Source organism: Rattus norvegicus, chromosome 17 (assembly GCF_036323735.1).
Source record: "Rattus norvegicus strain BN/NHsdMcwi chromosome 17, GRCr8, whole genome shotgun sequence".
Classification (NCBI taxonomy): Eukaryota; Metazoa; Chordata; class Mammalia; order Rodentia; family Muridae; genus Rattus; species Rattus norvegicus.
In genome coordinates this window covers 71,453,657-71,525,579 of record NC_086035.1, presented here as the reverse complement: position 1 = coordinate 71,525,579, position 71,923 = coordinate 71,453,657, and the positions used below count along the sequence as shown (strand labels likewise).

At 43.4% G+C, this 71,923-nt stretch overlaps 2 protein-coding genes, 1 long non-coding RNA gene and 1 pseudogene across 9 annotated transcripts in view; 2 read left to right on the top strand and 2 right to left on the bottom strand.

The window, feature by feature from the left end:
• The window catches only part of Tasor2 (transcription activation suppressor family member 2), a 55,223-nt gene extending 34,299 nt beyond the window's left edge, over positions 1-20,924 (bottom strand). For 3 of the 7 annotated variants that reach the window (XM_006254223.5, XM_039096362.2, XM_039096361.2), the window contains exons 1-5: positions 20,491-20,924; positions 3,167-3,309; positions 2,913-3,036; positions 2,804-2,823; positions 2,619-2,718 (exon numbers count right to left, since the gene is read on the bottom strand). In XM_006254223.5, coding sequence (XP_006254285.1) covers positions 2,619-2,718; positions 2,804-2,823; positions 2,913-2,938 — 146 coding nt within the window. In that variant the 5' untranslated portion in view covers positions 2,939-3,036; positions 3,167-3,309; positions 20,491-20,924. 7 annotated transcript variants of the gene reach the window in all.
• On the top strand, positions 20,101-27,196 carry LOC134482597 (uncharacterized). The gene is made up of 2 exons (XR_010058963.1): positions 20,101-20,229; positions 26,731-27,196. It is a non-coding gene; the product is annotated as an uncharacterized LOC134482597 (long non-coding RNA).
• A 5,145-nt stretch (positions 27,197-32,341) lies between these two features.
• On the top strand, positions 32,342-51,049 carry Asb13 (ankyrin repeat and SOCS box-containing 13). The gene is made up of 6 exons (NM_001108420.1): positions 32,342-32,494; positions 40,166-40,353; positions 41,538-41,688; positions 42,708-42,842; positions 49,119-49,310; positions 49,962-51,049. The coding sequence occupies exons 1-6, from the start codon at positions 32,452-32,454 to the stop codon at positions 50,087-50,089; spliced, it is 837 nt and encodes a 278-aa protein (NP_001101890.1). The 5' UTR covers positions 32,342-32,451; the 3' UTR covers positions 50,090-51,049.
• Positions 51,050-62,653: 11,604 nt separating this feature from the next.
• On the bottom strand, positions 62,654-63,234 carry Rpl29-ps3 (ribosomal protein L29, pseudogene 3; annotated as a pseudogene).
• Between the last annotated feature and the right edge of the window lie 8,689 nt (positions 63,235-71,923).

The following is a 71,923-nucleotide window of genomic DNA, read 5'->3' as shown; positions in this document are numbered from 1 at the left end:
CCCTCCTTTGGTCTCTATTGGCACCTGCACACACACTTACATACCCACACACAAAGCATACATATACGCAGTTATTTCAAGTCATTAATTTCTGGGATAGATTATAATTATAATAATTTATTGCATATTTATATTATATAGTGTTTATAAACAATATAGATTCTCACACATATGATCCACAGATGATGTATAAAACATGTTTACATTTTCTGAATACATGTATTTTTAGAATGGCCAAAATACCTAGCTGTATTAAAGAATTATGTATTCTGAAACTGAAAAATTTCAAAAAACTTATACTAAGATTTTCTGCAATATTGGGCCACATCATAAATTGAGTCACATGCAAATCTTCATTCTATCTTCTCTCAAGAATAATTTTTCTTTATAATTTATTTTCAAATAGTCTCAGACTATGTAAAAGTTGTAAAAACAGCAGAAACATCCCTACACTTTATTATGCTGCTCTCTGCGTGCTTTGATTTCTTTCTTTCTTTTTCTGAGAGGCATATCTGATGCCTTTTATGTCCAAATACTTGGGGTTTCCCCCCAAAAGAACATTTCTTTACACAACTTACCAAAAATTAAGAAATTAACAATTGTAGACTACTATTAACTTATCCAATTTTTGCTAAGATCCTCAAAAACCAAAACATGAAACCACTGACAAAAACAGATTGAGCAAGTTGCATATATGTTGTAGGATATTAGGTCACATTGTAAACTCTGAGGTTGTGACTTTTATTTACTGGAAAAACCAGTTTTTAGTTGTGGTGTGCTTCAGCCTTAGACCATACTTTTAATCCAAGAGCTTTCTGCTTGAATATTATAAACAAGATTAAATAAAGTCAAGAGAAGCAACCAACCAGTTGACAGGAAGTCAACATAAGATTACTAAGAGAGTAAGTGGGAATTGAGAGGATGGATAGAGACGCACAGGAGGAGAAGAAAGAGACAATGAGGTTTTTTTTGTTTTTTGTTTTTTGTTTTTTTTTGGTTCTTTTTTTCGGACCTGGGGACCGAACCCAGGGCCTTGCGCTTCCTAGGTAAGCGCTCTACCACTGAGCTAAATCCCCAGCCCCGAGACAATGAGTTTTAAGGAGGTTTTTGGAGATGACTGAGAGAGGGCATTCCTTCTGGGATATTGGCTGAGGACTTTGATCAGCCTTTCTGAGCTAGCAGGCTTCCACCCCAGCATGTGGCTCCAAGTTTTCATTAGTAAAAATATAATGATTGAGATTTTGCTTAAAAACAACACATATATACTCATGCACACACACATGCACATGTGTGTATACACCAGTAACAATAATAATCAAGAAAAAGGAGCTAAATAATCAAGAAAAAGATGCTAATCCTTTTAAGGAGGATATGGAAGAAGTTTGAGGGAAGAGAGCTGGGAGGGGCTAGAGGTAAGGAAGGGTATATGATATAATTCTATTTTAATTAAAAGCACATTTAAAAACTTAAAGAAAGCTGGGTAATGGTGATTTAGCCTTTAATTCCAGCACACCAGGAGGCAGAGGCCACCCTGGTCTGCAGAGCAAGTTCCAAGACAGCCAGGACTACACAGAGAAACCCTGTCTCAAAAAAACTGAAAGACCAAAACCAAGCAAACAAAAAACTTAAGAAAATAGATTTTCAGTTGTCTCTTCTGCAAAGTCTGCCTTTTTAAAATTTATGATTAATATGCAAGTTGTAGGAAAATGCTGAAAAATGGGCAAATAACCAAAATTTTACCCGTTTTATCATCAATTTGAATACTATATGCGATCATTTTTCCTAATTTAGTTTAGTAACTACACTGTATGGCAAAAAAGAGCTCTTCTTCTTTTAAAATTTTCTCACAAAACTCTTACTTTCCTAACTATGAGCTACACTACCTGTCTCTGCTCTGTTGTTATAAGCAGCCACAGGGAAAGGAACTCACAGAGTCCAATTACCACATGTCAACTAAAGTGCATCCAGGCTTTAGGAGTAGGGAGTACCTACTACTAAAAATATGAAGAGACCAAACAAAAAGATTTCTTAAAGATGGCCCTCACAGTTCCTCAGGAGAAAAAAAAAAAACCAAAACTTCACTATCATAATTCATCATATTACAAACAGATTTAACAGCCACTTTTAGTATTTCTTTCAAATAAGGGAATCATGTGACTATTAGAACATAAGATATTATAAATCTTATCTTAATGAGTCAATAATAGAATTGAGTGGCTATAATTTGCTGTATTATTTGCTCTCTGAACAAATCTGATTTGTTTTAGAGAAAAAGCAACCTTTTAATATAAAATAATCTAGGCAGGCATGGTAAGAGATCCAAGTGGCTCCAGTTAATCAGGAGGCTGAAGTGAGCCCTTAAGTTCCAAGCCAACCTGGGCAATGTAAACCCCACCTCAACTACAGCAATGTAAGTATTTTCTCTTTAAGAATTAGAATTTAGGTGATCTGTGTACTTGTACTCTGCATACTAGATCAGAGACATGCTAGCATAAAGCCAAGTAAAATCACTATTTCACACCAATCCCACGATTGAAGTGATTGAAGACGATGAAGTGAGCACCCAGCAATGGGAAAACAAAACCTGTATCAAGGATGACAGCCAACGTAATACTCACAGCTGTCCGGGAGCCTCTGTGCGGTAAGTAGACCGAAGAGTCACATCACACAGCACACAACCCTGAATAATTAACTGCCCTTTCCAAGGAGAGACCAGCGCTTTAAGAAATGAGGACAAAAGGCTGATTACATTGTGAAACATTTACTACAACAACAACAAGAACCTCAAGAACTAATTTCTTACCATTTTTATTGAGCTCAAGTCTAGAAAGAAACAAAAAGAGTATTTTATTAGAGAAAGAAAAACAAACCCAATAAACAAAGCATGCATTTATTATTTTATTATTACTCACGTGCTTTTATAAGTGGGTGCTGCCATCTTTTAGGTTCCTTGTACTGAAAAGCTACAATTATATAAGGACAGGTCTGTCTGGGTCATTTAATAACAGTGTTGCCTGAAAGCTCATAGAGGTAATTCTGAAAGAAGGAAAATAAATATTATTAGCACTATGGAACTGCTTATGAGGTGAAGTTTATCCCTACCTCAGACAAACCTGAAACTTAGGACATTAGATTAAGAAATATATTTTAGGTACAATTTACTCACAGTGATTTAGTTTGAAGGCACAAAAATGACTTCTTTTGCAAGAAACTTTGTAGGTATCTGCATCCACGTGGCAGTCATAGCCATAAGGTGGCCTAGGGTAGGTAATTACCTATGTAATTCTCAGACACAAACTTGAGTTTTCCCTAGAATGAAAACATAGGAATCATCAGAAGTCTTCAAAGAGCAACAGTGTTTAAAGGAAGGGTTACTTCAAAAGTAGCCTAATAGGGGTGTTTTTTCTCCAGTAACCAAAATTAAATTTACACTTCTTAGAAAAATCTTAGAGCCATTAATGGTTTTAATCACCCATTTGTACTTTAAAACTTAAAAAAAAAAAAAATAGCTGTGCTTGTGAATCTTTCTGAGGTTTTCATCACACAAAGGATACACACACACACACACACACACACACACACACACACACACGCGCGCGCGGTCAGACCAATTATCTTTAATGAAACTTCACTGAATGGTTAACTAGTGAATAATAGAAAATATGACAAATGAAATCTAAATTATCAAGATGAGTTTCTAAACCAAAGTATTAATGAACTGTAAATTACAGCAGCACCCTGAACGTCTTCAAGGAGAGAACATGTAATAAAGTGACTCATACGCAGGTACCCTTAACAAGCGAATGATCAGTAGAATTTCCCTAGGTAGATAAAACGAAGAACCAGAAGTCAAGTTTACTGACAATGAACGTGTAATTCAGGAGTAAAATGCTTGCCCAGTGTGGGCAAATATGGTAAAGACTTTAATTTTTATTCCTAGCAATAGAAAAAAAAAATCAAGTTTTAACATATGATGAAATGTCACAGAACAATTAAATGGGAGGACAATTACTTGCTGAGAAGCTACTGACAGATGATAGCTTGTGGAGGAGGGACCTTTCTCTTCAAAAGTGTGGTCCTAATATGTCCACGGCACTCCAGTGGGTGGCCACACTCATAATTGTGTGTGTGTGTGTGTGTGTGTGTGTGTGTGTGTGTTTATGTATCTCCAGCACAAACTGGACTTGGTGGGTTACTTTAAAAAAAAAAAAAAAAAAAGGACAGGAAGTTCCAGAAGGGACAGGAAGTAGAAGATGGATCTGAGGAGTAAGGAGTATATATCAAAATATATTAAATAAAATCTCAAAGAATTAATAAAAATATTAATAAAAAGGACCAAGGGCTGGCTTAATGATTAAGAACACTGGCTACTCTTCCAGAAGATCTGGGTTTAATTCCCAGCACCCGAATAATAGCTAGAAACTGAGTTTAACTCTAGTTCCAGAGGATCTGGCCTCCCCAGACACTAGGCACACACATAGGATACAAATATATGTGTAAGCAATCACTCATGCACAAAATAAAGACAAACCTGTATACTGTACACTATTTACATAAATGTCTAGAATAGACAGATCAAAAAAAGTAGGAAATAGTCAACTAGACTATTTAAATTAGTGGTGATTTTACAAATACTGGAGACACCCCCCCCATCATAGTTTAAATGGGTGAATACCAGCACACAGGAAATCAGCAGAAATCTAGCCACCATATATTATGATCCTTTTTGGTCCTCAAAGTTAGTTTCAATTATCTCTATTGCCTGCAGGCTATGTTTCAGAAACATGAAAGGCTGAACATTACAAAATGTTTAAAACACTGTGCTTGTCCACTTACTGAGAAACTATAAAGCACAAGTTCCTTGGCTAAGGACTTCAAATGTCATTTAATTCTCACAGTAATTCTACAAAGTTATCTATTTTCCAAACGAGAACACTAAAGCATAAAACTTTCATGTTAACCATAGTTTTAAACTATTACCTATTTATATCATTGAATTTATCAGCTTCTCTTTCACCCTTTTCTTCCTGCCTCCTTTCTACTCTTAGGACCACTGGAATCTGCTGAATGCCTTATACTCTTTTACCCTAACATTCCACAGTTGTCAAGTTTGCTCAGCTCTATCTTGTTCTCTATTCTATGTCATTGTGATGGTATAAAAGATCCATACCAAAGTAACAGTCTCTGGGCATTTATAGTCAAAACTCAATTATGTCTAAACTTCTAACTAAAAATTATGACCTGCTCAACACTAATGAATCTGGCCTTTATTATAGTCATCTTAGGGAACTGACTAAACTTTATTTTAATTTTGTAGAGAAGAAACTCACTTTCCTCAGACCTATATCTAGCTGGATTGCTCAGAGGGGTAACAGCACATCAATAAAGCTATTTTGACTATAAGTCTTAAAATGAAATATTTACTCTATTATAAATCTTCAAATAAAAATTATAAATATTAAAATAAAATTTCTATAAACTATAAAGCAACATACAATTTGGTTGTATTTATGGCTTGAAACAAGCTCATATAGAGAAACTGTTTTAATTGATGTGGAAATTTATATAGTTTTATCATTTCTTTTCTTTTCTTTTTTTTTTCTTTCTTTTTTTCGGAGCTGGGAACTGAACCCAGGGCCTTGTGCTTGCTAGGCAAGCGCTCTACCACTGAGCGAAATCCCCAACCCCAGTTTTATCATTTCTATTAACAAAGATGTCATAAGCAAAACCAAACTATAAAAGGTCACGAGTCCTTTCTTGAAAGAAAAATTAGTATAAGTCGATTGGAGATTTTATTCCTATTTAGATGGTTAATTTAAATAGTCATAGGCTTTTCTGTTATTTTACAGTCCTTATATGTTATTTCTAATTATTTTTTAGGTAAATCTGTCTTTGTTCTTCGTAACAGTTCTCTTCCAGAGGGCCCAGACTCAATTCTCAGCACCTGCTTGGTAGCTAACAACTGTCTGTAACTTCAGGGATCTTAACCCCTCTTCTGGCCTCTGTTGACACCAGGCACACATGTGGCACACAGACATAGTATATGCAGGCAAAACACTGGGACATATTAACACCTCCCCCCAAAATCCAATTCAAAAACACAAATGCAAAGCTGGGCATGATACACTTGGCAGAGGAAGTAGGACCTTCAGTTGACTCAAAACACAAACCATCAACACTTGAAGTACAAATATAGTGATCCATCTCCTATGGTGCAATCTGAACACTACTTAGCTCAGACTCAGCCTTAGTAAGCTGTAACTATAGACATTGCAACTTAAAAGTTTTTGCTTTACACATCTAAATTGTAACTGAAGTTTAATCATTCTACTTTAGACTTGGCACGTTATTTTTTAATCCTTGCATTATTCAAATGCTCATTTCTCTGCTCCAATATCTGGTTGCGATCAGGATGTGGCACTGTTATTCCAGTTATCTCCTGTCTCAGTGTTGTAAAAACACAACTCTATTTATTTCCTACTTTGGAGAGAAAGAGAGAGCACAAGAGCAGCTAATGATGGAGCAGAGGTGAGAACAGGGCTGGACTTCCAAGTCCAGCAAGGATTGGGATAGAGAGGAGAGATCTGGCCATGAGGTGAGGGACCAGTATGAGAAAAGGAATGAAGCAGAGAGCCAGATCAATACTAAAATGCAAGGGTCTAAGAGGTGTTGGCTCAGAAGCAGATCTATTAGTTTGGAGGATGAGAATAAGAGGTGTTGGCTCGGAAGCAGATCTATTAGTTTGAGGATTAGAGTAAGAGGTGTTGGCTCAGAAGCAGATCTATTAGTTTGGAGGATTAGAAGAGATTAACACTTGCTCAGTTGTTGTGTTATAAAACTTATTTACACAACACCCAGGTGCTCTAACACACCCAGCATCAGGGGTGAGGAGGCCACAACTGCCCATACACCAGGAGTACCTGGGTCACCCGGGATGCAGGGACACCCACCGAGCCAGTGTCTCAGGTTCCCTTCCAGTCTGAACCACGACTCTGAGCAGACCTTGAGCACTGGCTCCACACCCAGTCCCACAACACCCAGAGGAAGCCCAGCTCCCAGGTGCTCTAACACATCAAGGATCAGAGGTGCTCTGAAACAAGATCACAGGATCACAGAGGAGCTTGATTTCCAGAAAAATCAGACACAACCTGGATCTCAGGATCACAGGATCACAGAGACAGTTGGTCTCTGAGGAGTTCTGACACAACCAGGAACACAGGAGGGACAGGCTGCAATCAGAGACAGCAAGAGCAGGTAACACTAGAGATAACCAGATGGCCAGAGGCATGTGCAACAACATAAGCAACAGAAACAAGGCTACTTGGCATCATCAGAACCCAATTCTCTCACTACAGCAAGTCCTGGATACCCCAACACACCAGAAAGGCAAGATCTGAACTTAAAAATCACATCTCATGATGATGATAGAGGACTTTAGGAAGGACATAAATAACCCCCTTTAAAAAAATACAGGAGAACACAGGTAAACAGGTAGAAGCCCTTAAAGGGTACAGGAAAACACAACCAAATAGGTGAAGGAATTGAACAAAACCATTCAGGATCTAACAATGAAAAGAGAAACAGTAAAGAAGTCACAAAAGGAGACAACCTTGAAGATAGAAAACCAGGAAAGAGATCAGGAGTCATAGATGCAAACATCACCAACAGAATACAAGAGACAGAATGGAGAATCTCAGGGGCAGAAAACATTGACACAATAGTCAAAGAAAATGCAAAATGCAAAGAAACCTCCTAATCCAAAACAGCCAAGAAATCCAGGACACAATGAAAAGACCAAAACTTAAGGATAATAGTTATAGGAGAGAGGGAAGATTCCCAACTTAAAGGCCCAGTAAATATCTTCAACAAATTTATAGAAGAAAACTTCCCTGACCTAAAGAAAGAGATGCACATGAACATACAAGAAGAAGCCTACAGAATTCCAAATAGACTGGGACAGAAAAGAAACTCCTTCTGTCACATAATAATCAAAACAAAGAAAGAATATTAAAGGCAGTAAGGGAAAAGGGTCAAGTAACATATAAAGGCAGACCTATTAGACCTTTCATCAGAGACTATGAAAGCCAGAAGATCCTAGACAGATGTCATACAGACCCTAAGAGAACACAAATGCCAGCCCAGGCTACTATACCCAGCAAAACTCTCAATTAACATAGATGGAAAAAAATCAAGATATTCCATGACAAAAACAAAGTTACACAGTATCTTTCCACAAATCCAGTCCTACAAAGGATAATAGATGGAAAACTCCAAAACAAGGAGGCAAACTACACCCAAGAAAAAGCAAGAAAGTAATCTTTCAACATGCCCAAAAGAAGACAGCCACAGGACAATCACTTTTCCTTACATGAACAGGACCCAGCATTTTGCTGCATACAGGAAATGCACCTCAGTGACAAAGACAGACATTACCTCAGAGTAAAAGGCTGGAAAACAATTTTCCAAGCAAATGATCCCAAGAAACAAGCTGGAGTAGTCATTCTAATATCGAATAAAATCAACTTTCAACCAAGAGTTATCAAAAAAAGACAAGGAAGAATACTTTATTCTCATCAAAGGAAAAATCTACCATGATGAACTTTCAATTCTGAACATCTATGCTCCAAATGCAAGGGCACCCACATTCATAAAAGAAACTTCAATAAAGCCCACAGCACACATTGCACCTCACACAATAATGGAAGACTTAAACACCCCACTCTTATTAAAGGACAGATCATGGAAACAAATTAAACAGAGACACAGTGAAACTAACAGAAGTTATGAACCAAATATCTATAGAATATCTCACACTAAAACAAAATATACCTTCTCAGCACCAGATGGTACCTTCTTCAAAACTGACCATATAATTGGTCGCAAAACAGGCCTCAACACATACAAGAAGATTGAAATAATCCCTTGATTCCTATCAGATCACCACAAACTGAGGCTGGTCTTCAATAACAACAAAAAGGACAGAAAGCACACATTCACATGGAAATTGACCACTCTACTCAATGATAAGTTGGTCAAGGAAAGAATAAAGATAGAATTTAATAAAAAGGCACAAAATACTCAAAACTTATGGGGCACAATGAAAGCAGTGCTAAGAGGAAAACTCGTATCTCTGAGTGCCTCCAAAAAGAAACTGGAGAGAGCAGCTTGACAGCACACCTGAAAGTTCTAAAATAAAAAGAAGCAAATATACCCAAGATGAGTAGATGGCAGGAAATAATCAAACTCAGGACTGTAATCAACCAAGTAGAAACAAAAAGAAATTATACAAAGATCAACAAAACTGGGGAGTTGGTTCTTTGAGAAAATCAACAAGATAGATAAACCCTTAGCCAGACTAACCAGAGGGCACAAAGACAGTATCTAAATTAACAAAAATCAGAAATGAAAAGGGAGACATAACAGAAACTGAGGAAATTCAAAAACTTATTAGATCCTACAAAAGCCTATACACAACAAAACTGGAAAATATGGGGGGAATTTAGCAATTTTCTAGATAGATACCAGGTACCAAAGTTAAATAAAGATCAGATAAACCATTTAGCAGTCCCATAATCCCTAAAAAAGTAGAAGCAGATATTAAAAGTCTCCCAACAACAACAAAAAAAATCCCAGGACTAACAGGGTTTAGTGCAGAATTCTAACAGACTTTCAAAGAAGACCTAATACCAATACTCTTCAAACTATCCCACAAAACAGAAAGAGGGGATACTACCCAATTTTTTCTATAAAGCCAAAATTATGCTTATACCTGAACCACACAAAAACCCAACAAAGAGAACTTCAGACCAATTTCCCTTATGAATATCTATGCAAAAATACTCATTAAAATTCTCGAAGACTGAATCCAAGAACACATCAAAATGATCATCCATCATGATCAAGTAGGATTCATGCCAGAGATGCAGGGATGCTTCAATATACAGAAATCCATCAATGTAATCTACTAGATAAGCAAACTCAAAAAATCCCACATGATCATCTCATTAGATGCTGAGAAAGCATTTGACAAAATTCAACATCCCTTCATGATAAAAGTCTTAGAAGGATCAGGAATTCAAGGCCCATACCTAAACATTGTAAAAGCAATATACAGCAAACCTGCAGCCAACATCAAACTAAATAGAGAGAAACTTTAAGCAATCCCACTAAAATCAGGGAGCAGACAAGGCTGCCCACTCTCTCCCTACCTAGTCAGTATAGTATTTGAAGTCCTAGCCAGAGCAATTAGAGAACAAAAGGTCAAAGGAATACAAATTGCAAAGGAAGGAATCAAAATATCACTATTTGCAGATGAAATGATAGGATACTTAAGTGACCCCAAAAATTCAACCAGAGAACTCCTAAACCTGCTAAACAACTTCAGAAAATGACTGGATATAAAATTAAACAAATCAATAGCTTTCCTGTATTCAAAAGATAAACAAGCTGAGAAATTAGGGAAACGACACCCTTCACAATAGCCACAAATAATATAAAATATCTTGGTGTAACACTAACCAAGCAAGTGAAAAGATTTGTATGACAAAAACATCAAATCTCTGAAGAAAGAAAATGAAGATCTCAGAAGATGGAAAGACCTTCTAGTGCTCATGAACTGGCAGGATTAATATACTAAAATATAGTAATATAGTAAAAATGACTATCTTACCATCTTACCAAAAGCAATCTACATCTAAATTCCAACTAAATTCTTCACTGAGTTAGAAAACAATTTCCACATCATTTGGAGTAACAAAACACTCAGGCTAGCGAAAACAATTCTCAACAATAAAAGAACTGCTGGGGGAAATCATGATCCCCAACCTCAAGCTGTATTACAGAGCAATGGTGATAAAACTGCATGGTATTGGTACAGAGACAGGCAGGTAGACCAATGGAATAGAATTGAAGACCCACAAATGAACCCACACACCTATCTATGGTCACTTCATCTTTGACAAAGGAGCTAAAACCATCCAGAGGAAAAATGACAGCATATTCAACAAATGGTGCTGGTCCCACTGTTGGTCAGCATATAGAATGGAAATTGATCCATTTGTAACTTCTTGCACAAAGTTCAAGTCCAAGTGGATCAAGAACCTCCACATAAAACCAGATACACTGAAACTAATAGAAGAGAAAGTGGGGAAGTGCCTCAAACCCATGGACACTGGGGAAAATTTCAACAATGGCTTATGCTCTAAGATCAAGAATTGACAAATGGAACCTCACAAAACTGTGAAGCTTCTGTTAAGGCAAAGGGCACTGTCATTAGGACAAAATGGCAACCAACAGATTGGGAAAAGATCTTTACCAATCTTATATTCAATAGAGGGCTAATATCCAATATATACAAAGAACTCAAAAATCAAATAACCCTATTAAAAAATGGGGTACAGAGCTAAACGAGGAATTCTCAGTTAAGAATGTTTGTGAAGCACCTAAAGAAATGTTCAACATCTTCAGGGAAATGCAAATCAAAACAACCCTCAGACTCCACCTCACACCAGTCAGAATGACGAAGATCAAAAACTCAGGTGACAGCAGATGCTGGGGAGGATGTGGAGAAAGACAACTCCTCCACTGTTGGTCAGATTGCAAACTGGTACAACCACCCTGGAGGTTCCTCAGAAAATTGGACATACTACTACCTGAGGACCAAGCTATACCTCTCCTGGGTATATACCCAAAAATGTCCCAACATATAACAAGGACACATGCTCCACTATTTTCATAGAAGCTTTATTTATAATAGCCAGAAAAGCTGGAAAGAACCCAGATGTCCTTCAACAGAGGAATGTATATAGAAAACATGGTATATTTACACAATGGAGTACTATTCAGCTATTAAAAACAATGACTTCAGGGCTGGAGAGATGGCTCAGTGGTTAAGAGCACTGACTGTTTTTCCAGAGATTCTGAGTTCAAATCCCAGCAACTACATGATGGCTCACAATGATCTGTAATGAGACACACTCTCTTCTGGTGTGTCTGAAGACAGATACAGTATACTTATATAATAAATAAATAAATCTTTTAAAAAAACAAAACAAAACAAAGACAGTGACTTCATGAAAATTTTAGGCAAATGGATGGAACTAGAAAATATCATCCTGAGTGTGGTAACCCAATCACAAAAGAACACACATGACATGCACTCATTGATAAGTGGATATTAGCACAAAAGCTGGAATTACCCAAGATACAATCCACAGACCATATGAAACTCAAGGAGGACAATCAAAGTGCAGACGCTCCAGTCCTTCTTTAAAAGGGGAACGAGGGGCTGGGGATTTAGCTCAGTGGTAGAGCGCTTACCTAGGAAGCGCAAGGCCCTGGGTTCGGTCCCCAGCTCCGAAAAAAAGAACCAAAAAAAAAAAAAAAAGGGGGGGAACGAAATACTCACAGGAGGAAATAGAAAGTGTGGAGCAGAGACTGAACCAAAGGCCATCCAGAGACTGCCACACATAGGGATCCATCCCATATCCAGTCACCAAACCCAGTCCCCAATGAGAATGCCAAGAGGTGCATGCTGACAGGAACTTTATATAGCTGTCTCCCAAGAGGCTCTGCCAGAGCCTGACAAATAGAGACAGATACTCACAGTCAACCATTGAACTAAGAATACGATCCCCAATGGAGAAATTAAAGAAAGGACTGAGGTAGCTGAGGGGGTTTGTAATCCCATAGGAAGAACAATAATATCAACTAACCAGACCTACCCCCACCCCTTCCACTTCCCAAGTACTAAACCACCAACCAAAGAGTAGTACACATGGAGTGACTCATGGCTCCTTGTTCAGTATCAATGGAAGAACCCCTTGGACCTGTGAAGGCTCGATGCCCCAGTGTAGGGGATGCCAGGGCAGGGAGGAAGGAGTGGGTGGCTGGGGGGGAGCACCCTCATTGAGGCGGGGGTGCGGGGTGGGATGGGGGATTTCCAGAGGAGAAACTGGGGAAAGGGTTAATATTTGAAATGTAAATAAAGAAAATAACCAATGAAAGAAAAAAGAAAAAATTATTTAACAAAAATATAGTCTCTGTCTAGATTATTTGGGAGGTAGTTGGGTTAGAGAAAAGACTACCACTACTAAATTCTTTACAATATGAACTCAATAATAATTTTTAACACTTATTTTAACTGTCTTCTGAGTTGAGCCCCATCTCAGTCATCTCTACAGAAAGCTAGAAAGGCAGTAATTCTTGATACAGTCCTGTTCCTTGTTAATGTTCTAAACAATTCTAAAGTGAACAAATGTTTACCAAGCGTCTAATTTGCATGTGACTAAATCTGTAAAGTTTACATTTCTCCCAAGTCTTGGGTATGTCCTAGCTTTTGCCAATGCCACAGAGACTGACATCTATTTAATTCATGCTGGGTGGCAGTGGGGAATGCCCTTACTCCCAGCACTTGGGAAGTAGAGGCAGGTGGATCTCTGCAAGTTCAAGGCCAACCTGGTCTACAGAGTGAGTTCCAGGATAGGAAGGTCTACACAGAGAAAAACCCTGCCTCAATAAACAAACAAACAAACAAACAAAGTACCCTCCCTCATTGTACTACATTTATGGATTTTATGTTTGTTGCACTCAAGTTAACTCTGGCTACACTGAGTCTATAGGTCAGACACAAACTTGTTCCACAGAAAGATACTAGTTTGTTCTAGAAGCAGTAACAACACTGGGATGCTTTTATTCCAACTCTTTAAGTGCTAATAACACAGAAGTTATGCTTACAAGAATAATCTCTCTGAAAAAAAAACTTTTGAAACAAAAAGCAGAGATCATATAACTGCATCTTTAAATACAGTAAAATCACACACTACCCTAAGTTAGTAATTAATTCACTAAGCAATATAGTCTATTATAGAGAAACAAGTTAAAGGAACTCAGATTAGAAATCAAAGAAATGGGGAAAAAATATCAGTAATATAAATGTGAAGGAGTACATAGACCAAAAAGCATATTATGTTGTATTGACTATACAGAAGATAATTTGAACTCATTAGCAAATTATTTAAATACAGAATTATGTAACTTTGTGCTGTTTCAAAATAGCAAGTAGACTTAGATATTTCAATTTATCCAGTGGCAGTTGCCTTTTTAAGAAAGGAGTGAGGGACTGGAGAGTATATCCACTGAATTAAAAAATTATATCTACGGGGTTGGGGATTTAGCTCAGTGGTAGAGCGCTTGCCTAAGAAGTGCAAGGACCTGGGTTCGGTCCCCAGCTCCGAAAAAAAGAACCAAAAAAAAAAAAATTATATCTACAAATTATGACTTATCATCTGACTGAAAGTTGGTTAGACTGAGTTGAATATTCAACTTTAAGAAAATGTAACATATCTTTTTCATGGGTTTTTATGTGTTGGAGAGCTTGCTGTGGTATATATGTTAGAGGGCAACCTGAAAGAGTTGGTTTTCTCCTTCCATCACAGAGGTTCGAGGAATCAAACTCAGGGCCATCAGATTTGGCAGCAAGTGAGCTATCCACTGAGCTTTCTCGTCCCCTTGTCAGTTGATTTTTTTTTTATTATTATTTACTTCATGAACATGAGTACACTGTACCTGTCTTCAGACCCACCAGAAGAAGGCATCAGATCCCATTACAGATGGTTGTGAGCCACTATGTGGTTGCTAGGATTTGAACTCAGGACCTCTGGAAGAGCAGTCAGTGCTCTTAACGACTGAGCCATCTCTGTAACCCTTGTCCTTGATTTTTGATACAGGGTTCTTCTCTTTCTTTAGCCCCAGCTAACCTTAAACTTGCAGTGATCAATCTTTCTGTCTTAGCTTTCTAAGAGCAATATTTACTTTTGAAGATTGTTTTTATTTGTTTTTTTTTTCTTTTTTTTGGAGCTGGGGACCAAACCCAGGGCCTTGTGCTTGCTAGGCAAGCACTCTACCACTGAACTAAATCCCCAACCCCGAAGATTGTTTTTAATATTCCCTAAATAATCTACAAAGTTTCTGATCAGCCTGATACTTATAATTTTTAAATTTCTTTGTTTTTTTTTTTTTTTTTTTTCCGGAGCTGGGGACCGAACCCAGGGCCTTGCGCTTCCTAGGTAAGCGCTCTACCACTGAGCTAAATCCCCAGCCCCAATTTCTTTGTTTTGACATGATGCCTAAAAGGTAAATTGTTCAAGATCATATAATTTTGATTAAAATTATTTTAAAATGCATGTGGCTGTATGCATTCCCCCATCCTCTAGTATGATACTGCAGATCCAATGTGGTAGATAAATGCTCTATTACTGAGCCACGCTCCCCAGTCCTTTATGGTGACTTTTTAAAGACATCCATATAAACTGTGACCAATGTTCTAACTTAAAAATTTCTTTTAAAAAAGGGGTTGGGGGTTGGAGAGATGGCTCAGCGGTTAAGAACACTGACTGCTCTTCCAGAGGTCCTGAGTTCAATTCCCAGCAACCAGATGGTGGCTCACAACCATCTGTAATAGGATCAGATTCCCTCTTCTGGTGTGTCTGAAGACAGCTACAGTACTCATATACATAAAATAAATAAATCTTGAACGTATCTTACAAAGCAAGGGGCAGAACTAAGATTTTTAAACTGCTTTCATCTCTCTCTCTCTCTCTCTCTCTCTCTCCCCCCCCTCCCTCCCTCCCTCCCCCCCCTCTATTCCACCCCAAATGCCCTGAGCATAGAGGTGAAATATGTCCTGTATCAAAATGAACTAGACATCAAGAGTTGGGGTCAAATAGCTCTTCTCCTAAGAGAAAGTAGCTATACATTAAAGTGTGTATTTCATCAAGCAATAGTGTCTTGACAATTAACAAGAGATTTACTTCTCCAATTAAATGTTATATTTTATTAAACAAAACCAGAAGTATGCCCTAAGCACATTTCTTATGACAAAAGCAGTAATTAAATCAGAAACCAATTTTAAAAAGACAAAATGAAAAGCAAAAGGCAAGAAGAGGATATTGCTGGGAGCTTAGCACAGAATGGGTCAAGATCTGGTCTAGTGAGTGCTTTCTATAGAATGTATGCCTATCTTGACTCTAAGTTACTCTGAGGCCAGAAGCTGCAGGCTTCTAGATCTGCTGACACTTGTTGCTAACAGCTGAGTGACTAGGTAAAGGATTTATTGCTATTTCTCTCTTCACTGGCCTAGCTGGTTAACTCTCTGTGAACCAGAGAGGAAGGAAAGGAAAAGAATTAAAATTCTTTACATAGACAAATATGCAGAGACACACGTATATTCATACACACATTTACATTTTATTAACATTTCATTTACACGTTAACACAGTTACATTTTTATGGACCCAACAACCTGTCTCATACACTCCACAGTATTCATGCATGTTTACATACACACAAATACCTATATACTTACATTATAAACAAACAAATATATACATTTTAAAACTTCTTTTTAATTCCGGCTAGTGGAGAGGTGGTCAGTGGTTAAGGACACATGTTGCTCTTGAAGAGCCTCAAGTTCAGTTCTTGGTACCCACGTTGGGTGTAGCTCCAGATCCATCCTCTTCTGGCCTTCACAAGTATCTGCCCTCAAGTGCACACACGCTCTCATAGATACATGTAACTTAAAATAAGTATGAAATCATGAAAAAAACTTCCAGCCAGGCATGGTGGAGCATACTTGTAATTCCAGAAACTCAATATACATGGCAGTGAAATCATAGGTACAAGGGCGGTATAATGTCTCAAAAAGAAAATATGTTCTAACAGATACTAATCTAAGGTGGTGCACATACTAGACAAATACTCTAATGCTCGGCATTTACAGCCTTTAAAATATAAAAGTACAGGGCTGAGGACATGGCTCAGGGGTAGCTTGATCTTTTTTGAAATTTGGAATCAATTCTTAGTACCACAAAATAAACACACAAAATGCACAAGTGTATATACGCCACCTAGTTATATCAATAGTTTAGTGAGAAGTAAAAAATAAACATACTTTTCATTGATAAGATTAATATAAATGATAAACTAGAGGTAAGATAAATCAAAACCAGGGGGGTTGGGGATTAAGCTCAGTGGTAGAGCGTTTGCCTAGCAAGCACAAGGCCCTGGGTTCGGTCCCCAGCTCCGAAAAAAAAAAAAAAAAAAAAAGATAAATCAAAACCAGTTGGGCAGTAATAAGAAATAGTCAGGGGCTGGGGATTTAGCTCAGTGGTAGAGCGCTTACCTAGGAAGCGCAAGGCCCTGGGTTCGGTCCCCAGCTCCGAAAAAAAAGAACCAAAAAAAAAAAAAAAAAGAAAAAAAAAAGAAATAGTCAATATTAAAATTAAAAGATGTAAAATAGTAAGGCATTTAAATAGTAAGGGCACCTATAATAACTCTGACAAATACTAAGACAAAGTCCTAAAAAACATTCAGCAGAGTCCTAGAAAAATCTAAATTAACAAAAATGACACTCTTAAGATATAAGTAATATATATTACTATGTATAACTATTAGTATTAATGTATTATATATAACAATTAAATATATAACATTAATATATGTGTGTGTACACACACACTCATTATTTGGAAAAATCTATGCAATTTAGGGAACTAGTATTTTCCAAATGACTAATAAATGAATGAAAGCCCTCTGAAGTACAAGCTCAATAAATGGAAATTATTATCAAAACTGATGAATACCCCAAAAAACCACGACTATGAGAAAATATTAAAATGTACCTCCTTTTCCAACCACTTAGCCAATACCAGACAATTTTGTCATATACTTCAACTAAAACAATCTGTACGACAAAGTGCAGAAGTACTTGAACAATTAAAGGTGACATGAAGGCTATTTGCAAAAACATCATACAATGTTACTTTTATCACTAATATTTTTTGGAAGGTAAAAAGCTACTTTTCATCAAAAATATTATTTAAGCCAAGATGTAACTGGTCTAGTTTTGAAACATACTAATAACTATTTTTGAAAGTAATCAATTTAACATCTAATGTAGTATTTATCAATAGATGTAACTGGAGTAATGCAGTATTTTTACAACTGTAGAAGAACTGGCTGGGGATGTAGACTAGTGCTTGTCGCTTGTTTAGAATATACAGCCCTGTCTCAATCACCAGCATGGCACAAATGCAGCATGGCAGTGTGTCTGTAATTCCAGCATTTTAGAGGAGTTATCAGAAGATCAAGAGTTCAATTCCAGCCTTTGCTACCATATCAAGTTCAAGGGTAGCCTGGGTTACAATTAAAAAAAAAATGTGGACAAAGACACATGCTGTTAATATAAATTTTGGAACACAAAACAAAATGTGAATATAAAGTATGACTCTCTAAGTTCAAGACTGATCAAGATATTTTAATGAAATAAGGATCACGGTGAAAGTTCAAGCGAGATTTTCCTTCTAGAAAACACACAATCTATTTCTAAGGTTCCTGTAATGCTCATTAACAATGTGCACAAATAGCCAAATAGCCTGCTTGCTTTTTTTGTAAACACATTTTCACACACAATAAAGATATATTCTTGGAAGGAAAAAATAAAGTCTTTTCGTAAATGAATATAAATGCAATGAATAAGCTATATAACGCAAACACAAATATCCCAATGTGGTTTTCTATAGAGATTGAGATGATTTATCTGGAAGAACAAAGAAGAATCCTGAGCTTTCCCTGGTCTCCCCCACCCAAAAGAAAGTACCAATGTATATCATAAAGCTACCATAACTAAAACAGTATGGTAATTGTAAATAGGTCAAAGCAGAGTGTTCAGACCCAATATCATAAACAAGGGATACTGGGCTGTCCCAAATGTTTTCCTTTCTTATTCACTAGGAAAGATTAAAAATTAAAATGATTTTTCAATTATTAGATGAGTTAAAATGTTTAGAAAACATTGTTACCATCCGGTGCGGCCTTGGAGAGTAATGAAAACCAAATCTGAGGGGAATTAAATTTTAAAAGTAAAATCATCCCAGGGCTTTTAACAAACTGCCTAGCATTATCATAAAAATTTGATTCTACAAACAGTTATCATCAGCAACTAAACCCTGTTTATAACAGCTGCAGGTGAAAAACACAGCTCTGAAGAATTGTTATGGACTGGAGAGATGGCTCAGCGGTTAAGAGCACTGACTGCTCTTCCAGAGGTCCTGAGTTCAAATCACAGCAACCACATGGTGGCTCACAACCATCTGTAATAGAATCTGATGCCCTCTTCTGGTGTGTCTGACGGTAACTACAGTGTACTCAAATAAATAAAGTAAATACATCTTTGAAAAACATTTTATATATATGTATAAGAATTTTTATAAGAAAAATCTTAAAAATGTCCACTGACAAGATACGACGGATAAACATGTCCAACATATTTGTGCTAAACGGATATGCTACAGGTAACAAATAGTACCAGGCAAGTTTCCTGGCGGTTTTCAAATTTCAATGTATTTAAGCAAATGTTTACAGACTAGAAGAGATGCCATTTATGTTTATTTGAAAGATTGTAGGAAACGAACTGACAACACACTTCCAACATCATCGTCCTTAATAGTAATTACTGAGAAATACTCAGTTACCTTTTATTTTTTCTATCTTGGGCTCTCTAGGTATTGATGTACACTGATAACACTGAACTATCCTTTACCAAACCATTTTCCAGTACGAGAGTATTCGCTTACACTATCAGGTGTATGTGCTTTGTCCTAAACCTCTTCGGTAGGCTTTCCAACAATCTCAGATTCTACACTCTGACATATTCACCCCGCCTTCCTTTTGCTCCTCTGAGGGCGGACACTGTTGAGTCCCCAGGTGCTTTTGTATTATACAGGTTTAGGAAAGACTTTGATTGACTTCCCGTTCTAAGTTTCCCTTCAGAAAGAGTACAGTAGAGAGTAGCTTAAAGTAAGGCGCATCAACCGAGACTTAAGAGACCCGAGAACTTTCAAACCAACTCCAGTTTTCAAAGTTAAGCCACGTTTTCCTACCAAGTGCCCGCCGGCTCGCCTCTAACCAACGCCGGGACCAGCCTACTGCAACATTCCTTCAACGTGGCTGCAGCCCGCTGCTCTCTTCCATATGGGGAAGGCCCATTGTACGTAATAAAGAAGGGTAAACCTTGTCATGCGTTGCCTTGGATTCTACGGAATCCAGAAACCCGACCTGAGGGTTTCCCCAAAACCCCTCTGGGGGAGGAGGAGCTAGGCCAACCCCAAACCAAGGCAACGCTTCAGTGCAGAGCCGATCACCTCCCTTGGGCATGGAGCTGCCCTGTGACAGGTGACACAAACAAAACGCGCCCGGCTTTCTGCCTCAGAGTGCAGACACCCATTCCCACGCCCTCCACAGGCTCGGTGGAGACCCTGTCTAACCTTACCCTCCTCTCCAGGTCGGAGCATGGGGGCCCCGCGTCCCGGGCGACCGAGGCGTCTGCCCAGTGGCCCCGCGCGTCGCCCTGCCCGCCCGCCCACCAGCCCTCAATCACCACGCGTGCCCCGCTCTTCCTCACCCCGGACGCCCCGACCCCTGAGGGAGCGTTACCTGTCCCCGGCGAGGCAGCCTTCCCTGAGGAGCTGAGCTCACAGCTCAGTGTCCTTCCCATGCTTTAACAGCCCGTCCCTTTCTCCTCCTGGCCCCTCGTCCTGCCGCGTCTCCGGACCTCGCCTCACGAACCCGGGTGTTCCCCGGCCGCGCGCGCACGCTCCGGTCCCTCACTCAGTCTCACGGGCGAGAAGCGGCTTCAGAAACCAGCCAGGCGCTGGGAACGCGTCCGCCCTCCGGCACCCCCCCGGCACCAGTAACCGGAAGTGAAACCTCGTGGACCGTGAGAGAGGGAGGGGGCTCAGAAGACAGAAAGTGAAAACTAAAGCTCCGTGGGTCGCGTCACGGGAGCCAATCACGGGGAGCGCGCCAAGGCGCAGGCGCGACCGCCGCCGGCGTCCACGTTGCTCTTGCTTTTTCTTTTATGCGCAGGCGCGCGGGAGGGGCAAAGCTCGCTCTGGATTGGACGACCGAGCTTTCCCTGGCTTCTCGCGAGATGTAGGCAGCCGGATATAGAAGGCGTGAGCAGGAAGTGAGGCTCCTCAGCCGGAACCTCCTCCAGTGTATTGTGGGTTGCTCATGGCCGCTTTCCGGCTCTTTCTGTATTAGGTGCTATCAGGGCGAGATTGTACAGAGACGCTTCCATCTTGTTTCATTGCTGAGGCCATTTTAGGTTGAACTAGAAATGATTTCCTTGATGAAAAATTACCCAACTATTTTAGGTCTTTAGGCCAAGATGTCACAGCTAACATAATTTCTGTCAAACTGCTTGCTTTTGAACCTCCCCTTGTAGCTAAAGCGCCTAGGTACAGTCCGGAGTAAAAAAACTGAGTTGGCTGGAGTAAAGACAATCAACTAGCTATAAATTGAAGGTCATCTCCAGTGACTCTGGTAATGCAGGTTGGTCTAGCCCAACTGGAAGATGTCACTACTGTTTGAATTTGCTGAATGTTAAATCCATACAAAACTTAAGTTCATTGTGGGAGTTCCCCAGGCGGATTTGAAGTTTATCATCTACGTGAAGAGCGTTGGGGTCACCGTAATTAACAATTCAAGTCTTATCCTTACTACAGATAAGTACCGAGGAGAGAAATTCAACAGTACCAAGGACCTTGAGCTGTGAGTTGAAATTTTGTTACCCAGAGATAAGATTTCATCATTAAACGGGCTAGTATACATGTGGCAAATTCTGTATTAAAATCTGAGATCGTGGTCATGAGCAAGGAAAAGAAGGACCCTACTCATCACTGAGTTCATTGTACAGGTGCATTAAATTATAAGGTGCCACAGTTATTTCAGGTAATAACGTGTGAAAAATGAATGAAATGCTAGTAAATGGAGTTGGAGGCGGGAGACTGGAACAGAAGGAAAACACCAAAGATTTAACAAAAATGGGATGTTGGATATCAAAATCCAAAGATGAAAGTGACCAAATGAACTTTGGAGGTCAAGTGCAAAGCACCTCACCGGTGAAAATGTGTTCAAGATTTCAGTAAGACTGCTATGAAAGTGAAAAAAGAACAAGGAATATTCACACACTACCCAAGGGCTAAGAAGGGTCAGGAGAATGCCTACCAACTAAGAGTTCTACATCTTCGCCTGAAGGCTGTTAGCAGATACTGGCTTCCAGGCAGCTAGGATGAGGGTCTTGAAGCCCTCACCCACAGTGACACACTTACAACAGGAGTAGTGTCATTCCCTGAGCCAAGCATGTACAAACCATCACATTCGACTTCCTGGCCTCCATAGGCTTGTTCAAATATATGAATTTATGGGGACCATACTTAAACATACCCCAATGCAAAATACATTTATTCCAATTTAAAAAGACCCCCATGTTCTATAGCAGTCTCAACAATGTTAAAAGTACAAAGTGCAAAGTCTCCTTTGAGATTCAGCCAATCATGTAACTGTAATCCCCAAAGCAAGACAGGAAACCAGCTGGGCAAACTCCATGCCTGATGTCAAAGCAGTTTTCAGATCTCCAACTCCCTTTATGTCTTTGTTGACTGCAACAAACTTCTTTCTCTAGGGCTGGTTCCACTCCCTGTTAGCAGTTTTCCTCAACAGATAAGCCACAGCTCTTGCATCTCAAACTTCAATGTTACAGCTTTTTGTTTCAATGTCTGGATCCACACATGATCTTCTGGGCTCCTCCAAAGGGCTGAAGTCACTTCTCCAGTTCTGCCCTCTGTAGCACTCTAAGCTCAGGCTGATCCACTCCACTGCCACTGCTGTTCTTGGTGATCATCCCATGGCACTGGCATCTCAAATATGCTGGGGTCTTCTGCTGCTGCTAGGCTTCACCAATAGCCTCTCATAGGCTCCCTTCATGGTGCCAAGCCTCAATTGCTTTGCATGACTCCTTCAGTCCTGGGACATCAACTCTTAACTGCGGCTGTACTTTCACCAATGGCCTTCCATAGCCTCTCACAGTGCTAAGCCTCAGCTGTTCTTCATCACCCCTTGATGCTTCAAAACCAGTACCACCTGAGTGACTCTTAAACATTATCACGTACACCTGATGCAGGCCATTACCTCAGGGTCATTATTCCCTTAATTCAATTTAGTATCCTTGAACACAGGATTCTGCTCCATTTCACTTCCTGGTGCCCCTTTAATACTGGAACCATATGTTTTATATTTTCCTTTTACAGCTTGCTTAAAATGCTCTTCATGAGACTTAACCAGAGAACAAAATCTATGACAGCTGTTTCTGAGACTTCCTTTGTCAATGCAATTAATTTGAGTCTCTTCACCTTAGCCTCAGGCAGATGCTTTAGACAAGAGCAAAAGTTGACACACATTCTTCACCAAAATACCACAAAACAGTCTCTAGGCCACACATTGAAATTCTCTACTGCCCCAACCTGTGGGGGTGGGGGGTGAGGGGGTTCAGAGGAGACCTGGGGAGGGGGCGAAAGAATGGGGGACAGGAGGCACAAAGAAGGAGAGCAAGTCCATTGTCTGATCAAGCTCTCAAACTTTAAAAAGACAATCAGGAAGGCCCATGCAGGGTCCAAGACTAATTTATCACTGTCACCACCCTTCCTGTAGCCATAAACCATTAATTGCAAGTATAAACTGGTAAGAACAGACAGCTGGAGACAGAGGCTGTAAAAGTGGTAAGAGCAGATAACTGGCTAGATTTCCCGAAGACAAAAGGCTGTAAAAGTTTGCCTGAGAAAATTCCTGAGACAGAGCTTGCTTGGCTCCTGGCACTCCACTGAAACCTCTTGGGCCAGGTCTGCACAATTCAAATCACTCTCAGTAACAAAGTCTTCCATATTCCTACTAGGATAGCCCATTAAGCCCCATTTAAAGCATTCCAACACTTTACAAATCCAAAGTCCAAAAATCCACATTTTTCCAAACAAAAGTATGGTCAGTCTATCACAGCAATATCCCACTCCTGGTACCAATTTCTTCTTCTTCTTCTTCTTCTTCTTCTTCTTCTTCTTCTTCTTCTTCTTCTTCTTCTTCTTCTTCTTCTTCTTCTTCTTCTTCTTCTTCTTCTTCCTCCCCCTCCTCCTCCTCCTCCTCCTCCCCCTCCTCCTCCTCCTCCTCCCCCTCCTCTTCTTCTTCTTCCTCTTCTTCTTCCTTATCAATTTATTAATTATTTTTTCCATCTTTTTTTTTTCGGAGCTGGGGACCGAACCCAGGGCCTTGCGCTTGCTAGGCAAGCGCTCTACCACTGAGCTAAATCCCCAACCCCTTTTTCCATCTTTATTAACTTGAGTATTTCTTATTTACATTTCAATTTTATTCCCCTTCCCGGTTTCCGGGCAAACATCCCCTCCCCCTTCCCCTTCCTTATGGGTGTTCCCCTCCCAACCCTCCCCCCATTGCCGCCCTCCCCCCACCAGTCTAGTTCACTGGGGGTTCAGTCTTAGCAGGACCCAGGGCTTCCCCTTCCACTGGTGCTCTTACTAGGATATTCATTGCTGCCTATGAGGTCAGAGTCCAGGGTCAGTCCATGTATAGTCTTTAGTTAGTGGCTTAGTCCCTGGTTGCTTGGCATTGTTGTACATATGGGGTCTCGAGCCCCTTCAAGCTCTTCCAGTTCTTTCTCTGATTCCTTCAATAGGGGACCTATTCTCAGTTCAGTGGTTTGCTGCTGGTATTCGCCTCTGTATTTGCTGTATTCTGGCTGTGTCTCTCAGGAGCGATCTACATCCGGCTCCTGTCGGTCTGCACTTCTTTGCTTCATCCATCTTGTCTAATTGGGTGGCTGTATATGTATGGGCCACATGTGGGGCAGGCTCTGAATGGGTGTTCCTTCAGTCTCTGTTTTAATCTTTGCCTCTCTCTTCCCTCCCAAGGGTATTCTTGTTCCCCTTTTAAAGAAAGAGTGAAGCATTCGCATTTTGGTCATCCTTCTTGAGTTTCATGTGTTCTGTGCATCTAGGGTAATTCAAGCATTTGGGCTAATAGCCACTTATCAATGAGTGCCTACCATGTGTTCTGTGATTGTGTTACCTCACTCAGGATGATATTTTCCAGTTGCCTCCATTTGCCTATGAATTTCATAAAGTCATTGTTTTTGATAGCTGAGTAATATTCCATTGTGTAGATGTACCACATTTTCTGTATCCATTCCTCTGTTGAAGGGCATCTGGGTTCTTTCCAGTTTCTGGTTATTATAAATAAGGCTGCTGTGAACATAGTGGAGCATGTGTCTTTGTTATATGTTGGGGCATCTTTTGGGTATATGCCCAAGAGAGGTATAGCTGGGTCCTCAGGTAGTTCAATGTCCAATTTTCTGAGGAACCTCCAGACTGATTTCCAGAATGGTTGTACCAGTCTGCAATCCCACCAACAATGGAGGGGAGTGTTCCTCTTTCTCCGCATCCTCGCCAGCATCTGCTGTCACCTGAGTTTTTGATCTTAGCCATTCTCACTGGTGTGAGGTGAAATCTCAGGGTTGTTTTGATTTGCATTTCCCTTATGACTAAAGATGTTGAACATTTCTTTAGGTGTTTCTCAGCCATTCGGCATTCCCCAGCTATGAATTATTTGTTTAGCTCTGAACCCCATTTTTTAATAGGGGTATTTGCCTCCCTACAGTCTAACTTCTTGAGTTCTTTGTATATTTTGGATATAAGGTCTCTATCTGTTGTAGGATTGGTAAAGATCTTTTCCCAATTGGTTGGTTCTCATTTTGTCCTAACAACAGTGTCCTTTGCCTTACAGAAGCTTTGCAGTTTTATGAAGATCCCATTTGTCGATTCTTGTTCTTAGAGCATAAGCCATTGGTGTTTTGTTCAGAAAATTTTCTCCAGTGCCCATGTGTTCAAGATGCTTCCCCACTTTTTCTTCTATTAGTTTGAGTGTATCTGGTTTGATGTGGAGGTCCTTGATCCACTTGGACTTAAGCTTTGTACAGGGTGATAAGCATGGATCGATCTGCATTCTTCTACATACTGACCTCCAGTTGAACCAGCACCATTTGCTGAAAATGCTATCTTTTTTCCATTGGATGGTTTTGGCTGGTACCAACTTCTATCTTAGGGTTTTACTGATGTGAACAGACACCATGACCAAGGCAACTCTTATAAGGACTACATTTAATTGGGGCTGGTTTACAGGTTCAGAGGTTCAGTCCCTTATCAAGTCGGTAACATGGCAGCATCCAGGCAGGCATGGAGGAACTGAGAGTTCTACACCTTTATCTGAAGGCTAACAGCAGAATACTGGCTTCCAAGCAGCTAGGATGAGAGTCTTAAAGCCCATGTCTACAATGGCACACCTACTCCAAGGCCACACCCACTCCAACAGAGCAACACCTTCTAATAGTGCCACTCCCTGAGCCAAGCATGTACAAACCATCACACACCAATCCCGAAGCAACTCATAAAATAAAGCATTCGTATAGTTGAGGTCTTGATTGTGGTTCCATTATCATCAAGGCAGGGCAGATACTGGACCAGTAACAGAGAGCTATGTCATGATGTTAGGCAGAGAGAGAGGGGGGAGAGGGCTAGTTTAAACTTCAAAACCCACCCCCAGTGACATGTCATTCCACCTCTACCAAGACCGTGCCAGACTCCACACTGGTAATAACCAATACTTCTCTAGTTGGATTTAAGGCTTTCTTAATAAGATAATGGTCATGCCTGGTACTAAAAACCTAGCCAACTACCCAGGGCTGGTGATGTCATGGATCTTGAAGAACTGTAACTACCTCTACACCAGCCTAATCACTAACTATATTCTAAACCTTTATTCATATACCCACAGATAACTCTAGTCCTCATCTCACACCAGGGAGACTTTTCTGTGTGACTGACAGAGACCATTACAGAAGACCACAACCAATCAAAATGCAGAGTTGTGAAGCCCAGTGTCAATGGATTCCTCTACAATACAACTCCAGCTCCTAAGACTTGGGCAACATTGTGGAAGAGTGGATGGAAAGACCGTAGGGCTAACACGAAAGGAGAGAATCCCAGGAGGCCTCAATTGTACAGAAAGGCCTACAGGCAACGAAGGAGGACTGAAATCAGAAGATAAAAGTTTTCCCCTGGAAAGGGCACACCAATTGGTTATCCAGTACTAAAAATGGTCGTCCCTGAGAACATACAAGTAAAATACGAAGAAGGATGGATGTACTTAGGCATTTAGGAGTGTGTGTGTGTGTGTGTGTGTGTGTGTGTGTGTGTGTAAAACAACAGCTCATGAAAGAACAGGCAATGAATTTGAAAAAGAACAAGGAGAAGAATAGGGGAGGGGTTGAGAGGAGGAAAGGGAAGGGGGAAATTATATAATGATATTAATCTCCAAAAAGTAAACAAAATAGTTTTCTAAAAAAGAAAATAGTCAGCTGGGCATGGTGGTGCCTTGAAATGCAGCACTTGGAAGGCAGTGGCAGGTGAATCTCTGTGAGTTCGAGGCCAATCTGGTCTACATAGTGAATTTCTCCACAGCCAGGGCTACACACACACACAGAAATCCTGTCTCAAAAGGAGAGAGGTGGGGATGGGGAGAGGGTGGGTGGGGCACACAAAAGAAAGCCTCCTGGGGGTCTGTAGGACCCAGATTCTATTTCAAGCATCCACATGGTGAGTTCCAGCTTATAACTCCAGTTCTAAGGAATCTGATGCCCCCCTTTGATTTCCAAGGACACCAGGCACACAGTGGTTCATAGCCGTATGTGCAGGCAAAACATATATACATTTTTCAACTAAGGCCTCCTGTTGAGTCCAAGAAGTGACTACAACAAAATAAAGCAGCGTGTCAACAAAAAATTTAGCTCAGTAGCAAACATATGGCTGATGTGTAATTATCACATTATTGGAAAGTAACAGAGTAGACAGTAAAAACTATAGCGTAAGAATCAGTCCCTTCCAGAGAATGGATTGCTCGTTTTTTTTTTTTTTTTTTTCCCTATTAAGAAAGAACAGCTTATTGTTGACTCAGTCACGTGTTTAGTCGCCACTCTTTTGCAGATCTATAACGAAAAGGAGCAGGCTGGACAAAGAAAAGTGCAAAAACCCTGTGGCTCAAGGAGAAAGGGGCAGCAGGAAATGTCTGGTTGGAGCGAAGCCCTGAGATCATGGAGACAAAAGTTTAAAGAAAACCCTGATTCTAAACCAAATAGAGTGGTGACTTCAAGGCGAAACCACACCTGGCTAAGCTCCCAAACCCGGAAAGGATCACCAAGCTTAGGCAGTGATGGAAAACTATTAACAACAGAAAGCGCATGCAAATCAAACTGAAGGGCGGGGCCAAGTTCAAGCCCCATCCAGTAGCTTGGCAGCTTCTGGGAGAGATGACTGGATTTTTAGGAGATTCTGGGTTTATAGGCAAAAATACGAGAAAGAAGTCCTGGAATTTCCCTTTGCAGCTAAGGAAAGCTGCTGAGGCCAGGGACGTCCTTTCATGGAGGCCCAGAGAAGCCACTGTGTAAAGCCGTGAAGCTGAATCCTCTATTGTGTTTGAGATCCCAAGAAGATGGACAACCCAGACTCCTGCCGAGGGAAGCTGAAGGCTGGGTATGGAACCAGCATAGGAGAGAGGTTGCAGTCAACAAAGCTGAAGAGAGTTGGAGATCTGAAGAGCCCTTTAACATCAGACGTGAAGATGTAGAATTTGGGGTTTGCCCTGTTGAGTTGAAGTGACATCAATGCTTCTCGCCCCCACGCCCCTTTTACAAAACAGACGAGGTAAAGGCAAGCCGACTCTTTTTTTTTTTTTTCTTTTTCTTTTCTCTTTTTTTCGGAGCTGGGGACTGAACCCAGGGCCTTGTGCTTGCTAGGCAAGTGCTCTACCACTGAGCTAAACCCCCAACCCCGCAAGCCGACTCTTAACAGGAAAACCACAGACCACATCTCTTACAAAGATGCAAAAACTCCTGAAAAAACATGGCACCTTGTAGCCAGCATCACAGGAAAAATTACAAAGATCAAATAGTACAACAGGATAAATCAATCTTAGTGCAAGAGCACTTTAGTACCAATGGCAATCAATGACATACCAAAGTACAAGGGATGGTTATTAAAAGCAATTAAAAAAGATGAACTAGACAAAATACATACTTTCATGATTTTACAAAATACCTGAATAAACTAGTATTACTAAGAAGCTTTTTAAGTAATGGAGGACTCTCCAAAGTACTCATTCTAATACGCTGACTGGTGAACCACTGAATGCCTTCCTATTCTGGTCAAGAACAAGACTATATGTCTGTTCCCAAGAATTCTCTTCAACATTGTACTAGAACTTACAGCAGAGACGGTTTGGCAAGAGAATATAAAAACTGCATTTCTATGAGAAAAGAAGTGAGACACATTTATTTACCCACAGCATGTTTACTTGTATATGTCCAAAATCGACAGAATGCATATGTGCTACCACAATTAGCACTGATAAGTGAATTCAGTGAGGTTGTAGAATGCCATTTTTTTAAAAAAAAATCCATTACCAATTATGATTTCAACGTTTTATACTGGAGAACATTAAATTTAAGAAAGGCATTTCCAACAGGATAGCAAAACTAAGGTGTTTAGAAATAGGTTTCACAAAAGAATTAGAAGACACGTGCACTGAAAGCTACAAAGAAATTTTGAAAGAAAGTAAGGCAAATACTTGAGCAGTTATCCCATGGGTTGAAGGCCAACTTTTACACCACAGGGCAAATAAAAAAAAAAAATGGTCAGAGCTAATAGCACTGCTGACAGGGGTCAGAATTAGAAGGGCTTATCCGGGTCGTTTCAGATAGCAACTGGCAGAGGGTGCTGCCTATGACAGCCAGTGATTAGAGAAAAGAGAAAAAGAAAGAGATTAGAGAAAATCACACACACACACACACACACACACACACACACTGAGTAGATGAAGCAAAGCAATCTCCAATAACTTCACACATACAAAGACACATAGACATATAGATAGACTGATGGATATATATATATATATGATATATATATGTGATATATATGTACATTCACACATTGAATGGCTGGAGCAAAGTTTCAGCAAGCAGACTCAACAAATATACATCATATATACATATGTACAAATATACATGTATACACATGTACATATATACACATATACACATTTGGTGGATGGAACGAAGCTACAACAAACTCCAACCACTTTACACACACACACACACACACACACACACACACACACACACACACACACATTTGGTTGATGGATGCTTGGAGCAAGGCTCTACCACTTTATTTTTTCTCTCAGTTTATATTTCCCAGCAAAATCTTTTAAGGAGTACAGAATTACAGTGCAATTGCATTCTATTTTTCTTCTAGTGAATGACTATGAAAGGGTAGTATGTTCTCCAGTACCTTTACATGAAAAAAAATTACATAATGAAGGTAAAGAAAACAAATTATTCCCAAGAGCCCTCAAACATTCACAACTAAGCAACTTGCTGTGGATTGACAAAGCGTAAGCAATCAAGGTAATTTTCCCAACCAGCTTTCCTATTGGCAGGCAGCAATTTGCAATACCCCAGAAAGGATTAATTTTTTTATTTTTCAAAAGACTTATTTATTAATTATATATGAGTACACAGTAGCTGTCTTCAGACACACCAGCAGAGGGCATCAGATCTCATTATAGATGGTTGGGAGCCACCATGTGGTTGCTGGGATTTGATCTCAGGACCTCTGGAAGAGAGCCCAGTGGTCATGGTGTCTATTCTCAGCAGTAAAACCCTAACTAAGACAAGGAACTAATTTTAGAGAATGTACTTTTGAATAGGTAAACACTTTTAAAAGGGGGATTTCTGCAATAGATACTAAAGTCAAGCATCAGAATAAAGGGAAAACACTACAAGCAAGTAATAAGCAAATGATTGCTTAAGGAACACGTAGCAAACATTTATATAACACATGTACAACATACATGTATATATTCATATATGTTCTGTGTAGCCTATATTCAGATTTGCAGAATACATGTCAGGGAAGCAACGCTGAAGAAAATACAAACATCCAGACATTATCACACTGACGAGAAGGAAGAATTACACTGAAGATATGTGAAAATAGAGACCTATTATATCTGCTTAAAAACGTAGAAACCTTGCAAAGAAGCACGCAAAACAGCTGGGAGATAGCTTAGTGGGTAGCGGGCTTGCTGAACCGTCTGAGAGGACCTGAGCTAGATTCTCAGAACTCAAGTTAAGGCTGGGCAGTGTAACCTGTCATTCATAATCCCAGCACTCCTGCACCTAGATGGGAGGTGGAAGGGGAAGGCTCTCTGAAAGCTCACAGGCCTGCGGTTTGCAGGGGTAGACAGGTGATCCTACCTCAAACGAAGCCAAAGGTCCTCAAGGAGTAACAAGGACAGCATCCTCTGGCCTGCAAACACACATGCAGTCACGTGCACTCACATATACACCCTACAGAGAGAAAACAAAACAAATGCCGCCCCCACTCCCGGAAAACAAAACAAATCCCAAACAAAACCTTTACAAGAGCCAACATTTGATAGACAAATGGCCAAAAAGATATAGCTACTTTTACTAAAAGGTTTGCAATTGTATTCCAAGATTTCCCCAGGAGTTTGGGTTTCCAATATATAACATTCAAGGCTTCCTAAATACAGTACCTGTGGTCCAAGCTGAAGATAAAGTTTCGCGTCATCCAAACATCTTTACCTCAAAGGATGACTTTGCAGTTCTATTTCCAGTGATTCTGACGTTTTCGTGTTCAAGTCCCAAGTTATTTCCACTCTGAGCCTCCATACAGGTCAAGATGAGAGTATCTCCCAAGTATCTTACTTTTTGGTTGACTTGGAACCCACCGGGAAGACTGGTTTCTCCTTTCTGCTAGGTTGCTCGTAGAGCTCCAGGTCCTTTCTAAACCGGTTAGTGAGACACGGGATTAAAACCGTCCACCAGGAAACGTGGTTTTCTTCATTGAATAGCAACTGTTTGAAAGTTATGATTTATTTGGAAAAAAAAAACCCGGAAAAATCAGCCATTTTGGTCACCATCTTCAGTAAAAAGCTCTTCTTGAAAGTTAAGGCATGAAGGGACTGAATATTTTGCTCTGTTCTATCAGTGTAAACCACAGCCAAGCACATATTGCACATGGGCACGCGTTTGAGGAACTCAACACTTTGCACACGAACGTATCTTTTACAAATGACACCGGGATTTAAGCTTTTCTTCTAAACACAGAACTTGTTAATAGACATATTCGCACCCGTCCACACGGACGCACGTGTTGCACTCTTCTGTTTTGCATGTCACCCTTCGGGCGGTGACAGCTGAGTGGGGACGCTCAGACCGCACGCGGCAGATACAGAAACTACAACTCCCAGCGGTGGCCAAGGTAGCAGTCAGGCTCCGCCCAGCGGCCTGCGCTCGGGTCGGCTCAGGTCCGGGCTTTGGTCCCGGCTTTGGTCCCGGCTTAGGTCCGGGCTCAGGTCCCAGCGCTCAGAGTGACAAGGCCGGTAGGCAGGGGCGCCCAGCCAGCGAGCCGCATGGAGCCGCGCGCCGGGGACCGCTGCTTCCTGGGAGATGTGGGTACGTGCTTCGCGCCGCAACGCCAAGGGCACCACACCGGGGCTGGAGTCAGGACCGCGAGACCAGCTCTTGGGGACAGAGCAAACTCATGGGTGGCCTTTTCCCTGAGACGGGCATCGCGGATCGTTCCGAGTTGGTGGTCAGAGGCGTTGGGGTGGGATGTAGTGATTCCAGTAAGGTCCGGGTGATCCTGGTCATCTCAGCCCTGCGTTTAATGTCTGTCGCCTTGTTCCTGGCCGGTGCACTGTGTGTCCCTGGCCGGAGCTGGTCTTCCCTGTGATGCACCAGGTATGGAATTCAGAACCGCCAGTCTACCAGAGCACCGGCACACCTTGGGGAGCATGCGGGGTCGTTGCTGAATTCAGCGGCAGAGTCTGGGAAGTGTGCATTAGAACACACGGGTTGGCAGCCTCATCAGAACCCCATTGTGGTCACTGCACCACCTCCCGGGCGTTTGGTGCGGTGTATTGCTTGCCGGGGTTACAGCATCCTACCCACACACCCAGCTGCACCCAGAGAGTCTGCTCCAGAATGAGGTCACGGCCCAACACTGACATACCTGGTGCTAAAGAAGTGTTCTCTGTACCCTTGGGGCTGTCTTGATCTATAAAATGGATTCCAAGGCCAAGGGGCGTTCTTTGGAGAAGTAAAATTTTTTCTTGCTTACAAAACAATAATATGGAAAACAGAAAGGACAATGGCATTGCACTTCGGTAGCTTGAAAAGAGAAAGAAAAAAAAGAAATCCAAAATGCTCCTTTACACCAGTTAATAAAGTAGTGTGAAGAAAACCGAGTTAATTTAGCTGACTGGAAAATTGTAGTCATAACAAGGTAGGTAGATCTTTTAATTGACTTCTGCAAAACAAACACCTTCAGAACGATCAAAGACTCTCTAATAAGCACCTGTTTTTCTTGGCACCCTAGGCTGACACAAGACTTTGACCCTGAAAGCTTGATCAGTATTTGATTGCGTGAATATGCAATGAATGGCTAAAAACAGAAGCCTCTCAGCATACATTTTATTTTGTTCAGGTAGGGGTTACTCTGGCATTGGAGCCAGGCATGGGGACACTTACCTGTAATCCTAGCCATCGGAAAGTAGAGACAGCAGGGCTGTGAGTTTCAGGCCAACCTAGGCTTTATGCCACAATCTTGTCTCTAAATATTAAAAAAAAAAAAAACAAACAAAAAAAACAAGCAAAAACAAAACACCACCCCCCAGTATATTTTTTGCATAGCTTGTGGAGAAGAAAATCATATTCTTTTTTTTTTTTTGGTTCTTTTTTTTCGGAGCTGGGGACCGAACCCAGGGCCTTGCGCTTCCTAGGTAAGCGCTCTACCACTGAGCTAAATCCCCAGCCCCAGAAAATCATATTCTTGATTAGCGGGTACATGCATGTTAGGGTTCTTGGATATTTTTGACATTGGAATTTTAAAATTTTAATATGCATCTCCCAAAATGTGTCCTGCTGGTATTTGTATTTCTGGCCTAAATGAATAAGTGGAAGGTGTTGGCTCCAAGACAGTACCTCCTTTCCACTAAAAGTGGAACCCACCCGGGAGAACTTTTAACTGTGTAACATTCTGACTTGTGTCTCTGCTGTAGGGTAACCAAAATATTTATGCATACCACTTTTAGACTGCTTTCCTTTGCTTATGTAGATATATCCCTCTTTTCTCAATTTAATGAGGTCTTTGGAAAGGACAGAAAAGACTTTCTGTGTGTCATTAGGAACCTCCTGGCTTGACCCTTCTTATCCTCGCGACACGCTCAGTCTTAGCAAGGATTCAGGATGCTTTTCAAGGCTTACAGTGATTCTCTGAATGGTTAGAATGAAAACTTACCCTAAAATAGAAATTCAAAGAGAACTTGTTGACAAGCTCTAAAGAGAGTCTGAAAAGCTTTCAAAGGAAATAATACTAAGTAACAAACACCACATTCTTATCTTCCCCATAACTTAGCCCTGTGAAAAGTTCCCTCCTTCAAGAGAAAGCCGAGGTGGCTGATTGCAAATGAAACTCTTTTCTGAAGTTCAACAGGAAGGAAGAAGATAAGGCAGGCCTGGAGGTTCTCGCTGGTAATCTCAGCGGCTAGGTAGCCCAGATAGGATTGTGAATTTTACCGCTAGCTCAGGCTACTACCAAGAACCTCCCTCTCTCTCTCTCTCTCTCTCTCTCTCTCTCTCTCTCTCTCTCTCTCTCTCTCTCAAAAAAAAAAAAAAAAAGAAAGAAAGAAAGAAAGGAAGAAAGAAAGAAAGAAAGAAAGAAAGAAAAGACAGGATGAGAGCTTAGGGCTTTGTGGTGTGAAGCCCAGGCTCGCTGGCTCGCTGGTTGGGCTATAGGAACTAAACCCTCACTTAAACATTTTAGGGCAACTAAAGGCAGGGAAGGAGACTGGTAGTAAATTACTGAGTAAGTGAGGGCAGGAAGGGAAGGAGGTAGATCATGTGTTCCACGTAAGCTTTCAGCTGGGTCTGCAGTGGAGAGGCGTCACTCCTGCGCCCGCCCGGTTCCTGGTTCTTTTACTTAGTTGCCAATCTGTTTCGCTTTCTCTTACTCCCTTTTACTTTCTTTTCCGTACTTAGTCCTTTCAAATTGCTGCTCCCTGTTCCTCTTCCGAGGCTAACATTTCATTTTTTTTTTTTACCTCATTGTATATTTTTTAAAAAAAATATAGACTGAAATTATCCCCACCCCCACCCCCCGCCTGTTTACATCGAGTACCTTTTAAAGTTACATCATAGGCTAATTGCATCGTGTTTTGTTTTGTTTTGTCTAAGACTATTTTGGAGATTCATAATTAAAACACTTAAAAAGATATGCTAGAGAGATAAAAACCAACAAAAGGCAGCACAAATTTAAAGTAAGGATTTCTACAGATAAAGAGATCTGTTTTTCTCTTGGGAGTCAAAGTCTGTTAAAATTTAAATAGAGCACAATTAAAGCCAGATGATAATGACCACTAACACTTATTAGGTGTCTTCTTCAGGCCATTCTTGGGCACATAAATTATGTTTAGTGTCATAGGGTCCTGAAGAACAGGCACTGTCATCCTTATAGTGGAGAGGAGGGTAAACCTCCCAGTGTATAGAGGGAACCCCAGGAAGACAAAGAGGCTTGTCTGTACCAAGGCTTGCATCCCTTGACTGCCTTTGTAAGGAGGTTTGGAACGGTAAAGGGCTTGTCCATTTGGCTCTCCCTGCTTGTGTGTCAGTTCCACAGTATCTCTGAAGTCCTCAGCTCCAGAATTCATTACTAAGGGCACAGATCTTAGTTTTCCAAGGCGCTGGGGATAAGTCACCCAGCCCTCTGGACTTTTTCCCTGCGAGCTAAATAAAGCTATGTGTGTCTTGAGGCATCCCTTACAGCATTTGTTCCCATTCATAGACATTCTTAGTTCTTCCCTAGTGCTAGCCCAGCATGTGTGGCTGGCCCCTCCTGTGTCTATATTTATTCATCTTCATTTATTTGTTTGCTTGTTTTTTTAGATAGGGTTTGTCTGTGTAACAGCTCTGGTTGTCTTGGGAACCAGCTCTGCAGACTAGGCTGGCCTTGAACTCACAGAGATCCACTTGCCTCTGCCTCTCAAGTGTTGGGATTACAAGTGTGTGCTGGCAGCCCCCCCCCCCCATTTAAATGCTTTTATTTTTAGTTATACCATGGTGTGTGTGTGTGTGTGTGTGTGTGTGTGTGTGTGTGTGTGTGTGTGTGTAAATGCAATGCCTACCTCAGATCTCCTGGTATTGGAGTTATAAGACAATTGGGAACCAAACTCAGGTCCTCTGGAAGAGTACTATGTTCTCTTAACCACTGAGGCATCTCTTCAGATCCAAGTACACCTTGTTTTAATGCTATGCTGAGGATTGAACCCAGGCTCTGTGCATGCAGTCAAGCTCTCTACCAACTGAGCTTCATCTCTAACCTTCAGATCCCCTTCAGCAACTTACTTGGAAAAAGATTGCCGATTCATATCACATCGAAGAAGGCAGCCCTGAGGTTTGACCCTGATTCGTGGTCACAGTGATGGACCACTTTGCCCTGCTTACTGCTGAGAGGTGACTGGGCTGGAGAGAGGCAGCTTCAGTCACAGCCATGATCCCTGTCAAAGTTAAGATCAAGTCCAGCCTACTACTGGACATGTCTATAGTATATTGTGGAGGAGGGTCTCTGGAAAGTTGGCTTGCTCTGCACTGGGCAGGCTGGGGCAGGTCAGCCATAATCCTAGTTTTCTTGGAGAGTAGCTGTGCCGGGGCTAAACACCTACATCTTGAGCTCATGCAGCAGGTCTCTGCCCTCTGCAATTAAGTGCGTTGTGGAGAGATGGGCAGGAAGCGGGTAAAGACTTTGCCGCTTGTCCTGGTATGAATACTCGCACCATAGTTGTCTGGCCAGAGGAATCCCTGCCGTTTATCCAGAGGCTCTCTGTGGCTGTCTCTGGCTTGCCAATTAAGCATGAGCTCCATCTCAGACGACCAGGAACTGAGTAGATAAACCAGGTAGCAACTCAGTTTGCCAAGGATGGTGGGAGCCAGAGACACTGCTGCCTGTGGAGCGCTTCACAGAAATTTCCTACTAAGGTGAAGCAGGAATTCTAGACTGTGTTGAAGAAAAGACTTTGAAGAGGAGTCAGTATGAAGTTCATTAAGTTGAGTCTGTTGAGTGTCGGCGTCTGTGCCGCCAGTGTATGAATATTGGGCGTAGGTCTCGCCAGAGTATGAATATCGGGCGTAGGTCTTCAGGATTGAAATAAAACACATACACGGGTCACCAGTTTTCAGCGAGTGCCCCCAAGGCTTTACTGAGATCTCCTTATATACCCCAGGCAAAAGCTGAGGAAAACAAGGCAGGTGAAAATCCCCAACCAGGAAAACAGGAAAAGTCTGTGTGGTGAAAGTTCCGGCCCAATCAGGGGCATAAACAACTTCTTAAACAACAACAAGCAGGAAGGCTCAGTGGGGAGGAAGGGTGCCATGGAAAATCCCAGCCCCAAATCAGGGGCTAAGAGCAGCTCCCAAGGGTGTAAACAATTTCTTGTTATAGCAGGCTAAAAGACTCAGGGAGGAGGGAGGGAAACACCCAAGGTAGGGCCCAACAGTTGAGAACTATTAAGATGTGATAGAATATTCTTTGGGGCTTGTTGGTCATTTGGTCTGGGCTTGTTGGTGAATTCCAGGTTCAGTGAGAGACTCCATCTCCTAAGACCATAGGAAACACAATTAAGGAAGACACAGGGAGCCCACCTCTGGCCTGACATACATGTGCACATCTGTACATGTGAACCAGCAGTGCGCACACGAGAAATAGAAGTCAGTGGAAGACTGTAACCGAGGTCCCACATGGCCATCTTGGTATTTGGCTACGTGAGGAGGAGGGGAGAAGGGAGCAAGCTGGTAATGAGAGAGCAATTATATAGCGAAAATTGAAGATGGAGTCCCCGCCCCAGAGGGAGCTTGCTAAAGCAGTGCAGGGGCTCAGGTTTCCAATGCAGCACCACTCTCAAGGGCATAATGCGGAGATTCAGAAACGGGGCAATTTACCATAATTGCACTCTTGGTACTGGGTTGGACCAGCTTGACCTGAAGCCTGACCAGCCAGTTTCCTGACTGACTGTATTTTCTGTGCTTGCTTTACTCTTCAGGAATCTATTTAAGGCTCACTTCCACATGTTATCGTTCCCTTACTTTTCCCGTTATCCTTCCTGCTGATTGCTACCGATCTTTATGAAGAGAATGTCTTATTCTTCCCTGATTTATAACCACAGGAGACATCCAGTGGTTTGGAGAGTCAGACTAGATGACTAATGTCCTTCCCTCCTCTAAAGCCATCTTTTTTTCTGATGTCAGTGGGCATGCTCTTCTCTGGATTTTTGTTACTGAAGGGCTACTATTTCTTACTTAGACTTGGAATAACCTGGGAGATACACTTCTGGTTATTTCTGAGAGAACCTTTCCAGAAAGGTACAACTAAGGCGGGAAGACCCAAAGGAGTGTGGATGACTCCAATCCAAGAGCTGGGGTTCCAAATGGAATAAAAAAGAAAAAGGGCAGAAAGTTATCCGAACCCTAGTGTTCATCTCCCTCTGCTTCCTGACTGTGCACACAGTGTGTGAGCTGCCTCCCAATGCACACCTTTCCAAAGTGATCCGAACCCTAGTGTTCATCTTCCTCTGCCACATTTGGCTTATGCACTCATTTCTTAGTGAACGCTTGTATTGCTTCTATATTTGTTGTGTGAAGACTTATTTAGAGAATAAGAGATAACTCAAAGGCAGCTGTATGTCCACCCAGGAATGGGTGATAGCACTGGGAAACTGGAGCTCACTGTACAACTTGTAAGCAACTGCACACAGGAGATTGTCCTTTGTAGGCAGCTCAGTTGGTCTGAGCCTCTTCTAGGCTTGGCTTATTTGAGAGTGTCTCTCATCAGCCCTTACTATTTATGTATTTATGAAGAGTGAGAGACCTTATGAACTTGGTTAGTTTCAGGAACTTCCTGATGCTACTGAGTTGTTTGCTTCCTGTTTTTTTTTTTTCCCTTGGAGAGTGGAATGTTTCACCTCCCCTTAAAATATCCAGAACTTCCAGAGCTTCTCGGATTGAATGTTTATCTCAGAAACAACTGCTATACAACATATAGGTATGAAAAAAAATCTCATTGCAATTTCAGTTTGCATTTCTTTAATGATTAGTGATGTTGACAATCTTTTCATGTTTGTTGACCATTTGTATGTCTCCTTTGGATAAGTGTTTGTTAAAATCCTTTGCCCATTTTAAACTTGGATTGTTTGATTTTTATGTTATATTTCTTCTAAAGATAGATCATATAAAGGAAAAAAGTTGATTCTTTTTCAAATTGTATATTTTATACAATTATAATTCATTTCAGCAATTCCATCCCTTCATCCATTCTTCATCCATCATCTATCATCCATTCATCCATTCAACCAATCATTCATTCATCCAGCATCCAGGTGAACACAAGCAACTTTGTTCAGCTCTGAACCATGTGTACGTCCTAGGTGCTGGAAACACAGTACTGAATAAGCAAAGCTTGACCTGCGACCTTTGTGATGCTTCCAATGCAGTTGCCCGGGTACTTGGGAGATTTTGCTTTTCAGTTCTTATCACTGGGAATGTTCTTTCGTTGCCTCCATTGTGATGTTTTGAGTTGTTGCCTGCGACTAGGAGCTGTTTGTTATCGCATCTTACACATCTTCATGTATGGAGTGGGAGTACTGATTCCATGTAGATAAGCTATTAAATGGTTACAGGGCAGGAACTGCACATGACACGTTAGCTCCACCTCAGGGACCGTTCTGGTTCTAGTGGACTCTCTTCCTCTCCTTCCCTTCCCCCTCCTCTCCTCCTTTCTTCCCCAGTGTGGAACTGCTGAAGCTATAGAGCATATGGCTATAAGGGGTCAGGGGTGAGAGATGGGCTCCCAGTATGAGCCAGATTCATAGCGCAGACACCCTTATATGCCCTGGCAAGAACCTTGAGCTCCACCCTCTAGCTAGTGGGGATTGCTTATGGATTTTAATAGGAGCACTGGGACCAATTACATGGTCACCTATGGTGTTTTGGCTGCCAATGGGCCCTGGAGCCTCGTGTGGATTCCTTTGTTTTGATGGAAGCGAGAGGGTCTTAGTAAGGGTTCTGTTTTCTCTTTAGGTTTCTGGGTGGAGCGCACCCCCGTGCATGAGGCCGCTCAGCGGGGCGAGAGTCTACAGCTTCAGCAGCTGATCAACAGTGGAGCATGTGTTAACCAAGTCACTGTGGACTCCATCACGCCCCTTCATGCAGCGAGTCTGCAGGGCCAGGCCCAGTGTGTGCAGCTGCTGCTGGCTGCTGGCGCCCAGGTGGGTGACCATTTGGCATTGACAGCCACCCAGTGGCAGCTATGGGGCTTGGTGGGACAGACTCAGGAGAACCCTAGAGAAAAGACTGTAAGGTGTGCAAGGATGTGGATAGACAGGCTGCTTAGTGTGCTGAAAGCCGTGGGAGGAGGCGAGATGGTTGCTGTGGACCAGAGCAGGTTCATGGATGGGGCACTTTTAGCAAAGTGGTTTAGCATAGCTGCACTCTGAGATGACCAGGTAGACTCTTCTGTGAGTACCTGGGCCCCAGGTTTAACAGCTGCTGTGTAGGGTTTTTTTGTTTTGTTTTGTTTTGTTTTTTAAAGGAGGTTGACCAGTTGTCCTTTTTATTAAAAGATGAGTAAGTACTAAAAGGTGACCTGTTGCTTTAACAAGTGTGGAAGGAAGGAATCACTGTGTAGGTTTAACACAACGATACACAGGGTGAAGCGCAGGCATAACCACTGGGGTGAGGCAGAGAAAAAAGGTAACAAAACAAACTTCTGACCTGGCTGCCCTCCCTGGTGTGCATATTCACGGAACAGTTAGTTTTCATTCTGCAGGCTGTCTGCTTAGTAGAGCTGGCAGGATCTGTACTGGCCCTTGTGCCTGTGGGGAGTACAGGACTCTGGTCTCGGACGGCGCTCACCATGTGAGTGCAGAATGAACACAGCATACATCTACCCTTTCCTGAAGCTTGGGATGGACTACATTTCAGTTTTCAGTGTGTACCCACATAGAAGCCTAACTAGGATACATTCTAAGTGCATTTTCCCAGTCTAGGGCGTTGGCTCCTTCCATGAGGCATGTTAAGCAGTCTGGAACATTTCTTTTTAGTCAAAGCTCAACTTAAAATCCATCTTGAAACTTGCTTCTCCAGCCCCAGGCTCTCTCTTTTTGCCCTCTGTTTATTATTTGCTTGGGGCGGTAGGGAGGCTGAGGCTGAGTTTTCTCCTGCTCTGGGCGGGAAGATACGCTCCAACGAGAGATTTTTATATTTAGGAGGCTCCTACATTCCTACCCCAATTCATGCATCTTTCTCTTTGAACTCCCTCCCATGGCTTGGTGTGGATGAGCAAACTGGTAATTTTAAGACATTATCTTTGCAAAGATGGACCTGGCTAAAGATTACACAGTTCACTGCACTCATTTGCCTAACCCTTTGACATTGGCTTCTGTTGTTTGAGGTGGATGCACGCAACATTGACGGCAGCACCCCACTTTGTGATGCCTGCGCCTCAGGCAACGTTGAGTGTGTGAAGCTCTTGCTGTCCTATGGGGCGAAAGTCAACCCTCCTTTGTACACGGCATCCCCGCTACATGAGGCCTGCATGAGTGGTAAGTCCATGTGTTAGGGACCAAAATTATCCAAGTACAAAGCAAGTATCTTCATACTTATCTATAAGTATCTAAGAATAAAGCACTTAGAGCCCAAAGGAGGAGGTTGGCCTGTTTGGATTGATATGGGGAGTCACCAGTAGGATCTCTCGGTTCTTGTCTTTTTAAAGAAAAGAATTCAGTTAACAGATACAAATAGTTTAAGCATAAGTTCATTTATCAAAGTCAAGAGAAAACAAAAGATTCCCACAGAGAGATTCGAACGGGCCACCCCAAAGTATGGGCAGCCCAGAGAGTTCTGAGTTGTAGATCTTAAAGAAGTTTTTATGAATATTTAGGAGTTAGGTGGCATATTCTCCCCCTAAACTATGGTGGACCAGACTTTTCATTTTAGGAAATTTCTCCTTATCATCGCCCGAGGGGGAAAAAGCCCTACAAAAGAAGAGATAGGGATCAAAAACCTCAATGCTAGTAATAGTATGATGACACCAGCTCCTTTGGGGATGTGGACCCTCCACTAGAAGAGAAGAGGGCCCAAGCATGGATCGGAACTTGCCCTGAAGACAGAAGGAGGAGCAGGAAAAAAGGCAGGAGAGGTGCTGGGGGTAACTTGCTTAGTGAGAATGCCAGAGATGGGTCCTTCGTCCAGGAGACTGGCTGGCTTGCCAGCAGCCACGTGTGTTTTCTGCAGCCTGGATGCTTCCCAGATATGGTGCAGGGGGACTTGGAGATGAGGGTCAGGATGCTCTTGGCTCCCTGTGTCCAACTGGTTTCCTGTTATCTTTTGTTCTCAGCAGGAAAGTGGACGACGTGAGTCTTTTCTTTCACCACTAACTGTGCTAAGAATTCCTAAGGGGAGAAGGGAGATGCCGTTGGATTCTCCAAGGGCCATGCAGTATTACCATGAGATATAGGCTCCCCTTGGTTTCCTGTAGGGCCAACTGCTAAGTTTGTCCTAGGCTACCATTTCCAGTGTGTGTATTCATGAACATCTCCATCTTCCCCCTACTTATTTCAAGGGAATTCTGATTGCGTGAGGCTTCTCATTGATGTTGGGGCCAACCTGGAAGCCCACGATTGCCATTTCGGGACGCCTCTACATGTTGCCTGTGCACGGGAGCATTTGGACTGTGTCAAAGTGTTGCTCAATGCAGGTATGCTGCTGTTAGCCCAAGCGAACTATTTACCTGAGCGGATAACTCAACCTGCACCATGCTAGCAGATGGCTGGGTAGCAGAAGCAGATAGACTGGCTCTGCTACTCCACAGAGGGATCTTGGCCTCTATAAAACTGGAGAAATAAAACCTATTTTCCCACGTGTGGGGAATAATATCTTTTATAATACCTGGTATATAGTCACTGCTCAATAAATGCATCTGATTACCTATTCTCTCTCCTCTTTCTCTCTCTCTCTCTCTCTCTCTCTCTCTCTCTGTGTGTGTGTGTGTGTGTGTGTGTGTGTGTGTGTGTGTGTGTGTGTGTGTGTGTTTGGGTGCCTGCAGAGGCCAGAAGAGGGTATTAGGTTCCTGGAGCTGGAGTTATAGGCAGTTGTGAGCACAGCATTTCTCAGTCTAGCAACACCTCACACTTTAAGGCTCTTTCATAGCTTTTTCAGAAGAGCAAAGTTTCCTTTCCAAGTGTCACCGTTGTACCTCCCCTGATGCTCCATTGGCTTAAACTAGGTCTTATTGTGATAGTCCAGCTTTGTCAAATTTAGAAGGAAAGGGATTGTACCAGTCAGAGCCCACCCTGGAGCTACGGGTGGGTCTGTCTTCTCACTCGACTCCAGCTTTCAATAGTTTTAAATGGAGATTTCCATATATCTAGGAAATTGAGGATGAGTAGAATTTGGGGAGGGAGTGTGTGTCTCCTTCCTCCATGGAGGCAACTAAGTATTGAGAAAAGATGCAGTCTGGGGCAGAATATACCAGAAAGGAGAAAAGAGGGTCCTGAGTCTTGATTCAAACCAGAGTTGAAGACAGGAGTCAGGAAGAGGTAGACCAGATGTCACTTTAGTTTCTGATGGGTTCCCTTAACAAGATTGTGTTTTCTATTTTCTTCTTTAAGTACTTTTCATGGGGAAATATTTCCATCCTATATAGAAGCAGAAAGAAGTAGCATAGTCTTGGGCTGGAGAGGTGGCTCAGCGGTTAAGAGCTCTGACCGCTCTTCCAGAGGTCCTGAGTTCAATTCCCAGCAACCACATGGTGGCTCACAACCATCTGTAATGGGATCTGATGCCCTCTTCTGGTGTGTCTGGAGACAGTGACAGTGTACTCACATGCATAAATAAATAAATCTTTAAAAAAAAAAAAGAAGTAGCATGGTCTTATGGACTTACATAAGCTTTACAAAATCAGTGAAAATCTAGATGGCTGAGTCTGAGCCGTAAGCCTGTTGAGAACCTAAGGAAGCCACATTTTGCATCTTCCGGAAAAGATGCGGCCTGTGCTTGTGCAGTGACGTCAAGGGTCCTGGCTCTGCTGGTGATCTGAGTCCATATATGACGTGATCATATCGTACTACAAAGAGGTGGCTGCTCCTTTTCTTTTTGTAGGTAGAGAGACTGAGTTAAGGAATTAGACTGTGTTTGCAGAGGAAGAGGGCTGGTGAGGATCAAAGTCCACTTGTTAAGGTTAAGTAATTTTTCACCTTATAGTAAATATTTAACTCTTTTGGAAGCGTCCAGAGGTGGGTAGATGAGGACTATTTACCCTTCCATCTTCTTGGCAGAGCCCGTGTTACTGGGCACTAAGTCATTTATGCTGATGGCCTAGGATTGTGGCCGTTTTCAGCTGTGTGCTAGGGTGTGTTAAGTCAGCCCTCACCTCTCTGGCTTCTGTTTTACTCCGAATCACATTAATTTTGAAGTGAAGGTTTTGGTAATGAGCCCGCTTTGACTCCTTTCTCTGAAGCTTGGAATTGACAGTTCTTAATGGCCAGAAGAAGTTGTTTGTCTTACCATCTCCCTGCCTGGCCAAGACACGAACTGACCATTAAGCCACAAAGTCCCTCCTTCCTGACATTCTCCCTTCCCCTCTCCTTCTGCTACTGTTCCAGCTTTCTAATAAAAAGTCTGTTGGTGTTGGCTGTCTCTCACTATCCCCCTTTTATTCAGCACTAGTTGGGCCTACACATATTGCTGTGTGCTGTGCACACGCATTATGGGAAATTGTTCACACTGTTACTGTTCACTTTGCGAAGGCCACTTTGGAAGAATCACTCGATATCCATAGACTTATTGGAGGAGCCGTGGTAGCCAACAGCAAGGAAGGAGGGGTGGCTTTAGATCTTTCCTACTTCCTCCTTCTCTCCGACCTTAAGGGAGCCTTTTGTTTCCTTGTGTCTTTCTCCATTGTTAAAATCAAGAGGATCACATCCTTTCCTGGATGGCTCTTGCCAGAATATTGCAAGAGTCAATAAGAAAAAACCACTTGGACTCTAAGTTCTGTGAGGTCTACAATTTGATTTTTATCACAAATCATGTCTCTAGCATTAACGTTTTGTTTTGGCATGATGATTACAGCAGCCTACTTATCCCTATAAGCAGGTATTGAAAGGAAACCATCTGAGGCAAGAGAATGGTGGGAGTGTTGGTCAGGTTTTTCATTCCTGTCTTCTCATGGCACTCTAGCTCCTGTGTGTGACTCAGGCCTTCTTTTAGGGGGAAACGGTCAGTCCTGGTGACTTGAGGTCTCTGGATTCTGCCCTGGGGGAACAGAAAGTGTTCTCAGGATCACATTGTGGCTGTTGGGATAAGCGCAGCTCTTAGTTCCTTTAGAGGATTGAGCAGATCTTAAAGCAGAAAGCAGGGTTTCCCAACTAGGAGCAGTGAACCCAGCACCTATAGTGCCCACTGAACACTGGTGCATTGTTGCCATAGCTCTGATTTTATGACCATGGTTTGAAACTGTAATTTGGGTGACTTATGGATGCAGAGATATTTGCTTGGTTTCCTTAAAATACTTTCCCTATTGTTAGCTATTAATTCTTCACTGGAGGAGACTTTGAAGACATTAATATCTTCTTCCAAGCAATTTCTGAGGCCTTAGAAAATCATTATATAGAACTGGTGATTGGTGTGTATCAGGAAGGGTATTTCACGTAGACCATTTTTTTTAATCAAAATTTTAAACATTGACCTTAAATCTTTTTTTTTCAGTTACTACTGTACTTTATTGTGTTCAACCAAATCACCATGTTACAAAAATAGCAAGCTGCCATAATAAAAAATAAGGCTCCTCTATCCAGCACCAGATAGCATCATTTTACTTTCAAGCCTAGAAATTGCATACTTGTATATAAACCAACCGAAGATGAGGATTGAGAGTTCATCTTGGTGGATTTTTCCTTTGATGAATATGAAGTGTCCTTCCTTATCTTTTTTGATGACTTTTAATTGAAAATTGATTTTATTTGATATTAGAATGGCTACTCCAGCTTGCTTCTTCTGACCATTTGCTTGGAAAGTTGTTTTCCAGCCTTTCACTCTGAGGTAGTGTCTGTCTTTGTCTCTGAGGTGTGTTTCCTGTAGGCAGCAGAATGCAGGGTCCTCATTGCGTATCCAGTTTGTTAATCTATGTCTTTTTATTGGGGAGTTGAGGCCATTGATGTTGAGAGATATTAAGGAATAGTGATTATTGCTTCCTGTTATATTCATATTTGGATGTGAGGTTATGTTTGTGTGCTTTTCTTCTCTTTGTTTTGTTGCCAAGATGATTAGTTTCTTGCTTCTTCTAGGGTATAGCTTGCCTCCTTATGTTGGGCTTTACCATTTATTATCCTTTGTAGTGCTGGATTTGTAGAAAGATATTGTGTAAATTTGGTTTTGTCATGGAATATCTTGGTTTCTCCATCTATGTTAATTGAGAGTTTTGCAGGATACAGTAACTTGGGCTAGCATTTGTGTTCTCTTAGGGTCTGTATGACATCTGTCCAGGATCTTCTGGCCTTCATAGTTTCTGGCGAAAAGTCTGGTGTGATTCTGATAGGTCTGCCTTTATATGTTACTTGACCTTTTTCCCTTACTGCTTTTAATATTCTTTCTTTATTTTGTGCGTTTGGTGTTTTGACAATTATGTGACGGGAGGTGTTTCTTTTCTGGTCCAATCTATTTGGAGTTCTGTAGGCTTCTTGTATGCCTGTGGGTATCTCTTTTTTTAGGTTAGGGAAGTTTTCTTCTATGATTTTGTTGAAGATATTTACTGGTCCTTTGAGCTGGGAGTCTTCACTCTCTTCTATACCTATTATCCTTAGGTTTGATCTTCTCATTGAGTCCTGGATTTCCTGTATGTTTTGGACCAGTAGCTTTTTCTGCTTTACATTATCTTTGACAGTTGAGTCAATGATTTCTATGGAATCTTCTGCTCCCGAGATTCTCTCTTCCATCTCTTGTATTCTGTTGGTGAAGCTTGTATCTACAGCTCCTTGTCTTTTCTTTTGATTTTCTATGTCCAGGGTTGTTTCCATGTGTTCTTTCTTGATTGCTTCTATTTCCATTTTTAATTCCTTCAACTGTTTGATTGTGTTTTCCTGGAATTCTTTCAGGGATTTTTTCGATTCCTCTCTGTAGGCTTCTACTTGTTCTCTAAGGGAGTTCTTTATGTCTTTCTTGAAGTTCTCCAGTATCATGATCAAATATGATTTTGAAACTAGATCTTGCTTTTCTGGTGTGTTTGGATATTCCGTGTTTGCTTTGGTGGGAGAATTGGGCTCCGATGATGCCATGTAGTCTTGGTTTCTGTTGCTTGGGTTCCTGCGCTTGCCTCTCGCCATCAGATTATCTCTAGTGTTACTTTGTTCTGCTATTTCTGACCGTGGCTAGACTGTCCTATAATCCTGTGTGTCAGGAGTGCTGTAGCCCTGTTTTCCTGTTTTCTTTCAGCCAGTTATGGGGACAGAGTGTTCTGCTTTCGGGCTTGTAGTTTTTCCTCTCTACAGGTCTTCAGCTGTTCCTGTGGGCCTGTGTCTTGAGTTCACCAGGCAGGTTTCTTGCAGGGGAAAAGTTGGTCCTACCTGTGGTTCCAAGGCTCAAGTTTGCTCGTGGGGTGCTGCCTAAGTCCTCTCCGCGGCGGCAGCAACCGGGAAGATCTGCGCCGCTCTTTCCCGGAGCCTCCGTGCACCAGGGTTCCAGATGACGTTTGGTGTTTTCCTCTGGCGTCTGGATGTGCACAGAGTGCAGTCTCTTCTGGTTTCCCAGGCTTGTCTGCCTCTCTGAAGGTTTAGCTCTCCCTCCCACGGGATTTGGGTGCAGAGAACTGTTTATCTGGTCTGTTTCCTTCAGGTTCCGGCGGTGTCTCAGGCGCAGGGGTCCTGCCGCTCCCGGGCCCTCCCCTACGGGAACCCAGAGGCCTTATACAGTTGCCTCTTGGGCCAGGGATGTGGGCAGGGGTGGGCAATGTTGGTGGTCTCCTCCGCTCTGCAGCCTCAGGAGTGCCCACCTGATCAGGCGGTGAGGTCTCTCTCCCACGGGGTTTGGGAGCAGAGAGCTGCTGCAGGCCGGGCAAATCTTTTAATGTCTTGTTATTGAACGCATATGGTTCAGGTGTGCATACCAAAGCACACACATGGGAGTTGGAGGTAAGACAGCTTTGTGAAGTTTGTTCTTTCCTTCCCTCTCTTTGTGGGTTCTAGGGAGCCAGCTCAGACTACTGGGCTTGGGCCAGGCCATCTCACCAGCCTCAAAACCCCTTTTATTTTTTAAAATGTATTTTATGATGCTGAATTTATCCATATTGCCTTAAACATGCCCACTCTGATTTGATCTCAGAAGCTAAGCTAAGTCAGACTGGGTTAGAACTGGAATGGGAGATCTAGGAATACTGGCGCCATAGGCTTAGAATGCTGTGTCTAGCTGCTAATTCCTTGAATCCTTCTGTATGCCTCTAGAAAGATGAGGGGAGTGGAGCTGACTTCACAGCTAACACTTCAAGCACATTTCTATTTTCCCCTTTTCTCTCCCAGTGTATGAGAGAATGTATTTTAGGAATATTCATTCTTTCACCCAACTAGTTAATTGTTGAGCCCATCATGCCTGTGGCAGGGCAGTTGTGTCACCAGTGTCTGTGTCTACAGGATGAGCCTCTGGAAGTCTAGGGACCTGTGAGAATAGTCTACAGGGTACCTTGGGGTATATATCATATTTTTTTTCTTATGAAAGTGAGGGATGTATCACATATGGTGTGTGTGTGTGTGTGTGTGTGTGTGTGTGTGTATGTTGTATATTATGTCTCATATCCCTCATGTTGATAAGGAAAAAAAATAAGTATTAATCTTGAATTTTGAGAAGGTACGGTGGAGTCTGTCTTGATTTTGTTTTCTGGGTGAGGATTGCTTTTGTGCCCTGACAAAGGGTGATCTATAGGTTGGTCTTCCTTTTGGTTCCACGTGCTCCCCCTTGGTGACAGACATTCTCTGGTGTGGTTCTCCAGGGGCCAACGTGAATGCAGCCAAACTTCACGAGACGGCGCTCCATCATGCGGCCAAGGTAAAGAATGTGGACCTCATCGTGATGCTCATAGAGTTTGGTGGCAACATCTATGCCCGGGACAACAGGGGCAAGAAGCCCTCGGACTACACGTGGAGCAGCAGCGCCCCAGCCAAGTGCTTTGAGTACTATGAAAGTGAGCCAAGTTCTGTTGTGCAAATACTCCCATACCCCATGCTGCCAGGACCCACTATCATTCATCTTGAACCCCAGGTTGTTAGCCTTGAATTTATGCTGACCACTTTGAGTTGAGTTCCTGTCCTTGGTCACTAGGATGTACTAAGCTGTACCTGTCTCTGGCGACTGTGCTGAAGCATCAGCTCTTATTATGTTCCTGAAGCCTATGGGTCCACTGAGGAAAGGATCCTAGAGATCATGAGCTAGCTGCTAACGTCCCTGGATTAAACCCTTCACCCATGCCTAACTTGGCTGGATGTGTGACCAATGGGTCTCTTAGTCATAAATTAGTTCTTTGCTAAGTCTATTTGCTAGAGACTAAGTGTCAAAAACAAACCAGTGACCCTTCCCCTCCCACAAGACAAAAGACCCAACCCCACGAGATGAATCCCTGTGGCTATCACTGGAACCTTATTGCCTGGCTTCTTGCTGCTGGTACCTGGTTATGTGACCTTTCAGAGATGACATAGGATCCATCCAAAATTCTTGGGCTCTTCCAGTTCTGCCTTCCCAGGTTGCAGGTTATGCTTCTTATAGAAACAATGCTCATGTGGTTTTCTTTCTCTCTCTCTCTCTCTTTCTTTCTTTCTTTGATTTTTTTTCCCCCCAGAGACACCTCTCACCCTCTCACAGCTCTGCAGGGTGACCTTGAGGAAGGCCACTGGTGTTCGAGGGCTAGAGAAAGTCGCCAAGTTGAACATCCCTCCCCGGCTCATCGACTACCTTTCCTACAACTGAGCTGCAGGCAGGAGGATGGAAAGGCTGGTGACTGGCCCTGTTGTCACCTTGCTATGCCTAGCCCTGGGGTTTAAAGACTTCTGCCTGTTTCTCTGAAACACCATCATTGCTGTAGATAGGTTGATGCTCCTTCGTTGATGGTTGATAGGTTGATGCTTTTCGGTTGTCCTTTTCGATGTCTCCTTCTAAACCCCAGAGGAGGTCTCTGAAGCACCAGGAGGCCAGTGCGTGACATCACAGCTGTGGATGTAACCCTTGTTATTCCTCTGGAACTAATGCTGTCAGTCTGAGATGGGCTCAGTTCTCCATGTTTCTCTCTTCGCCGACCACCCTCAACTAGAGAGACAGTTCAAGGTGGACAGGGAATCCTGGGGACTCAGAACGCTCATGTTGATTGTCCTCTATCTGGGTGCCATGACACAGAAGCATGAGGTTCCAAGCACTTGACCCTGTGGACTGGAATACCACTTTGCTGGCATCTTGCCACTTGGATCGTTTTTCTGGGGCAGCAGCTGACACTTTGCGAGGTCTAACCTGCACCCAGGCATATCACTCAGGGGCTTTACAGTTCAGAGTGGGGAAGGGCTCAGACTTTGTACCCCCACAGCAAGCAATGTGTTTTGGGATGACTGTTGTTGCGGCAAATTCCTAAAAATATTTTTGAGCCTTTTATATCCCGTGCTTGTGCCGGCACCCAGAGCACCCAGAGTGCCCACACAGCACTGCGGGGTACTTTTATCTCAGCGGCTCTATGCTGCTCCCAAGTACTCTCAGGCCCAGGCGGCCCGCAAGCCATTCCAGCGTGGCACCTTGCCATGCTGCTCCCTAGTGTGAGTTCCGGCACTGGAGGGCCATATGGAACTAGCTATAATTTATCTCTGGTTAGTGTCTCTCCCAGCGGCTCTCTGCTAGCCGAGAACTCTCTGGTTCCAGATACCTGGTAAAATCAGGGCTCTAGAAGTCCAGCATGGGGCTGGCCTATAGTGGCTCCCTGCCATGGACTCTGTCCACACTCCCAGCAACAGCCCCCTGGTAGTTAAAGTATAAACTCCCAACTACCCAGGAAAATCAAGACTCCACAAACTGTAACCCAACCATTAGATTTATATGTTAAATTCTCAGTCCACAGTTCATCCACACAATAAACCCACAACCAATTGAAAAAATATAAACCACCCACCTACATAAGAAAAATTGACCTATAGAAATCTATCCCTTAAGAAATAGTCATAACAACCTGTATCTAGGTAGAGATGCACAGTGAGGATGGATTATGTCTGCCTCCATGTTGCCTCTCTCCTCCTTTCTGCCTCTCCCACTCCTTCTAAAACTTTGTTCCTGCCTCCTTTTCTTCTCATCCAATGACAGGCCTCGTTTTATCTTGTGTCTGCCTTCACCTGCATAATGACATTAACCTACAGACTGTCTTCAGTATTAGGACTCAAATCTGTTAGAAAGTTTATGATGGAACCTGGAGAGAGAGCTTGGGACTAGAGCTTAGTTCCAGAACCTACATAAGGCAGCTCACAATGGCCTGTTACTTCAGCTCCAGGGGATCCGACACCCTCTCCTGGCCTCCTCAACAGACACACACACACACACACACACACACACACACACACACACACACTCACACACTCACACACTCACACACACTCACACACACACACTCACACACTCACACACACTCACACACACACACTCACACACTCACACATATATGTACACACACATATATGTACACACACATATATGTACACACACAGAAACACACACACAGATAAAATCTTTAAAAAAGTTTATATTGGAGAACTTTTAGTATACACACACACACACACACACACACAGACAGAAACACACAGACACACACATACAGGTAAAATAAAATCTTTAAAAAAGTTTATGTTGGAGAACCTTTAGTACACACACACACACACACACACACACACAGACAGACAGACAGAAACACACAGACACATACATACAGGTAAAATAAAATCTTTAAAAAAGTTTATGTTGGAGAACCTTTAGTATACACACACACACACACACACACACACTCACACACTCACACACTCACACACACATATATGTACACACACACACAGAAACACACACACAGATAAAATCTTTAAAAAAGTTTATGTTGGAGAACTTTTAGTATACACACACACACATACACACAGACAGAAACACACAGACACACACATACACACAGACAGAAACACACAGACACACACATACAGGTAAAATAAAATCTTTAAAAAAGTTTATGTTGGAGAACCTTTAGTATACACACACACACACACAGACAGACAGACAGACAGAAACACACAGACACATACATACAGGTAAAATAAAATCTTTAAAAAAGTTTATGTTGGAGAACCTTTAGTACACACACACACACACACACACACACACACACACACCTGTATACCTATCTATACATTGTATATATGCTGTAACAAGATTTGTAATGATCAATGCAAACAATATAAACAATAGTTAATCTGAAAGCACAAAACCGGGTTGGAGAGATGGCTCAGCGGTTAAGAGCACTGACTGCTCTTCCAGAGGTTCTGAGTTCAATTCCCAGCAACTACATGGTGGCTCACAACTATCTGTACTGGGATCTGATGCCCTCTTCTGGTATGTCTGAGGACAGCAACAGTGTCCTCACATACATACAGTAAGTAAATAAATCTTTTTTTTTTTTTTTTAAGAATGTGCAAAACTTTATCCAGATGAGATTCATAAGCCAAGGCAGGAAAAGTGGTCACAATTCCTCCCTATAATAAAAAATGAGTCCTGTGCATTGTGGGCGGAATATTAAGTCTTACATTCAGACTGAATTTTCCCTGATTGATATTCTGTGTCTTAATAATACCGATAATACCCCACATACATTAAGGAGAACTAGAGAATTTTCCAGTAGTCATTCTATACCAGGAAAAGCCACCTTCTTTCTGTGAGTCTTAGCTACAGGTTATGAGGAAATCCATGGAATTGTAATAGCAGCCATTTTTTAAAAGGCACTGGATTCTGCCCATTTCATCTTTGTAACAGAATCTTGCCTCTAGCAATAAAACCCATGAATAGCTCATCTGTTATATCTTTTGGTATAGAAGAAGGTTCTCGCACCATTGTTGTCCAATAAAAGTGGTTGGATAAAGTTTGTCCTTGTGTCTTATTTTTGGGGACAGATAGACCAGGCCCGGCTTCATTCTGTGTGAGGTGAGTGAAGTCCCTCCCGGTCCTAGGCACCTGATCACTAGGATTTTGGGTCCTGGTCCACTCTTGCTTTTCCTTTCTTTTTTTGAAACAGAGAAAAGCTCTATGTAGCTCTAGATGTCTGGGAACTCAATTTAGACCAGGCTGTCTTTGAACTCAGAGGTCTGCCTCCCAAGGACTGAGATTGAAGGCATTCACCACAATGCCTGGCTCCTTGTCCATCATTAAGCAGGGCTATGATGATAAAAAAATTTCTTTGCTTCCCTGGGCCTGAATTGTGTCAGGTATAAAGTTGGGGTAATAGGTCAGGCTTAGATCACAAAATTGATCTTGACCGGTTACCCTTGGCTGATCTCTTTAACCTACAGGTGAGGGAATGAGAACCATTATCCTGTCCCAGGCTTTTGTGGGGCTGAAGTCAGGTGACTGAAGAATGCTTTCATAAGCCTAGAGTGCTCCCCATGCGTGAAAGGCATATATATGGTTATGATTGCTTTCTGTGTTTGTTCACGTTTGAAGATCTTATACCTGTATAAATCATTCTCTTCAGACCTTGAAAGGAAGGGCATATATTTCAGGGGTACTGTTGATATCTTGAAACTTGATGTGTAGTTGACAATTTGGAGAAGACATTTGTAATATATACAATAAATGATATAATCAAAAATATAAGACTAGCTAAACATGGAAAAACTCTAGGAGTTTGAAGCTGACCTGTACAGCCAAGGCTACATCATGAGACCCTGTCTCAACACACATGCACATGTACACACACACACACACACACACACACACACACAGAGGACCCTTCCATACGTCCCCCCCCCACGCACAGTGAATATACATATACTATACACAGTACATATACTCACCATAGAGAGACACAATCACACACCATGTACACACACACACACTACATACATCCACCGTACACACACACACCACACACACATTCACTGCACACACTTACTATACATACACCATACACACATTCACCACACACATCACACACGCACAACACGTCACACACATACTACATACAAACACGCACTTACCACACACATTCACTATAAACGCACATGTACCATCACACACCACACATTCAACACACACACACACCGCGGATACACCACACATACACATACACGCACACACACATCACACATTCACACACCACATATACGCACACCACTCACCACCACACACACATTCACTAGAATCACACAGCATACACACATACCACACACACTCATTATACATATTGTATGCGTATGGATGCTCTCCCTGCAGATATGTCTGTGCACCACATTTGTGCTTGGTGCCAGTGGAGGCTGAGGAGGATGCTATCTGCTGAAACTAGACTTAGAGCTGTTTGTGAGCCACCACGTGGGTGTTGGGAATCAAACTCAGGTCCAGTGCTCTTAACCCCTGAGCCACTGAGCCACATCTCCTGCTCTTCTTAAAAAAGTGAGTGTACAGCGAGGCGTCGTCAGCAGGCAGACTGCCTTTCTTTTTAAGAAACAAGGAAGAGAGAACTGTACGAGCATAAACTGGATTCTCTGCTGTGGAGCAGTGCTTTGGGTCATGTGGTCTCTGTTTCTACATCGGCATTGGCTCTTCCTTTGGACCTGCTCTGATATAAACTAAGCCTTGCCGCCCTGGTTATCCACTTGGCTCACAGACTCACCGTCATCTCTGAAGGAAAGGGCTGGGTAAAATCGCCTTCAGGGACCACTGCTCCCGCAGGGCCCTCCCCTTAGAGAACGGCAAGCCTTCTGTTTTAGAGGCGCTCTCGACAGAGTCGCCAGCTTTAAGCCCTGCATGTGTAGAGATAAAAACAAAACAACCGAACTAAACAAGAACAAAACCCACCACCATCACCACCAACAAATAACCCAAGCCAGTGCTTCTAAGTAAGGAACCATTCTGCAGTTGTGCCAGCTGTCTCCGCTCCGGGCGGGGCGGGGCGGGGCTGTAGGACAAGCCCGTTCTTGGGTACCTGTTTATATCTGGGTACTTTTTAGTCTTCCTGGTAAGTCTTACCTTTCCCTGTACCTCTGAAAGGCTACCACTGATTAACCATCTAACTTCTAGGTAAGACGTCAAGGATTTTGGAAATAATTTGGACAAAGAGAATGCCTTCGCATGCTTGGCTCTTCCTGGTTGCTCAGGAAGTCTGCTCTCTTTCAGGGGTGACACTTCTGAGCAGAGGAGTGAGCGGGAGAGTTATTTTATTCACCAAAGAGATTGTGAAAATGGGTCTGAGAACGAAGCTCTCCAACTCACATCTGTTGCAAGCAGCTGAGCTGCTCTATAGGCTAAAGCTGCACCATAGAGATACTGGCAAGCTACAGCTTGTGCCTACCTTCAGGCAACTCCGTTTCCTGGAAGGGCCTAGAAATCATTCCCACGATGGCACCACACAGCCTTGACAGCTAGGCTTCAGTTGTACCATCGGGGAAGTCTTGTTATCCTAGCGATTAGAACGAAAACATGTTTTCGGTTGGTCCAGTTCAAACAGCATCTCCGAAAAGGTTTACAGGTCTGCAAACTATGAAGAGATTCCTATTCAGCCTTGCTCTCCGTTATTTGTTTAAATAAAATTTACTTCCCTGCAGCTGGTCTCCAGGTCCGTGATTCTTGTGGTCGTTGACTTTGAAGCTGGGCAGAATTTGCTCCTAAGCACCAAGCCAGGACGTTTCCCTCATTCACGGGTCTGCAGGCCAAGGCTCACAACAACTCCTCCCAGGCAGTGGTGCTTCTTGGCATTAACCTGAGCCCTGAGGCTCATTCTGCCCCATGAGGGACACAGCCAGGCAAGAGAGGAAGTGTCCTGGCTGGTTTTGTGTGTCAACTTGACACGAGCTGGAGTTATCACAGAAAAGGAGTCTCAGTTGTGGAAATGCCTTCATGAGACCCAGGTGAAAGACATTTTCTCAACTAGTGGTCAAGGTGGGAGGACCCAGCCCATTGTGAGTGGAGCCATCCCTGGGCTGGTGGTCCTGGGTTCTATAAGAAAGCAAGCTGAGCAAGCCAGGGGAAGCAAGCCAGTAAGTAACATCCCTCCATGGCCTCTGCATCAGCTCCTGCTTCCTGACCTGTGTGAGTTCCAGTCCTGACTTCCTTTGGTGATGAACAGCAATGTGGAATGCTGAATAAGCCCTTTCCTCCCCGACTTGCTTCTTGGTCGTGATGTTTGTGCAGGAATAGAAACCCTGACTAAGACCGGAAGGGACATTCATTACTAGGCTCCTTTCCCCCTCCTTAGCTTCCCCTTTATTCCACCTTTACCTATGTTTTATTTCATGTTCTCCAGTATGCAACAATAATATAAAAAGAAACATAGAAACAGGTCTCGCAGAGTTCTGAGTTGTTTTGCCGGGAGAGACACAGAGAATCCTGTGTGCAGCCGGTGGCAGGCAATGGTCTAGTTCCACAGCTTAAACTCTTCTCTCCTAGTGGGGATGGTATTAGGACTTGAAGCCTCTGGGAGGAATGGGGTTGGACGTGGGGCCTTTATGACTAGAGCTTTATTAGTGACTCTTTTCCTTGCTGTGACAAAAATACCTGACAGAAGCAACTTAAGGGAGAAGGGTTTACTTTGGCTTATAGTTTATAGGAATACAGTCATGTTAGAGAGGCCGGAGCTCTGAAGCTTGTGATATGTCTTCACATCTCAGAAAGAGAGAGAGAGAGGGAGAGAGAGAGAAAGAGAGAGAGAGAGAGAGAGAGAGAGAGAGAGAGAGAGCAAGCGAGCGCCGTTCAGGCCATTTTAGCTGGACTGGATTATAACTCTTGAGGCCAGCAAGGCCCTAGTTCCTAAAGTTTTACAATCTTTCAAAACAATGCCACCAGCTGGGAACCATGTATTCAAACATAAGAGCCTGTTTGGGGAGGCTGTTTTAGCCTAGCTATAATAGTGCCTGTGGTGGTTTGAGTATGCTTGGCCCAGGGAGGTGTGGCCTTGTTGGAGTAGGTGTGGCCTTGGAGTAAGTGTGCCACTGTGGGCTTGGCCTTTAAGACCCTCATCCTAGCTGCCTAGAGTCTCCAACTAGAGACCTTCAGATGAAAATGTAGAACTCTCAGCTCCTCCTGCACCATGCCTGCCTGGATGCTGCCGTGTTCCCTTCTTGATGACAATGGACTGAATCTTTGAACCTGTGAGCCAGCCCACAATTAAATGTTGCCCTTTGTAAGAGTTGCCTTGGTCATAGTGTCTGTCCACAACAGTAAACCCCTAATTAAGACAGTGCCCTTATAAAAGGGTCACTAAGAGAGTAGTCAATTAACAATTTGAATATAATTGACTGACTAAGACAGAGCCTAGGTTTGGCCACATCTTGTCCAGGTAATAAAAGAGAGCTGTCAAGCCACAGAAGGCACTGTTCTGCTCAGCACTGTGGGAATGGAGGGACACCATGGGAATCTATCTGCTCAGCAGTGTGTGTGTGTGTGTGTGTGTGTGTGTGTGTGTGTGTGTGTAACACCATGGGAATCTATCTTGTTGCTGCAAGGAATCCAAAAGATCAAAGAGTGAACGAACATGATTAAACTTCCCGACGGACTGTACAAAGTACAACACAAAACACAGGCTTTTACTTTATGCTGATCTTGGGAAAAGCAGGAGGAGGGTAAAGAGGTGAAGAGAAAGCTTTATCGAAATGCTGGAGGTTGTATCTTGAATTTCTCCAAGCTATTTTTGAAATTTTTTTTCAACATACAGAAGTTCCTTGTGTCCGGGAGATAGCTGCAAACACAGGACCTGAGTTTAATCCCCAGAATCCACTCAAAAATAAAAGCTGCGTGGGGTAGTGGTGTGTGCTTGTGATTCCAGTGAGGGAGAAGGAGAGACAGGTTGGTCCCTGGCTTCAGACTCTTCCTATATTCTCCTGAGGTCGTGGAGAAAACGTCCCGACAGTAGTTACCTTTCTCAGAGCAGTCACCTGGGAGCATGTCACTAGCCTGCAGACATTCTGATTTCCCTGAAGGATCAGAGTTTCCAGTTTCTGAGAAGAATTTCCTAAGAAAATAACATGCAGCCAAGCGCCCACTCCAGTCTTCTTATGTGGAAAGAAGCTGTCACCTCTCCATCACTTGTGTGGAAGCAGTGGCTTCCTGACCCACGGGGGCCATTGCATTGTGGGATTAACAGTGACATGGGAGGCTCGGTCCCCAGGTGACCATCTGGTGGGTAGGACATTTGCTTTGAGTTATTGTTTCCTGTGGAAAATAGAAGTAGTCCCTCCTTGGAGGGTGTTCAAAGGGAAAATTTGATCCACTTGGAAAGATACGCTACACAAAAGAAAGATGGTTCAAAGTTGCTTGTCCTTATTCACGCACACGGTGGAGATGTGGAGAACACTTTTGGATCCCTTCCATTCATCAATCATTTACTACAGCATTCGGAGCACGAGGAAGAAAATAATGAGTCTCACCTGGTCTGAGGAAACATCTGTTCTCCATGGGCACAGAGTGCATAGGGTTACTGTGCTCAGTAACACAATCTCACACATGCTCGCCTGAATCTGGAGGTCTAACGAGGGGCAGCAGGCAGCCAAGAGAAACCCAGATTGAAGGTCTGCAAAGCTCACTTCCTAGTTAAGGGGATATTTCTCCAAGAAGCAGAGAGTGGAGCCCACAGTTGAAAAGGGGCCTAGAAATCTAACATGGTAAGATCTGAGGTGCAGGCTCTCTAAAGCACCAGACTGTACAGACTGCCAGTTCAAGCAAGAAAGCGGACTGTGTAGAGGAGACTGCAATTCAATGGATTGAAACAGTGGTCCTAGAAGGATTGCCCCTCCGTATACACACACCCCACCAGCACCTCTGGAAACCTAGCAGAACACTAACCCCTGAGATTCATCTGAGACTAACTTGAAATTCAAACGGTGAATTTTAACAAGGCTTTCCAGCTACTTCAATGACTGCTACAAGTTTAAGGAATAAAACTTCTTACCCAACACACACAGAATCCTGTGCTCAATCCCCAGCACTGCTCAAACCGGGTGTGATAACACACTCCCCTAATCCCAGCACTCAGGAGGTGATGGCAAGAGGATCAGAAGTTTCAAGTCCTCTCATCGAGCTCTACATCAGCTTGGACTAACACCCTGATGAAGAAGAAAGAAGAGGAGGGGGAGGAGGAAGAGGAGAAAGAGGAGGCAGCAGAGGAGAGGAAATCGAGGGAGGAAGAGAATAGCAGTAAGAATGAGCAGAGAAAAGGGAGGGAGAGAGGGAAGAAAGGAAGGTCTGGGGCTTTTTAGCTCTATGTCCAGTCTGTTGGCTATGATCCTTGTCCTAATGAAGGGAATTTGGCCCATATATTTTTCTCATTTTCCTCTGCTCCCATAGCTTGTAAATTCTAAAGAGTCAATGTTATACTAATCTGACTAAGAGTAACAGATGCTAATCACAAGGAATCTTCAGCCTTAAACCAGAAGATTGTTTTTGTTTTTGTTTTTTTTTTTTTTACAGAAAAGATAAGGAGGTGTACGGCCATAGTGCCTATAATATATTGCAGAAGCTGGTGGTTTGTTTCCTCCTCCTTTCCCTCTTTCCCCTCCTTCCCCCTCCTCTCCCTCCACTCCCTCCTCTTCCTCCTCTCCCTTCTCTTCCTCCTCCTCCTCCTCTTCTTCCTCCTCCTCTCCCACCTCTTCCTCCTCCTCTCCCTCTTCTTCCTCCTCCTCTCCCTCCTCTTCCTCCTCCTCTTCCTCTTCTGCTGCTGCTGCCAGGGGTCAGATAGTAAATATTTTTAGCTCCGTAGTCCACATCACCTCTCTCTGTCACTACTCTGTCATTTACGACAAAAATCATCCTCAGATAAGCGAGCATGAGGCTGTGCTCCAATAAAACCTTATTTACAAAAACAAGCGGTGACTCTAGACTTGGTTCATGTACTGTAGTCGGACAAGCTAGTGTTGGGCAAGAAGTTTTATTTCTTGGTGTATAAGCTCAGATATATCAAGGGAAGCATTTCATTACTCTCTTAACCTTTCATAGCTTCTACTGGCTGCCATGACACCAGTCACCATTACCCACGTTCTAGACAGGAAGAAAAAGGAAAAGCTGGAGTAAAGGACTGACTTTATTCACCACGTTGTTTTGTTATTTGCTTGCTTGGTCCATTGACATTCGTAAAACGTAAGGTTGTCTTAGTAAGAAAGACTAGAGAGTAAGCGGATCCTAGCCCAGCAGTTGCTAACACGCTCCCCCCACCTCCATGGAATCGTCCAGGTCTTCCCAATAGTACCATGTGAAGCATGTTGCAGGAAATTAGTTCATAAAGACTTCTTAGTTACCTGTTTCTGGTCTGTCTCACCAAACTTCATTTTTGAGTTCTTAGGGAAGAAGGCAACCTCCCAGTCTAATTTTCAAAAGGATGACTTAATATTTCCAACCCTTGTTTAAAAAAATACAAACCGCACCAAACCCTCCGACAACCCCTTTCATGTGACGCGGAGTTCCAGGTGGAGAGCAGGAGGAAGGAGGAGGCTGGAGAGGCAGGAGGAGGACTTTAAGTGTTGCTCACGGGGCAGTAATAGTTAGCAGCTTTAGGAGAGGGGAGGGCTGAGCTCAAAGCCGCTCCAGGCTGTGATTGATGGTGTGTGATGGGTACCAGGAGTTACCTGCTTTGGTCAAAGGTTTGCAGAAGTAGTTTCCATGATGCCCCTTGATCACTGACTTCAATGCTATGAAAAAGCATTTTAATCAAAGGCAGGACTTCTACTCAAAACCCAGTTATTGCTGCTTCATTTTCCACAGTCTTGCCAGGGATGGGATGATGACTATCTCTCCCAGTCTCCCAGTCTCTGTCTTTCCCTGTCTCCCGGTCTCTGCCTCTCTGTCTCTGTCTCTCTCTCCCTGTCTTTGTCTCTGTCTGTGTCTCTCTGTCTCCCAGTCTCTGTCTTTCCCTGTCTCCCAGTCTCTCTATCTGTCTCAGTCTCTCTATCTCTGTATCCCTGTCTCAGTTTCTGTCTTTCTGTCTCTCTGTCTCTGTGTCTCTCTCCCTGTCTCTGTCTCTGTCTGTCTCTGTCTGTCTGTCTCTCTCTCTGGGTGTGTGTATGTGTCTGTGAAATGCTGGGGATTGAACCCAGGGCCTTGTGCATGCTAAGCAGGCACCCAACCACTGGGTCACATTCCCAGTGTTGCAGAAAGCCCCTCAGAGACCTCCAATACAACAGCTTCTCTACCTTGGCTCTTTCTCATCACTCCTTCCCAATTTCCCAGAATGCTTCTTTTAGTCAAAAGAGGATAGGATGGGGAAAAATATGCCTAAGTCATCACTGAACCAGGTAGAGTTGACAGAGCAGGAGGACAGGACATGCTCCTCAAACTTTCCTCTGGGACTTAGAAGCTGCCCTAGATGGTGTATTCTTAGTTATTAAACAAGTTCAGTAAGTCTTTCTGACACCCAGACTAGCCATGGCCTCTTCCCTTCTAATTCTCCATTGGCCTAGTCTCTTCACTTTTGCATGATTTATTTCCTTCCTCTTCTTCCTTTTCCTCTTCTTCTTCTTCTTCCTCCTCCTCCTCCTTCTCCTCCTTCTTCTTCCTGTTATCATCATTTTTATAGGTTGACCTCGAACTTGAGATCCTCTTACCTTGACCTTCTAAGTGCTGGGCTTAGGCACCATCATGCCTGTGATGGTTAGAAAAGTTTCAGCCCCCAAAGGCTCATATGTTTGAATACTTGGTCAGTGGAGAATGGCACTATTAGGACATGTGGCCTTGTTGGAGGAAGTGTGTCACTGTGGAGATGGGCTTTGAGGTCTCCTATGCTCAAGTTCTGTCCAGTATGACACACAGTCTCCTGCTGCTGCCTGCAGATCAAGATGTAGAACTCTCAGCTCCTTCTCTAGCACCATTTCTGCCTGTGTGCCACCATGCTTCCCTTCAGGATGATGATGGACTGAACCTCTGAAACTGTAAGCCAGCCCTAATTAAATGTATTCCTTTATAAGAATTTCTATGGTCATGGTATCTCTTCATTGCAATAAAACCCTAACTAAGACGTTGCCCATTCCTGCTCTGCCTGTCTTTTTGATTCACTGTTAGACATGCCTGGTGTGGATGGAACTTTGTCTCTCCCAAATTCATATTCAGGAGCACTTCCTTCTCGTATAGTTGTAGGGTAAGCCTTGAAGGAGAAGACTGAGTCTCTATGCAGCCCCAACAGTGGGTTCTGGTCTGATAGGACTACTTGTATGGATTTAAAGTGACCTGGGAGAAATACCCTGGCCGAATGGGGGTGGTGATCAGTCCGTGGACTGAATAAAAGTAGAAAGTGAGGAGAGCATCAATCAGTTTTTATCTCTACTTGCTTCTTTTTTTTCTTGCCTCAAGTTTATTTGTAAAAACAGCATAGGACACTGGTCATCTGCAAATAGTGTGTAGGTAGGTGTATCACAGCGGTCCGTCTGTCTTCACACTGGCAGGAGCCTTTTCTATGGGGCCTTCACAGGGGCCTGGGCACCTTCGGGAGCCTGAGCTGGAACCGAAGCCTGGGCCTTAGCTGGAGCTTTGGCCTCTGCCTTGGTTTGAGCCTTGGGCTTTGATTGGCAGAGCCTATGACCCTTGGCCATGTAGCTTCGTATCCTCTTCCCAAGCTTGGGGTGAACCATGAAAGCCAGATGGCTGAGTTTACAGCTGGGGCCCTTTGGCATCTTGGGCTTGATAGCCTGAGGCGTCACAAGGGCCTTGATGGCCTCTGTGTGTGCACTCACTGCCTTTGCGTTGTTGGCCTGCATCTTCTTCAGGCCTTTCTTGTGCTTCTTGGCAAAGCGCATGTTCCTCAGGAACTTAGGGTCAACCCCCTTAAAACATTAATATCTTTGTGACTGGGGTTTCTTGATGCCGTTTCTGTGCCATTTACAGGACTGTTTGTGTGCGGTGTGGTTCTTGGACTTGGCCATGTCTGCTCGGTAACCTGCGGCTCCTGCAGTGCCTGGGACCGGAAGAAAAAGGGAAAGGCCAGCAGTGCAGCCTCTACTTGCTTCCTGACCCACTCTCTCAGGATCCCCCAGACTGTGGGCCAAAATAAATTCTCTCATGTGTTTCTTGCTAGCTACATGGTTGCAGCGACACAAAAGTCACATACATACATACATGGATACATACATACATACATGTGTATGTATGTGTGCATGCATGTGTGCGTGCACATTTTTAAAGGAACAACGCGTGCCCAGGCATGCACTGCTTGGCTTGCACTTCACTCTGAAAAGACTTTAGTGGGCTTCTTAGCTGCAAGAAAATCCTTTTCCTTTTTCTGGGCTCAGACGATTGACAACCCTGGTGCATCTCCTTAGATGATCCCTCAAGATCAGTCCCCTTCTGGGTCCCCATGGGCATGGCTTGTAACTGTACCCAAAGCACCTGGCCTTTTGATTCATCACAGTTATGCTTGTATTTGATTCTAATAATTTTCGAATGAGCCTTTAGAGGTAATCAAACACAAAGTGTACACCACCACCCTCAATCCTATCCCCAGCTGTGGCCTGGCTCTCCCAGGGTGTTTGCTGATAGGAAGGTAGCAGGAAGTGGTTCTTGGGGTCCCTGCCTATGCCTGCTGTGTGTTGGGGGGCTTGCTTATCCTCACCAGAGATCTTCCTGAATCCTATACATGCTCTCCACAGGGCTCCAGCATCTCGGCAGCTTTTTCTGTCATTCTCCAGCTAGACCCAGCTTTGATATTGGGTGACAGGTAGAACGCTGTGCAGATGCCAAGGTGCCCAAAGGTGCTTACTTGGAGAGGGTGTTTCTGGGGTCAGCGTGTAAAAGTTTCAGCAGTATTTGAAATCTGGAATCTAAATTTTAGCCACATTGTGGGGTTGAGAGGTGAATGAGTAACTGTTTTGAAACCCAGAGCAATGGGGATATCTGGCAGAGGGCCATGGCCTTTATGAGTCCAGAGTGCCTGCAGGACAAGGTCAGAGAAACTATAGTTCCCTGTCACAATCCAGAGTCAGCCACTCTAGAAATGGAATCACGTTTGGAACAGGACCTGGCCACCTGGGTCCCCTGTTTCTTCTCCAGATCCTCACTGCCAGTGCCAAAGACTTCCACGGTTGTTCACGACTCCATGTCCATCCAAGAAACGATGATAGATAAAGAAAAAAACCCAAAGATTCATAACTGCTATTCTCAACAACGCCAGGTGCTTGTGCTGGGTCTGTAGAAGGACGTGCCCATCATCCGGCAGACATGAGGGAGGAGGGGCCCAGGGAGTGGTGTACCCAGAAGTGACCACATCCTGCTCCAGTGGACAGTCTCAAGCTAATGGCCACAGGATGGTTAAGCTAAACGGGTCACCAAACAAACCCAAAAGTTACGAATCTAGGAAAGGGATAGATTGGGGAGTAGTATGGGTAAGTCAAGGAATCACCCTAAAATATCACCAGCCAACAGCTAAGCACAATCTTGGGACCCTGAGTTGTCAATATGCATATGTTTTCTTTCTGTCTGCCTGCCTGCCTATTTATATATTTATATTTTTAAATGGAGGAGCACTCTTTCTGCACCTACACCTACATGCCAGAGGAGGGCATCAGATCCCTTTATAGGGGGTTGTAAGCCACCATGTGGTAGCCAGGGATTGAACTCAGGATCTCTGAAAGAGCAGCCAGTCTTGACTGCTGAGCTGTCTCTCCAGCCTCACAGAGTTTCTTAAATGATTCTGGCCTTGCTCCGAAGGGCTGCCCAGGCCTCGATTTATAGCCAGTTTGCTGTTCAGACATTTGGCCACATGGAGGCACCAAAGCCCCAGTCTGGTCAAAGTATCCTCCTGTCTGTCAACTAAGGGGGAAAGATAGCTGGGGCCTGGGGCCGGGTCTACCTGGTGTTGTTGAGTTCCCGCTCTCCAGTTACGATCCCAAGTAACCTCATGGCTCTGGGACATTGTATACTGTTGAGTCCTGGCAGTTGGAGGCCGACAGAGATCTCGCATGTCGAAACTGAACTAGTGGCTTTAGGAGTGTTCCCTCCATGGCCCTTAGACTATTTACTTGGAAGATAGGGAACGCTTTCTGCCTTCAGGGTTTTGTTTGGTTTTAAGTAAAATTTAAATTTTTGTAGCTTTGTAGAGCTGTAACGGACACCATTCCGTAAGGTTTAGGGGTACAGTGTGATATCGTGATACGTACCTGCTGTGCAATGGTCACCACAGCCAAAGTAGATACTGTATTTGGTGTGGCGGGAAGCCTTTAGGAAGACTCAGCAGACTTCGAATGCACAACACAGGGTACTGAACACCGGGCTGTGCTTCAGTGCTCCGGGGACTCTTCCTGTGCAATGGAGCTCTTTCACTAATTCAGTGTTCTAAGTCTTTCACTAATTCACTAATTTTTTGGTTAATTCAGTGTGTGTGTGTGTGTCTGTCTGTGTGTTTGTATGTGCACACGTGTGTGTTTGTGTGTGCGGGCCTGTGTATATGTGTGTGCATATTTGTGTATATGTGTGCATGTGTGCACACACATGTGTGTGCACGTGTGTTTATGTGTATGTATGTGCATGTGTGCATGCGAGTGTGTGTGCACATGTGTGTGCATGTGTGTGGACATGCATGTGTGAGTGAGCCCGCACAAATGTGAATGAGCCTCCAGTGTTGCTTCCCAATCATTCTCTGTTTTTCATTTTATTTAATTTAGTTTTATGTTTGTATGCATGTGTGTGTGTGTGTGTGTGTGTGTGTGTGTGTGTGTGTGTGTGTGTGGTCATGTGCATGTGTTCTTGTCTGTTTGTGTATATGTGTGTGCACGTGTGTATGTGTGTCTGTCTGTGTGTGTGCATGTGAATGAGCCTCCAGTGTTGCTCCTCAGTCATTCTCTGTGCTTTTCATTTAATTTAATTTTAATGTTGTGCATATGCTTGTGTGTACTGGCCCACACATGCGTGTGTCTGTATATACATGCATCACATATGTGCCTAAGCCTGAGGTCAGAAGGGGCATCAGATCCCCTGGAACTGGACTTACAGAAGGTTGTGAGCTGCTGTGTGGGTGCTGGTAACTAAGGCTGGGCTCTCTACAAGAGCAGTAAGTGCTCTTAGCATCAGAGCCATCTCTCCAGCTCTCCTTCTTTAGCCCTTGATCTCTTCTTCAGCCCAGAGCTCTCTAACTGGGATAGGCTGTCAGTCTAGTGAAGCCCAGGAGTCCTCTGTCTTTCCAGTGCTGGAATTCAGTGTGTCAATATAGCTGGATTTAACAAGGTTTACTTTTATTACTTTTAGTCGTGTTTATGCATAACTAATATGAGTATGTCTGTGTGTAGACGCGTCTGTGTGTAGACCATGTCTGTGTGAGTGGAGGCACACGTAGCAGTCAGAAGCATTGGATTCCCAGGAGCTAGAGTTTCAAGAGGTTGTAAGTTGCTTGATATGTGTGCTGGGACTCTAACTCGGGGTTCTCTTGACTGCCAAGCCATCTCTCCAGCCTCCAATTCAGATTTCAGTCCTGCAGGAAATATGCCAGGGCTGAGCTTCTGGGTTCTGATACCTGTTTGGCCTTTCCCTGGCCTGTGCCACCTCAGGTAAATCAGTTGACACCTCAGTCTCTACCTTTGTCTCTTGCTAGCCCTTTCCTGTCAGTATGCCATCAGACCATCTGAGAGAACATAGTCTGCTCCAGATCTGTGAGCTGAGAAGGCCGTCCATTGGTGTCTGCTCTGGGGGATGGTGGTCGGAGATGACATCAGCCCGAGATCGGAAACTTCTAGAAGTTTTGCTCTAGAGGTCAAGTGGAAGTGGTTGGAGATAGGGGTGGGAGGGTGGCTGAGTTTTGGTAGGGGAAAATATTCAGAACAGAACAGAACAGAGCCCCAGATACAAATTCCACTCATTCCTTGTAATAGCACGACAGGCCAACAGTACAACAGAAAGTCTAGGTGGCTCTCTTCAGGCGCCTCCAAACCTTTCTTGGCTGATGAACAACTTAGAGCAACAGCTTCCATTTAAAGTGTTTTTTATATGGGCGAGAGTGATGTCTTGGTGTTTAAGAGCCCTGGCTGCTCTTGTAGAAGACCTGGGCTCAATTTCAGCACCCACACGGAGGCTAATGACCTTCTGTAACTCCAGGTCCAGAGTTTCTGACACCCTTTTCTGTCTTCTAGGGGCACTACATGTGCAAGGTGCACAGACATGCATACAGGTAAAATATCCATGTGCACAACATAAGATAAAATTTAAAGTGCTTTTTACAACACTGTGGGTTGTTTTGCATTCGAACATCTGGATCTGTCTCTGGGCCCCTGCCTCTGAGCAGTGGTGTGCAGAGAATCATGGGGGCTTTTGACTGGAGGAGACACAGTCCTAGATCACCGCTTCATCTGTAATGATTCTGTCAGTCAAGGATAGAGGTCCAAACATCTGTATTCTTTAAGCCGTGGTAACCAGGTGAAAGGATGCCATGGCAACGGGAGGAGGGAATAAGTCCTTCTCACTTGTGGGTATCTCCCTGGGCCTCTGCTCTCTTTTGAACATGACTTCTGATTTAAATTCGTATCTTGGAATATTGTAATTCTGGAAAAGGGGATATAAAAATAGCGATTCTTTGGAAGCAGTGTTTTCCCATCTTGTGTTTAGTCTAGGGTGCTGTGCTGGCTGTTCCAGGACTGTGGCGGAATGCTGCTGGTAACATGTGCCCTGGCTCCACAGAGCTATCCCCGTGCACACAACTCACATGATCTTGCTGTCAGTCCTAAGTGCAGGGTTTGTAGGGTGCCACCAAATGCAGGGTTGGCCCAGGACACTCATTTCTTTGGCCCTGATGGGCTGTGTAGAACTGAAATTCTGCCTTTGTGTTATTCTAAGAAAGTGAGAAATGAAGGACTCCTAGTGTGTGAAATGCAGTCTGAGGTTTAGCACACAAGTAAGTGCTTCAGATGGTCCCTCATGCATGATGAGGAGACTCGATAGTCAGCACTGACATGAAGCTGTCTGTAGACGGTCTTTCCCACCTTCCTGTTACTGCTACTGAGGCTGTATGGTCCCCTGTGATGGCTCATTCTCTTTACCTGAGGCCACTGGTGAAGGTTAATACTGTCAGCTTGACAGAATCTAGGGTTACCCAAGAGACAAACCTGTGGGCACATCTGTTAGAGTTTCTAGACTGGGTTCATTGATATGGGAAGATTCATCCTAAATGCGGGTAGCACCATCCCATGGGTCCACTGGGGCCCTAACTGGAAGGAATAAAAATGAGAAATCAGATCAAGAACCAGCATTCAATCCTTCTCTGCTTCCTGATTGTAATGTGACCAGCCGTGTCACGTTCCCACGGTCACACCTTCTGCACCACTGGGGACCAAACCCTAGGACTAGGGACCAGATAAACTCTTCTGTAAGTTGCTTTTGTAGATTTTTTTGTCACAGCAATCAGAAATGTGTCTAATTCATTTTCCCTCAGGCTGGGCACTCCTTGGGGGGGGGGGGGAATGAATACTGGCCACTTTCCCCAAACCTGTGAAGTCTCTGTTTTCTCCATGTAGTCTGCAGAACCAGTCATAACAAGTTTATGGAAACAGGAAAGGGTAGAGTAAGTCAAAAATGCATTTTGGCCTCAAAACAAACCCAGAAACAGACTCAATTCCAAACCACTTCAAGCTATGACGTGACAAGGCTCAGAGGCACGGCCTATGGGTTCTGTTTCAGTGGGGTCGTCCTCAGCCTTGAAGAGAGAGGGTCAGTATTGGAAGTTCACAAAGAGGGGGATACAACAGGAGAGGGGATAGTCCTTCACACCAGGGCTGAGAACTTAAGTGTTCAGACAGGGCTTCCCACTCTGAGCCATCCAACAGAGGAGAGAAAATGGCCCCCTGGGAGAACAGGGCAGATAGATGGCCCCTCTGCCGCTCTGATCAAAAGGCAGCCTTCTCAGGTCTACTGCTACACTCTTCCTTCTCCTTGGCCTTCAGGCAACCACAGCCTCTCTTGAGATGGCCTTCTGGTGGCTTTTCCTATCGACTCTTTGCAGAAGAGCTCCTGGCTTATTTAATTAATTTAGCCCTTTCTTCATAGGCCCCACGGAGAGTTGGGCCAAGGCCCAGGGACACCCCAAATCCTGGCTCATTCATTGCTCTTTCTTTCCATTTGCTTCCACAGCCTGCCCTGCCACAGCCAGGGGCCTGGTGCTGAGGGTGGAGATGGCTTTCCTCTGATGTCGTCTGCTCAAGTGCATGGCCACTGGCTGTGCAGTGGAATGGTGGGTGTGGGCCCTTCCTGCAGGAGGAATGATCTTGCAGAGGGTCAGCAGACTGTCTGCTCCTCTGACCTGTGAGACCTGGGCATAGAACTAATTGACTCCCTTTTCAGCATAGTGCTGGGAAGCCCATTAGGTTGAGCAATAGCTTTCCTGAGACTGTGTTTTGGGAAGAAAGAGGTCGATTTATTCATTCATTGACTCAACAAATCCATCCTTTCAGCACTGAATGGGGACCTATGTCATTCTAGTCTCTCTCTGTGGATTGACAGGTAAGCTAATCCAAACAGCTGGCTCAAGATAGAATGGGGGGTATGTGCTTAGGGCTGTGATGGCTAGCAGCTCCGAGCTCCAGATCAGCCAGGCTGCAAAACCATGGGGAAAAGAACAAGTCTGGAGCCTGACCCTTGGCCAGCAGAGGCTGCAGCTGTTACTGATTACCATGCCTGCCTCAACCCCGGAGGGCTGGCTGCCCTTTCTCCAAAGAGGAAATGCTGATGCCGCCCACAAATTATAGAGAAAAAGTACAAGCTTGTGGTTTTGTGGAACCAGCCAAAGTTCTGCCTCCAAGGCCTGGGCCTTTCATATTCAAGGGCCTGAGCTGAGGTGAGCACTACCAGGACTTTAAGCACATGACTCTCCTATCTCCTCTCCTTGTTGAACATGGACTGCTTTAGAAGAGTCAATGTAAAACCAGCCTCTTCCTCACCATACTTGTGATGAGAAATGGGGCACCAGAGTCTTTCAGAACAGGGAGTTCCTGGCCAAGTTTTTTAACCCTCCCAGCTTTTGTGTAGTTGCCAAGAGCTGGGAGGATAGTTGTACTTTTGTCTCCAAAATTCTTGTGTGTGTGTGTGTGTGTGTGTGTGTGTATGTGTGTGCGTGTGTACACGTATGTGTACATGCGTTCACATGTACACATGTGCATGTGGATAGAAAACAGAGGTCAACTACTGGTCTTGTTCCTTAGGAGCTGTCCACCTTCTCCCCCTCCTCTTCTTCCTCCTCCTTCTCTCCCTCCTTTTTCTCCTCCTCTTTTTCCTCCACCTCCTTTCTGAGATAGGTTCTCCCACCGCAACCTGGGTTTTGGGGAATCAGACTAGGCTGGCTGGCCTGCAAGCCCCAAGGACCCTCCTGTCTCTACCTCCCCAGTATTGGGATTGCATGTTATATGCCACCAGCCTTGGCTTTTTAATGTAGATTCTGGGGATCAAATTTGGGTTCTTATGATTGTGTGGCAAACATTTCGCTGTTTGAGCTATATCAGCTCAAACCTCCAGAATAGTCTCTCTCTCTCTCTCTCTCTCTCTCTCTCTCTCTCTCTCTCTCTCTCTCTCTCTCTCTCTCAGAGATTTATTTATTTGTCTCACATATGTGAGTAGGCTGTCACTGTCTTCAGACATACCAGAAGAGGGCATCAGATCCCATTACAGATGGTTGTGAGCCACCATGTGGTTGCTGGGAATTGAACTCAGGACCCCTAGAAGAACAGTCGGTGCTCTTAACTGCCGAGCTATCTCCTTAGCCCCCCCAAATTCTTTCACAGCTATTATTATTTGATTGAAAGCAAACCAGTCAGTATCTTAACTCATTTTAGTGGAGCCCTGTAACATGCAAAGTGTGGTTCTAAGTCTTTTACATGGATTAAAATGTTAAATCCTAAGATTTTCTCAGTGGGTTAGAAATTCTTGTGATCCTGCCCCCAGATCACGGCTAAGGGAATAGAGTCCCAGAGAAGTGTAGAAATGCATGGCTGTGTAGAAATGCATGGCAGGCACGCATTGGTTAAGGCAAACTCTTAGGATTCCCACTGGGCACACACTGGTTAAGGCAGACCCCTAGGATTCCCACTGGGCCATTGGACTCCAGAACCCACACTTAAATCATCCTCTGAGTCCGTCTCCCAGGGAGGAAACCAACCAAGGCCACTGCTTCCTTTTGGGGTGCCCCACTGGCTTCCTCTTTATAGGAGAGCGCTGAGTCCTGTCTTGATGTTGCCTACGGCACTGAGCAATGAGCTATGGAGACTGACAGCTGACAAACAGTGGTGTATGAGCTGTCTGGGTGCAGGGCGGGGACTGTTGCTCTTAAGTGGCCTTCAGGCATACCTTTTTGTTTTTAAATATTTCATTCTGATCTATGCCTCCAGAGTTTCATGCCTGTAGCAATGCTTTTTGATCATATTCACCTCTGCTCCTGCCTCCAACTCCTCCCCGCTCACCCTGCCACACCCCTCTCCTAGTTATTTTTTTAAATAACCCATCCCACCTAATTAATGCGGCTCATATATTCATGGGTGAGAAGTCCATCCACTGGTGCATGGTTATCCCACCAAAGGCCATATTCCCACAGAAAGTGGACTCTTCCTCCGTTGGTAACCACCAACTGTCAATAACTACCCAGTTAGAGGT

Excerpts from the sequence above, each read along its gene's own strand:
- Asb13 (NM_001108420.1), top strand. The coding sequence starts at position 32,452 with ATGGAGCCGCGCGCCGGGGACCGCTGCTTCCTGGGAGATGTGG. Across the intron at positions 40,354-41,537 it reads TGCTGGCTGCTGGCGCCCAG|GTGGATGCACGCAACATTGA; the intron begins GTGGGTGACCAT and ends CTGTTGTTTGAG. Across the intron at positions 41,689-42,707 it reads ACATGAGGCCTGCATGAGTG|GGAATTCTGATTGCGTGAGG; the intron begins GTAAGTCCATGT and ends ACTTATTTCAAG.